The sequence below is a fragment of the Ovis aries genome, chromosome 2 (assembly GCF_016772045.2).
Source record: "Ovis aries strain OAR_USU_Benz2616 breed Rambouillet chromosome 2, ARS-UI_Ramb_v3.0, whole genome shotgun sequence".
Taxonomy (NCBI): Eukaryota; Metazoa; Chordata; class Mammalia; order Artiodactyla; family Bovidae; genus Ovis; species Ovis aries.
In genome coordinates, this window is record NC_056055.1 from 134,756,535 (window position 1) to 134,828,623 (window position 72,089).

Consider the following 72,089-nt stretch of genomic DNA (forward strand, 5'->3'; position numbering starts at 1 on the left):
CTTCACAGGAGCACTTCTAACAGACAAAGGGGACCCTCTGTGTGGTTCAAATGAACTGGGTACTTGGAGAATCCTGTTACAAGAAGAAACATATGATTTGTACATCAATAATACCTTTCATGGTACTGATTCCCTACCTTTCTTTATCATCCCATTCCTTTTCCTGAATTTTCTTCCCATTCTTCTACAACCCACTCCCAACTCCAGACCCCAAAGCTGGTGGCTCTGTGATTCTGTGTCATTCTCCATTATTTGTGCAACAGTCAAACAGTCCTCATGCATCCATTGGAGTGGAGTGCTCTCTCTAGGGACCAGCAGCAGAATCTAAAACAGAATTGAGGGGTCCTGTGAGTGCTGGAACCTGGAGCAGAGATCCTATGGGCCAGCAGTACCAATCTATAGATTTCCAGACTTGAAGTTTCAGAGGTGAACCACTTACTTGTGACTTTGAGAATTTTCAGTAGTTATCATGAAGGCAAACAGGTTTTGATTCATATATGTCAGGCACTGGTGCTAGGCACTTAACGTGCATTCTTGTTTTTTTAAACAATCCTTTGAGATTGACATTTCACATTTAAGGCTTAAAAAGCAGATGGCTCAAGAGTAGTGGTCAGCAAGCTATAGCCCATGTGCCAGGCACCTGTTTTTGTAACTAAAGTTTTATGGAGTATAGCCATACCCATTCATAAGTATTGCTAATGGCTGCTTTTGTGCTACAGTGGCAGAGTTGAGTCATTGCAACAGATACCACACAAGGTCTGGAAGCCTTATTATAAGGTTCCTTAAGATGTCCCTTCTTTGGAACCAAACTGCCTGCCTTTCAATTCTGTCTCTGCCTCTTATCAGCTATCTGAACTTGAACAAGTTTTTTCACTTCTCTGAGCTCAGGCTTCCTCATCTGTAAACTGGGAATAATAATAGAATCTATATCATAAGATATAGCACACAAGTACAGCCTGAAAACTTGTTAGAAACGCAAATCCTGCTTCATCCCAGACCTACTAAATCAGAAACTCTGGGAGGCAGGCCCTAGAATCTATGCTTTCATAAGTTCCCCAGGTCATTCTGACACCACTGAAGTCTGAGAACCGCTGACACTTGTTTTTAAAGTAGTTGCCCAGAGTCAGTGCTAGATAAAGTTTCGCTAAGTTTATCACTAAGAATAATGTTTACACAATCTCCCTTCTGTGGGCTTGTCTTGAAAATCAGCCATAAATTCATAAGCTCTTAGTAGGAAGAGTAATATTTGACATTGCTTTTATATCCATCATGTGCCAAGCACAAGTTAGGTGTTCCTTCAGCATTATTTGACAGGCCGAATAATTTCTAAAAATGGGGTTGTTTTCCTGGGATCTGTGAAGCCACTCCCAGTGGCTTGGAGTATGTGGGTGGGCCACAATGAATACTTGAGTCCTTGAAATTAGGTGCAAATGTTTGTATTTTCAGCTATATATCTTTCTCTGTAGATGCTCTAATATTTTCACCACAGTCTCAAAGACTCCCCAGATTCAGACACTACTGCTCCAGAGCTCAGGCACCCATGGGTTAAGGTGAAGGATGGCAAGTGCCATCACCCTGAGCGGGGCCAGATGGGTGGATTCCCCACCCATTGGTGGTGCAGGGTAGGAGCCCGAACAGAAAGATGGCCTCCTCTGTTTCCCTTCCTCTGCCCCGGCCATCTCTGCCCTGCTCCTCCCCGATTCTCCTTCTCCCAGAAAAACTGCTTCTCTTCTTCCAGCTGCTGAAGAAAGTGGGGTCGACAACCCTGCATCACATCATGGAGATGGCTGTTTAATCTGAGATGAGTGTTACATTACTCATTGCTCGGGCCCCCTTTGATCCACCAGCATTTGCTTCTTTTATCCCCATGTAGTGTGCACATTAGTGCCCTGAACGCCCCGCGGTCTTGTTGTCTTTTAGATGTTGTCAGAGACTATTTACTTGGGAAAGCAGATGGATATCTTGTTTAATGTCAAAATAATTACTGTTTGGTTGGCCTGATAGCTTATTTACGCTTTCAATGTTTTTATGTTTACATCAAAAGAGCATTGCCAAAATTATATTTTATCTGTTAAAGTAAACAGGATATGACAACCTTTTTTTGAACCTGATTTTTCTGTTTGAGGAGTTGGGTTATTAAAATGGTTAAAAGATAACCGGAACCAAGTGGGAATGATCACTCCAGTTGCAACGCACATGCACATCTGCCTGCTTTTTATTTGTAAAAAAGCTGGGAAAAGGCCGTAAACAATGCTTTAAATGAGGGGCCTTATAATGCAGTGGTTGAGAACAGACTCCAGCTCCAGTTTCAAATCCCAGCTCTGCTGACAATGACTTGTACGAACTTCAGTTTTTCAACCAATCTGTGTGCCTCAGTTTCCCCATCAGGAAAAGAGACGTAGTGATGGTTGTGAAAGTTAAAGGAGTTCATGTACATAATTTCCAGGCATATATAAAATGCTGCTTAAATATTGGCTATTACTTAATAAACCTAAGTTGTAAAGTAGTTCTGTGAGTTTGCGGTGGAGAGAGGAAGCAAGCTGTGTAGCCCTATGAGAGATTAAAAGACCTGGAATGAGTCTCCATGTGTTCCCACCTTCCAGCTCCTCAGCCTGGTGATCGCATTGTCTTCATATTGTGAAGCAGACAGACTTCTAAGTTCTGAAGGCTGTCCTGATCCTGGATGAACGCTCCTAGTTCTTAACTGAGCTGAGCTAGAAAGGTGTTAAAAAGTGAGGCTACTTGGAGAAAATGTGCCCTCTGTTTCTCTTTTCAATGAATCACTGTAAGATAGTTCATTTATTTCTAAGAGTTTCTGCAGCCACACCATTTTACTCATTTTCACTGCTGCTGCTGCTGCTGCTGCTAAATCACTTCAGTCGTGTCCAACTCTGTGCGACCCCATAGATGGCAGCCCACCAGGCTCCCGGATCCCTGGGATTCTCCAGGCAAGAACACTGGAGTGGGTTGCAGTTTCCTTCTCCAATGCATGAAAGTGAAAAGTGAAAGTGAAGTTGCTCAGTCGTGTCCAACTCTTCGCGATCCCATGGACTTGCAGCCTACCAGGCTCCTCTGTCCATGGGATTTTCCAGGCAAGAGTACTGGAGTGGGGTGCCATAATTAGTCAGTCCAAACAGATTGTTTCTAGTTGCAAAACAGTAGTTTTGCTCGCTGTTTGATAAAATAAATGTGTTGGTTTAACCTCAGGTCTGATTTGTCAAGTTCACCATCTTTTCTCACATTTATTATGGTTCATTAGAGGCTTGTCTTTCTTTTGGATGTCACTTCATAGAGCACCAGTCTCCCATCCTGGGAGGAATGAGTTCAGAAATTGTTGCATTCGTGTGGTAAGTTAGTAGGTTTGGGGTCCAAGTCGGACCCCCTGAAATCCCCTTTTTGTCCTGTAGTAATGGGTAAGATCACTAGATTCAGGGTCAGAAGAGCAGGCTGCCAGAGCCCACTATACTCCCAGAAAGTAAAGAAAATGTGGTTGCTCCTTAGCTCCCCCCGAGTCCTCTCACAGCAGCCCAGGGACCCCATGAAAAATATGTTTTGTCTTGCACTAGATGGTGTATCTATTTCTCGGCCCATGTGGCAGGGGTTATTCAACTTACTGTACTGTAAATTCCCTGAGTGTGCCTGGCCTTAAAATTTGGCAATGATAATTTCTTACTTTTGTAACAGCAGGAATTTCAAGAATATCAGCACTGAGAAGTCTGAGATGGGCACAGTACTAGGCGACAATATAAGTTAATCATTAATGAAACAGCAATTTCATCAAGAAGAGTCATAGAGGGATATAATTCTGTGTTGGGAATAAATTATTTCTAGACCTCAAAGAGGGGTTTCCCTGATAGCTCAGTTGGTAAAGAATCTGCCTGCAATGCAGGAGACCCCGATTCAATTCCTGGGTCAGGAAGATCTGCTGGAGAAGGGATAGGCTACCCACTCCAATATTGTTGGGCTTCCCTTGTGGCTTGGCTGGTAAAGAATCCACCTGCAATGTGGGAGACCTGGGTTTGATCCCTAGGTTGGGAAGATCCCCTGGAGAAGGGAAAGGCTACATACTCCAGTATTCTGGCCTGGAGAATTCCATGAACTGTATAGTCCATGGGGTCGCAAAGAAGTGGACACAACTGAGCGACTTTTAGTTTCACTTTCAGACCTAAAAGGACCTTGAGAGGCCATTCAGGCCTCTTATGATATTAAAAATTTCAGAAAACTACATCAATTGACAGAAAAAGTTTAAAAGTGGGGGATGTAACAAGATGGAAATGTGCTGCTGGTTAAGAGTAAAAGGCAGCTGAAACATTTTGGAGAGCAATTTGGCAATATCTAGAAAACTCAAAATTTACATACCTTATGATTCACATATTCCACTACTAACAAATACAACTTAGGAAAGAATCTTACATAAATGCCCAAGAAGACATGCAGAAATATGTTCATTGTGGATTGGCTTTAGCAGCCAGATACTGGAAACAACCTAATTCATCAATAGGGAGATGGACAAATAAGTCGTGATCTAGTCATACAATATACTATACAGCAGTTTAAATAAACCGAGCTGTATATTTCAACATGTATAAATGTTGAGAACAATGCTGAGTGAAAAAAAAAAGGGGGGGCAAGTTTCTGAGGGTGTGTGTGCAGCATGATATCATGTATGTGGAAGTGAAGACTCTCTCCAGGTATGCACACACCCAGTAAGAGGACAAAAACACAGGAAGGAAGAATGGACACTGATTTCACAAGAATGGTCTCTCTGTATAGGGGAACCTAATCAAAAAGGACCAGAAAGAGGTTTTAACTGTATCTGTATGACTTAAAAAAGAGATCTGAAACAAATATAGGAAATATGAAAGGCACATGGATACAGGATTTTTTTAATCACCTGGACATTTTGTACATTTGAATTTTTTTAATTCCCTGGATTTTGGGCACATATGCTCTCTGTTATGGCTCTCATAACTTAGCTTGCAGGCAGGTCAGCTGGCCTTTTCCTCAAATTATGCTGCACCATATAAACTTCTTTATGACCACTGATACCTTTCATTATCCAATCCTGGAGTAGCTTGGTTTTCAGGAAAAGCATTCCCCCCCTCCTCCGCCCAGGAAGTTCTTTCTGACCTCAGATCCACTTGTTCATAGACCTGAAACTTTTTTCCAAGTTAAATTAAATCATCAAGGTCCAGACAGAATCACTCCTCTGCCAACAGATCTCATTCCTTCCAGGTATTTCCTCTCTCCCCAGGGATGTCCCAACACCTCTCCATCTAACTTTATTGGTGATTTCCCTAAGGGACTATTTGTTCCTCCACTGAGATCACTGTTAACTCTATCATGCCTTTCCATCTCTTGGTTCCTGCTTAAGCTCGAGGAAAGAACTCCCTCTCTGTAGAGACAACAAAGCTGCCAAAATAGTTGTGTAGGACTGTCCACTGTCTCAATCTCTCTGTGCTCTCTCAAGGTTAAAATGGGAACTTGAAGAATATATTGTATAATGAAAACCCAATGTACCACCCTGACTTACCTCAACTATACACTCACATCTTCTCTGTAGGCAGCCCCAACTCCAAACACTTTATTCCTAATTCAAAACATCAGATCAAGGTTAGCTAGATAGAAAACCAGCTTTCAAACGTTCTTTATAAAACCTCCAATGACACTAAATGGGAAATAAAGGAAATAGATAAATTGCTCCAGGGCTGCTAAATGGAAATGAGAAAATTTAGTGCTTGAGATGTTGACAAGTCTCTGTCCTCTTCTATTTTTCCAGTCCCTCCAAGAAGAATTAATGAGAGCATTGAAAGGTGTGGGTGGGGGAAATCTGAAATATAAAGAGTAATCTTCAAGATAAAAGCATAGGTCAGTTAAAAGAGGGTAAGGTCAACATTCGTGAATTAGGAAAAAGAAGCCAATTTCTGTCATATGCCTCCATAATTTTATAAGCATGCTCATTCATGATAAATTATTATTATTGTAGAACAGATGATGAATCTCAATCATTATACAATAATGGAAGATTAAACATTTTCTTAACTTCTATTCATCAAATTAAGTCTTTATACTCACAAGGAAGGACAATGCATCAATGTTATCATTAGGGCTTTTTTTTTTAGTATAACTTTAGCGTGAAATATAAGAAGACATGATTAATGTACTGACAGAAGTAAATACTAAACAACCCACATTTGTCTCGATTGGAGTCACTTTTTCAGTTCTCTTATTCTGTGGCTTCTCAGCTCCTTGTGAACTTTGTCAAAGAGAAACAACCATCAAAATCATTAGATCTTTTAGCTAGGTGCTCCTTTTCAGCTACATCTGTACTTGTAAAATGTTACCTACTCCCTAAAGTGTGTGGTTGCTTTTCTGGGAGGGGAGGGAAGATCGTATCTGTTCTGCCCCATTGAGGAAACAGATCTCTCACTGGGCTGAGTTTTGTGTCACATTTAACAGATTGTAGTATTTGGAAAGGACAGAGATAAATCTCGTGATCCTCACCCCCTCCTGTCCACCACACCCCAACATGAGTTCAGACCTCAAACTACCCTGAGCTAAAAGAGACACCCAATCTTTACAACATGTGGAAGGCAGTTTCACAATCACCCTCAAGAACATATTTCAACACTTTTCATCATTACCAAGCACTCATTTGTAGCCACAGACTTTAAGAACTGACACCAGTGAATCACTGCATATTGGGGCAAAGAGCCCTGACCTTGGAGTCAGAGGACTCAAGGTCAAGCCCCTCATCTAGACCTTGCACATGCTGTTCTTTTTCTTTTACTTATAACATTTATTGCCTTTTCTGGCCAACTGCACATATATCAGTTTACTCATTGGGAAACCTCTAATACTTACGTCTAACCTTCTCCCCATTGTTATCTTTATTAATTTATAAAGAATCGGAACGCGATAAAATAGGAAGACTCCAAGAAAAAATTGTAAGACTAGTTAACAGTCTTCGTACATAGTTAAAAAAAAAAAAGATCAGTAGTTATAGCTTTGAAAATAAAGAGTATCAACTGTCAATTACTGTGCGTAAGCACACCATTTATTAAGCCTGATAATCCTCGGGTGGTATATGTGCTATGACTTTTAACTTGAAAAAAATTTTCCATAGCACATTTTTCCCATCAACAACAAATTTTGGAGATAATTTTTCCACCAATAAAGCCTAACAAAGCAGGGTTCTATGTTCCAGGAAGAAAAACAGTGTGTAAAGTAGAATATCAGAAAGACAAGTGGTGATGCTACCTTGACTTCATCTTCCAGAGAGAAACTTGTCCCATACAGCAAGACTTAGCTCAACCTTTCAGAGACTGATAAAAGAAAGTAGCGGGATGTCGTTGTTTAAGGACTTGCAATACTGGAATTATTCTTACCCCTACTTTGAAATAACGCTGATATAGATGAATCTCTTTTAGGTACCAATCCAGAGGTAATAATGTCAGATCTTGGGTGGGGGCACTAAGTCATCATTTCTCGTATTAATTACCACTGAACAGAATTGTAATTTCAGAAACCACACAGAGAGAGGCAGAATCCTAATGCCACCCCACGCATTCGTCATTTCTCTCCATCTTGTTAACACACAGTACATGCACAAGCATGTGTGTGAGCATATACGCAATTTGGACTTCAGATAAAGAGCTTATGGTATTTCATGTAATTCTAAATTCTTGTTTAAATCCCGTGGCCTTTCATGTTTATACTCTGAAGAAGAAATGAAAACTTTCACTCAGAGATAAGATGCTATTGTGAAAAGAACATAGACAGATTCTACCATGACAAGGAAGACAGCGAGCTTGGAGGCAGGCCTAGCAGAGGAGGAGATGTCATAAACACATGGTTTGGTGGGGGAGCCAGCAAGCGGATTTATTGTCAAAGAAATATGGAAATTGTTTTGTAAGCAGCTCTTTTCAGTTAACAATGTATACAATATTATCTCCTTCTGTCAAAATACATATGGATATGTAAATACATACACTGCCCTGGAAGTATTAATATGTGGATTGAGGTGGAAACGGGGTAATCTCTGGTTAGCGAAAACACAATGTTTCCATTTTCTTAATCTGTGTTTTCTAATTGTCTTCAACATTGCATATACCACTAATTGTATAATAACTAACAGTTATGGTAAAGTGATTATTACTTACAATGGATTACTTTCTCAACATATTTCATCATATTGTTTCCCTGTCCCATATTATGTCTTTTCATCATAGTCTCAACTGTGATGAAAACTGACATTTTCCCTTCAGTTTGGGCTATTGAAAATAGAAATCATTATTGGAGAGTGCTGAAGGGGACTGTGATTCCTCTGTCCCTTCCTTGGCCCCCAACAGCACACGTATATACACACACACTTTTAACTCAGACCTGTGATTGACTCTGTTTCAGTATTAGCTCTATGGCCCAGACAAATGAATTAACCTCTCTCAGCCCCAGATTCTTCAGCTGTTAAATATGGCTAATAATACTTATCTTAAGCTGTGCTGAGTGAATAAAGTGAGAAAATACAAGTTAAAGCATGGCATAAACTTATAAATGGAGAAATACTGTATTGCTTATGTAATTCCATTTTAGCAGACACTTTAAACTTTATTATTGAAGCACTTATATGGCAATTATGTAGGAAGCTATTACCCGTGGCTGCTGATAGGGTGAACTGAGAGTCTCCAGGACTTACAGAGCTGAAGCCTCAGTACAACTTCTCACCTACAAAAACCACTGAAGCAGTTTTTTGGTGGTGTGTTCTTTTTTTAAGGCAACTGCCATTATGCACTTATTGTCAGGAAACAGAAAATTGTTTCCTGATCATCTGAAAAGAGTGCGTCCCTGGTGGCTTAGACAGTAAAAAATCTGCCTGCAGCGCAGGAGACACAGATTCAATCCCTGGGTCGGGAAGATCCCCTGAAGAAGGAAATGGCTACTCACTCAAGTATTCTTGCCTGGAGAATCCCACGGAGAGAGACCCCTAGTGAGCTACAGTCCATGGGTTCACAAAGAGTCAGACACAACTAGGGACTAATGCAGTCTGAAAAGAATGGTGATCAGAGAGGAGATAAGACTGAAATGCTATTATCTCGGTTCACAGCTGGAGAGAAAAACTCACAAAGGTCTTGATGTGACCCTGTAATCTACTTACATATATAAAAGAAGTTAGAGGAGGTGATTGGAGAGCTCACCCTAATCTCATGTCAGGAACCTACCTACCTCTGTCATCACTGCCCCAACCCTCCTCTGTCCACCTCCAGAGGCGTCCACCGGTGTCTATGGTAGACTTGCTAAGACTCTAACTTGCATCTAGAAACTAAGAGAGAAGTCAGTTTTATGCCTCGTGGCCAAGTGAAAGACCTAGGGAAAAAAGAAGCATAAAGCAGCTTTGTTCTAATGAAGTGCTCTGGCATCTGCCGTGTAAGTCACATCTTTAGTCTCTCCTGTGAAACCATCAGTAAAATCTTCATTGTTCATGAATGCTTTATTGCAAGTGAGTTTTTTTACGGTGATTTCAAGGAAAAACTGAGTCCTGCTTCAACTTGACACAGGGTAATTATGGAGACCACCCTTGGGGCCTTCCATCATATGGGTCATTACACTCTAGATGAATTTAAGGTTCTTGAGTGTCTCAGTCACACTAGCCTTAGCATATCCACGTTGTTAACAGTGCAGTGCAAACACTTTCATCCCATGACTTTCATCATTGATTCAGGTGGGCAAGGTAATGTCTTCAGCAATGTTACATGGAATCTATTCAACTTAGCAACCCTCACTACCGAGCACCCTATTGATATTCTCCAAACCACATTCCTTGAGCCTCAGCCAAAGGTTCCATTCTTGCTCTCCTGCACCTGGTCTATTCTTATCTCCAGAACATACCTTTTCTGAGGGGCCCTGTGAGAATTTTATTAATCAATATGGCCTAATCATTTGGAAATTAATTCTCCCATCACCTTTTCTTTACATTTCAAGATCACAGAACGCTTCCTGGGTTTCAACAAACCTCCATCTTTTTTCACATAAATTCTGAGTTTCCTTGCTTCTTTAGAACTGAATTAACTTCCCAAAGTAAACTGCTACTATAAGGGTTGGAATTTGGTGCCACAGACAAGCTGCTGCAAGTTTTCCAGTCAGTGGGAGATTTAATACAATCTCTCAAGGGACAAGGGAATTGGGTTGTTTTAAACAATGGAAAGGTTCAGGGAGTAGAAGTCAGGAGGCTGCTGCTAGACTAGACATAGGTCCTAATGCCATCACTGGGATTTGAAGATGTCCCAGCTTCCACCACTGCCCCTGCTACCAGCTCTCCTCTCCCAAGAAGATGGTGTCCCCACAGTGGAGCACACAGTCTAACAACTGCCAGCACTTACATCTGGCAGAACTTGCTTCCTCCACAGTGGTAAGGAGACAGCTGCCACCTAAAGCCTAACTTCCAAGTTCCATGGAAGTGCACTTTAAAGGTAGAGTAGAATTCACATCCAGAATCCTAGCTGCAAAGCAGCCTAAGAAATATATAGCTTTTAGCTTTCCAACTTCTTCAAATAGAAAGAGGATAACTAGTTCGAACATGGCTTTCAATAAGATTCAGTGTAACAAGCAGAAACTGCTCTGTTTTTCAATCCATAAGAGGTTTAATATAGGGAATTGGATTCTTTTGAACAATGCAGTGTAAAGTATACAAGCAGACCTTTGAGATACTGAGAGTTTGGTTCCAGACCAGTGTAATAAAGCAAATGTTGCAATAAAGTGAATCACACGACTTTTTGGTTTCCCAACGCATATAAAAGTTATGTTTACACTAGACTGTAGGCTGTTAAATGGCAATAGCATTATGTCTGAAAATACAATGCACATACCTTAATTTAAAAATACTTTATCACTAAAAAAATGCTCACCATCATCTGAAAGTTCAGTCAGTTATAATCCTTTTGCTGGTGGAGGGTCTTGCCTTGATGTTGGTGGCTGCTGACTGATCAGGATGGTGGTTGCTGAAAGTGGGAATGGCTATGGCCATTTCTTAAAATGAAGACAACAATGAAGTTTGTGAATCAATTAATTCTTCCTTTCACAAATGATTTTCCTATAGCATACAATGTTGTTGGATATCATTTTACCCAGAGTAGAAATTCTTTCAGAATTGGAGCCAATCGTCTCAAACCCTGCTTTATCACCTAAGTTTATGTAATATTAGAAATCGTGTGCTATCATCTCAACAACCTTCACAGCACCTTCACCAGTTGACTCAATCTCAAGAAACCACTTTCTTTGCTCATCCGTAAAAAGTAACTTCTCATCCATTAAAGTTTCATCATGAGATTGCAGCAGTTCACTCACGTCTTGAGACTTCACTGCTAACTCTGGTTCTTTTGCTACTTCTATCACATCTGCAGCTACTTCTTCCACTGAAGTCTTGAGCCCTTCAAAGTCAGCCATGAAGACTGCAGCCAACCCCATGGCACTGTTTATTTTGGCCTCTTCCCACGAATTCTGATTGTTCTTAATGCATCTAGAATGGTGGCTCTTTTCCATAAGGTTTCCAGTTGACTTTGCCCAGGTCTAACAAAGGAATTTCTAAGGCATCGATAGCCTTACAAAATATAGTTTTTAAATAATAAAACTGGAAAGTCAAAACTACTCTTTTATCCATGGATTCAAAATGGACGTTGTATTAGCAGGCATAAAAATAACATTAATCTCATTGTACATCTCCATCAGGGCTCTTTGAACAGGCACATCATCAATGAGAAGTAATATTTTGAAAGGCATCTTTTTTTCTGAGCAGTAGGTCTCAATCGTGGGCTTAAAATATTCAGTAAACTCTGTTGTAAACTGATGTGATATGATCCAAGTTTTGTTGTTCCATTTACAAAGTACAGGCAGAGTAGATCTAGCATAGTTCTTAAGGGCCCTAAGATTTTCAGAATGGTAAATGAGCTTTGGCTCTGACTTTTAAAGTTACCATCTGCATTAACCCCTAACAAGAGAGTCAGTCTGTCCTTTGAAGCTTTGAAGCCAGGCAGTGACTTCTCCTCTCTAACTATGAGTGTCCTAGATGGCATCTTTTTCCAAGGCTGTTTTGTCTAAGCCAAGCCACCTTCATTAGTTATCTCAGCCAGATCTTCTGGATAACTTGCTGAAGTTTCTATATCAGCACTTGCTGCTTCACCTTGCACTTTGATGTTATAGAGATGACTTCTTTCCTTAAACCTCATGAACCAACCTCTGGTAGCTTCAGACTTCTCTTCTGCAGCTTCCTCACCTGTCTCAGCCTTCATAGAACAGAAGAGAATTAGGGCCTTGCTCTGGATCAGGCTTTGGCTTAAGGTAAGTTGTGGCTGATCTAGTCAGGCTTTTAGCCTAAATAAGGCTGTTTCACTTATTCATGTGTTCACTGGAGTAGCACTTTTAATTTCCTTCCAGAACTTTTCTCTTTTTGCATTCAGAACTTGGCTAACTGGCGCAAGAGGTCTAGCTTTTGGCCTGTCTCACCTTTTGACATGCCTTCCTCACTAAGCTTAATCATTTCTAACTTTTGATCAGAAGTAAAACACTTGCAGCTCTTCCTTTCACTGAAACACTTAGAAGCCACTGTAGAATTATTAATTGGCCTAATTTCAACATTCTTGTCCCTCTGGGAATAGAGGAGCCAGAGGAGGGGGAGAGAGATGAGGAACAGCTGGTTGCAAGAGCAGTCACATCACACACTATTCATCTTACACAGGCGTGGCTCGTGATGCCCCAAAACATATAATAGTTACAGTAAGGATCACTGATCACAGATCATCGTAACAAATATGATAATAACTAAAACCTTTGCAAGAATTACCAAAATGTGACATGGAAACAGGAAATAGGCGAATGCTTTTGGAAAAATGGTGCTGATAGACTTGCTCAACACGGGATTACCACAAACTTCAATTTGTAAAAATGCAGTATACACGAAACACAGTAAAGCAAAGTGCAATAAAATAAGGTGTACCTGTATTCCATTCCCCCACATATAAAATACTAACAATGATTAAAGCTGGGTTATGAGTAGATTGGGAGCTATGTTCTATTTTATGCTTTCACGTGTGTTTGAAGTTGGTTTTCCTCTTTGCATGTCACTCTTCATTTACCGCCACCTCAAATCCCGTCTCTCCCCTGCTCACCCAGTTCTGTGGGAAGCTGGCTTCCTGGACTGTATCACTCTGGTTCCCCGGCTAGTTGTCTTCTGGTTGGTTGTGGCCAATCTGTGGCTCCTGCAGCAGGTTAGAGGGCGTATCTCCTCCCATCTCCCTCCCTACTCTGAGCCACTCTAGTCAACAGTGGCTGCACCCTCCAGTATCATAGCTCCTGCCCAAGTGGCCTCTTACTCTCGTGGCTCCATGTCCTCTCTGCTGTGACAGGTGACGATGACTTCCTTCTATTGCTGGTGTCTGCAGGCATGGGCATCCTTTATTGCTTCCCCTTTTGCCACCCCTGTCTCTGTAAGTAGCCCTTTCATTAAAAACCTTTTGAACCATGCAACTGAAGTTCCATTTCCTGCCAGTCTCCCAGCTCCCCTTTATGATCCTCTTCTCAGATGCAGTTCACTACACTCACCAACCTTGGCACACCCCACAGGGCCCCTACACCCTCCTATCCCTAATTTTCCCCTCCCCTCCCTGAACTCACACTACCAAGCCTTTGCGCCTTCCAAGCAGGCTTTTGCATTATGCAAAATAATTTATAAATGAATTGTTAGGCTTAAGGGATTTTTTTGCAGGATAAGCTTTCTCAATTTTAAGGGGAGATACAAGGTACAATAACGTGGAAATATCAATATTCTGATAAACATTTCAAGCAGAAGTAGGGAGCTTATTTAGAGGAGCTAGACCTATCAAGCTTGGAATCTATGAAGAGAGGAATGAATATCTATATGTCTGAAGACGGTTCTAAGAGGGGAAATTTGACTCAGTGTTAGAAAAACAGAGAGCAAGGCTCTTGAGGACTGAAGTTTTGTCTCGTTGTCAGTTCTTTCCCCAGCATCTGGTGTAGTATCTGATACATAGTAAGAACTCCATACACCTGTAAGTGATGGAATGAGTGAGCAAACACGGCAGGAGGCTGCTTGGTCCTTTGTCTCAGCTGTCTACACTTGTCACTTTGTGGGATACCACGTTTTCATCGTTGGTTAACACAAAATCCACATATGGCCCTTAGAATTCTCACTGTGATGTTGGATGAGTCTCTGGGTCTGAACGCCCTCCTTGGCAGAGAGGCTAGGGTCAGAGACTGTCAACATTTATGGCTACAGCAATATTAAAAATGCTTTCAACCTCATTTTTTGTTTGGCGGGTGTTCTTGCTTTGTTGGATTTTATCTGGTTGATTGCTTTGGTAAACTGTGTGTTTGTTTTTGGCATAAATGTGGCATTTTGAGATAGCATATGTTCCTAAGATATTTCTCACTTGTGTTGACATTAACCACTTTATAGGAATTGCCTGAGGCACCCTGCCCGTACACAAGTTTATCTTTCAGAAAAGTTTACAAAATATGTTAATAAGAGTAGAGGAAGAGATGGATAGTCTAAATTGAAAGCCATCTATTTAAAAAGTGGGAAGATAAAGGGCCTAACTGACAAAACAGTCTAACTAGCATCATGGACCAGAAATAGCAATTATTGAGTACATTCGATAGCCACAAACACACTGCTGATACAGAGCAAAATCTAAAACCTGAGCTTTTCAGAGTAAACTGTAGTTTCTGAAAAGACAGACCAAATTTGTGAAACTGTTAAAACCTAGATTAGAATAGCTGTCTTCTACCATCAATTTTGTCAAAAGTAATAAAAATCCTCAAGCATCTTTAAATGAGGTAAATAATCCATTCTCAAATAGTGGAAATATTGACATGCAAACCAAAGCTATTAAAGATTGGGCTAAGAAAGTCCTAGCTGAAAACATACAGGCATAGTAAAACTTAAAGAATTAAAGGCCATTACTTTCTAAGCCAGAAATAATCTATGACTCCCAGCTAGTTTAATGTATTGCATTTGGATAACTGTGGCTTCGTCGAAACTTTTCAAACATCGCCCATTAAGTTGGGCAACAAATATAAGTATAACCTCAGTCAAGCAGACTTCTTGCCTTCCTGATTTAAGGACTTATCACAGAAGTTATTGCAGAAGTATGGCAAAATTAAGTTGAAAATAGAGATGTAAGTTGAAGAGGAAATATTCTTTTAGTAAGTGGTATGAGAATTCCCTTTGAGGGGAGAGCCATCTTTGTTGGGAAAATTTCTAATTTGAAGAAGAGGCAGAAACAGTAATAGTCACCAACTATTCTAGGGTTTCCTGGTATTTCTCAGACTCTTAAAGTCAGTGGAGCCGTGTGGGACATTTTCCGGCCCGTGGACCATAGACCTCAGCAGTGACCACAACACTGTGTGATGCTTTGAGGTAGGAGCTTGCAGGAGTGCTTGATGCGTTGAAATGGCTGTGCTCCTGTCACCTGGGGTCCCTGAGTGGCATTGAGGAGTAGGTTTCCTTGATAATCTATATTGGACATCCACCAAGAGTTGGAGGTAATCTTTTGTTGTGATAGCCTCTAAGATTTTATAATTAGATTTGTTACAGGAGCTTTTTCTCACCTATCCCGATATATACAGACTTGAAAAGCCTAGGGGTGCACAAAACTAATGTGCATGAAGAACTTGGACCTTGTTCTAAGAAAGGAAAAGAAAGAGAGTAATATAGGCAAGAAGTGAAGGGAGGCTGTGAATTGTTACAAGGGAATCCCTACCCTATGACTTCCAAATCTTGAGTAAATGCTACAAAAACTCACTAATACTTGCTGTGAGTAGATTATCAGTAAAGCTTTGCACCAGGATGATGCAGGAATAGAAAAAGAGGCAATACACTTGCTCTCAGAAGCAATATCACAATAGCATGGGGAAGCAGCAGAAATCTTGGGCGGGCTTGTGAGATCTTCAACCCATGAAATAGGTGGGCTGAGGCCCTCCTGTGTCCAACTGAAGGGTCAAGGGAGCCTGAGCTTTCTTGTTTTGTTTGGGCCATTAAACCATTTCTTATAGTCACAGGAAAAGGTTTTTTTACTATTAAAAAACTACTTTCATTTGATTCAGTAAAATCCAGGCAGTCTTATCACATAGTCATAGAATCTCAAGATCTCAAGGTTACAAAAAAATCAGTGGTCGCCTACTCTAATCCTTCCCTTTCCCTCTTTCTGGTCTCATCCCAGCAGGCGGCTTCTGCTCTCTGCTTGGACAGCTCCACTGGCAGAGAATTCACTCTCCCCCAAAGCAGCTCATTCCATCTCTGCATGGCTCTGATAGTCTCTAAATTCTCCCTTACATTGAACTACAGTCCTTCTCTCTGTCACTTTAACCCAGCGACATACAAAAGTCTAATCTCTCTTCCACAAAATAGGTCTTCAACTACTCTGACAGCATTTTTTGGAAAAGCATTACCCATATTCCCTTCACCAAGCCTGGGTAAGGTCTGTCCCTTTTCTTCTGCTAATTACTCTGCCCTTCAGGAATGGTTAGATGGCAGGAAGCGGGAATAAAAGGGAATGCGGGTCATGTTAATATCATGTTAATATCAACCAAAGACCTAATTAAGCAAGATTTCTTGTCTGCTCATTATTTCCTCATGAATCTCATCTCAAGGGACCCATTAAATGGGTGAGAACCATAGTTGCCTTTTGAGGAGATCAAGTAAGGGCTTCCTTCACGGAATAATTTGAGATTAAGCCAAAGCTCTCTGCCTTAAAATCCCAAGCCCAACCAAAATATTCAGCCATTATTTCTTCTTTAGATAACTGTGGCTTCCCTGATGTTCCACCACCACAGCAATCATGAAACATTTATCTGGCTGCAGCCCTTTCACCAAAGTAAGACCATCCACTCTCCTTTGCTCATGACACTCCAAAGAGTCCAAGTCAAAACTTATCTATGAAACAGAAATAGAGTTACAGCTGTAGAAAACAGCTCATAACTGCTAGGGGATAAGAGAGGGGACACAAATTGGGAGGTTGGGATAAATATATAGACACTACTATTATATAAAATAGACAACTAATAAGGACCTACTATATAGCACAAGGAACTCTACTCAATACTCTGTAATGAACTGTATGGAAAAAGAATCTAAAAACAGTAGGTATATGTATAACTGATTCACTTTGCTGTATGCTTGACACTAACACATTGTAAATTAACTATACTCCAATAAAAAATTATTTTTAAAAAAACTGATATGACTGCCACTATACATTTTGAAGGTGCTGAAATGAGGAAATATTTCTCCTTCGTGCCTTTCTGACCTCATTTATAACATTAGCCCCCAGTATATGATGTTCTCCATGTCTTGCTGAATTTTCAAACTACTCTCAGATTTATTTTCAGTCCTTAATTTCTATCACCCAGACTGGGCTGAAGGAACTCTAAGAGACCTCCCCTCCCCCTTCTAGGTCCGTCCTTGTCCAAATTTTGACTCCTTCTCCTCATGCAAATAAACCCTTAAAGATTAACACACCAGGTTCTCTAGAGATGTCCAGACAAGTATAAGGTCTAGGGTAAATGTGACTTAAGTTCAAGTGAAGAATCAAGACTGCATATTTCTGGTTTTTAATTTGAATATGAAGTGCATGAACCATATTAAGGCAAAAGAGTTCACAATACGTGTGTTTCAGTGAAAGCACTAGTTCTACATAGCCCAAGGGTACATAACCAATATGTGTTTAAAATGGGGTGGTGGTATTATAAATAAATTTAAATACCACCTAATGTACCAACAAATTTGGAAAATTCAGCAGTGGCCACAGGACTGGAAAAGGCCAGTTTTCATTTCAATCCCAAAGAAAGGCAGTGCCAAAGAATGCTCAAACTACCGCACAACTGCACTCATCTCACATGCTGGAAAACTAATGCTCAAAATTCTCCAAGCCAGGCTTCAGCAGTAAATGAACCGTAAACATCCAGATGTTCAAGCTGGATTTAGAAAAGACAGAGGAAACCGAGATCAAATTGCCAACATCCACTGGATTATCAAAAAAAGCAAGAGTTCCAGAAAAACATCTACTTCTGCTTTATTGACTATGCCAAAGCCTTTGATTGTGCAGACAACAACAAACTCTGGAAAATTCTTAAAGAGGTGGGAATACCAGACCACCTGACCTGCCTCTTGAGAAACCTGTATGTCAGGAAGCAACAGTTAGAACTGGACATGGAACAACAGACTGGTTCCAAATAGGAAAAGGAGTATGTCAAGACTATATATTGTCACCCTGCTCATTTAACTTCTATGCAGAATACATCATGAGAAACGCTGGGCTGGAAGAAGCACAAGCTGGAATCAAGATTGCCAGGAGAAATATCAATAACCTCAGATATGCAGATGACACCACCCTTATGGCAGAAAGCAAAGAAGAGCTAAAGAGCCTCTTGATGAAAGTGAAAGAGGACAGTGAAAAAGTTGGCTTAAAACTCAACACTCAGAAAACTAAGATCAGGGCATCCAGTCCCATCACTTCACGGCAAAAAATGGGGAAACAGTGCAAACAATGACAGACTTTATTTTCTTGGGCTCCAAAATCACTGCAGATGGTGACTGCAGCCATGAAATTAAAAGACGCTTGCTCCTTGGAAGAAAAGCTATGACCAACCTAGACAGCATATCAAAAAGTAGAGACGTTACTTTGCCAACAAAAGTCCGTCTAGCCAAAGCTATGGTTTTTCCAGTGGTCATGTATGGATGTTAGAGTTGGACTATAAAGAAAACTGAGTGCCGAAGAATTGATGCTTTTGAACTGTGGTGTTAGAGAAGACTCTTCAGAGTCCCTTGGACTGCAAGGGGATCCAACTAGTCCATCCTAAAGGAAATCAGTCCTAAATATTCACTGGAAGGACTGATGCTGGGAGGGGGGAGGGGGGTTCATGTTTGGGAATGCATGTAAGAATTAAAGATTTTAAAATTTAAAAAATAAAAAACTAAAAAAAAAATAAATTAATTAAAATTAAAAAAATTTAAAAAAAAAAAAAAAAGGAAGGACTGATGCTGAAGATGAACCTCCAATCCTTTGGCCACCTGATGTGAAGAACTGACTCATTGGAAAAGACCCTGATGCTGGGAAAGATTGAAGGCAGAGCAAGAAGGGGACGACAGAAGATGAGATGGTTGGATGGCATCACCAACTCAATGGACATGAGTTTGAGTAAACTCCAGGAGTTGGTAATGGTCAGGGAGGCCTGGCATGCTGCAGTCCATGGAGTTGCAAAGAGTCAGACACTGAACTGAGCTACTGCACTGAACTGAACTGAGTGAAAAGTATCTGTTTTCTATCCTGGCTCTTACCAACCGAGTGACCTTGGACAAGTATTTGAGCCTTTGTTTTCTCACCCATAAAATGGAGACATTATTAATCTCATCCCCATCCACAAACCCTTTCACTTTCTCTAAGAATGACATAAAACTAGTATAGTGCCTCACACAAAATAAGGAGGCAATAAACATTAGCTCTCTTTGTCCCCCACCGGCTCATCTCCTTTCCTTTTCCTTATCCAGGAAATACAGAGGCTAGTGGATTAATCAGAAAGTCTGGACCTACAGCCTCAGGTGCAGAGATGGACTAGCTCACCCTCACCCTTAATAATGAGGGATGGAGCAGGTGATCTCCTACAGGCTGATTAAGATTATGGATATAAGAATGAAATGTTAAGAACACCAGCTCTGGGAAACATGGCTGGAGCCACAGACCATGGGTCAGTGTTCACAGATAGGGAAGAAAGGGTGGTTTATTTTTTTCATCTAGATGGAAAGAAACACTAATAAAGTTTTATTCCCATAAAAACCTAAGGACTTCACACTTGTGCCTATTGTATATCTGTGTACTGTACTTAGTTGCTCAGTCGTGTCCGACTCTTTTGCGACCCCACAGACTGTAGCCTGCCAGGCTTCTCTCTCCATGTGATTTCCCAGACAAGGATACTGGAGTGGGTTGCCATTTCCTCCTCCAGGGAATCTTCCTGACCCAGGGATTGAACGTGGGTCTCCTGAATTGGCAGGCTGATTCTTTACCACTGAGCCACCAGGGAAGAAAGCCAGGCTGTTTTTACAAAGTAAAAGCAAAGTAATAAGAATATTCAACAGTGGAAAAAAGATACAGCATCTGCTCAGCAAGGTATCACACAAAACAATACAACCTTAAATAAAAAGCACTTCATCTAAATGTAGGTAGAAGCCAGCATGCAATTGTCCAATATAAATAGGAGAGGGAAAAATGTTTTATTGCCATGTCTTCCTTACTTGCTGTTTTCCCAGTGCACCTCAAAAAACAGGGAAGATATTTTGAATAAAAAAATAAAGCCAGAATCGCCCCCATCCTCTCCATCCCCAAACCTCTCTTGAGGCACTAAGTCAGAGGGGAGACTGCCACCTACTGGGCCACCAATAACATCCCTCTACATTTTTTTGTCAGCCTTTCAATGTCTCCTTTAAAACCTGATTTGGTCTGAAGCTGCTTTGTTAGTGATACTGACAAAAACCACAACCCAAGTTACCAATGTACAGAAACTTAAAAGCTGCAGCATGAATTAATCATAGGACAACCTCTTGCAAATTTCAACAGCAACGTTTTTTGCTTTGGCATCAGAGAGCCTGCATATTCAAAGGGAAAAAGAAACCTTTCTCTCTGAATTTCTGTTGTTTTCTAAGGACAAAGTGCTTTAATAGTTCGTAAGTGCTGCTAATTGCTCCCTGGACAGCCCTAATCTAGCCATTTCCTCCTAGGCTTTTACTCTATAAATCCTTCAGAAAACTAATATATTGGTTTAGTATTCCTCAAAAGTACCCCCCTTTGATTTGATTGGTTTACGTGTTTACAAATAGTTTCTCTACACCCACCCTTTGAAAGAGCCTATTTTTAGAAAACCTGCTGCTATTGATGCCCTGAACAATTCCAGACTTGTCACAGTATGGCCAAGATCAACCACTCAACCCTCTTTCTCTGTCTCTAAGAATGCACTGCCTTATACTCAATAAAAACAGAAAATCTGAGTTCTCTGCCTACAGCCAGTTCTATGCCTTGGACAAATCACTGTGCCTTGGATTCTTCATTTGAATGTCTGCACTTCCTTGGTACACAACTCACAGCCCTGTCATGATATAGCACTTTCTCCGTTTTGAATCTGCCTGTGAAGTATGAATCATCACCCTAAAGAGGAGAATAAATGATTAACAAGTCAACCATGGAGCAAGCAGAGGAGAGAGAATTCACATTCAAGCCCTCCAGCCCTTGCTGGGGACTATTTCTTTTCTCTCCTACGACTGCTTTTGAGTATGAGACAGACTCATGTGTGTGAATAAACTTGATGAGAATAAAGCGATGTGCAAATTAACATGCCATAAAGAACAACTACTGTCTTTTGAATTGATAGCTTGGGAAAACTGGCCTCCAACAAATATTATACTTAGTACTCTAAGATACAAAAATATTTGTTTATGAGATGAGCGAGATGGATGGATGGAGAGAGAGAGATAAGAAAGAGCTCTTCTTTTTATGACTCCTCGTTAAGGAAGCTGCCAGTTATTCAAAAGGAACATTATTCTGGTTCTTTTCCATTCGGGCTTTTTCCGCCTGCATGTTTGCAGATTGCTTAATTACTTCGTTGGGCTTTGGAACTTGTACATTACAGATACATTATCATCCAAGCCATTACCTGCATATTTTCCCATTAAGAATAATTATAGCTTTTACCACCACTGCCCATGTACTTATGTCCTGCAGGCCTGAGCACACTGAAGTGATCATCTTTTGAAAATGATCTTGATGGGCAAGTATTGTGTGCCCAATCAGCAATAAGCAAGATGAGGTGGGAAGATTTCCATCACCTCCTTTATTGAGCAGCTCAAAAATCACCTCCCCATTATTTCTTCATAGTGCCACGCAGGACGCTGTGGTGTTTTTCTGTTCTCCTAAGAAATGAGTTAATGCTAAATGTAGAGACCAGTGGATGCTGGATTGTATCTGCCTTTTCTTAGATTACCTTTCCAAGCACGTACACATCACCCATTTCCTGACTCAATTTCATTGTCTACAAAATGAGATTTATAAGATGCTTTAAAAATCCCAATCATCAAATATGAGATGGGACAGTCTTATAGATGGCAGCAGAGCCTCTTACACTGATTAAGAGCCCAACTTCTGGAATCCTGGCTCCTCCATTTTTTCAGTTCTATAAATTTGGCCATATTACTTAACCTTACAGAGCCTCAGTTTCCACTGGGGTAAAGAGAAGATAGTAGTGGTCCACACGCTTAGATATTCTATGAGATTCCATTTAAAAGCACTGCACCCAGAGCCTAGTATGGGTGAAAGTTCAATCAATGTTACCTATTATCATGATCATAGAATCTAAACTGAAAGAGTCTGGGGACTGTTCAACAAAACTCAGGCAACACATCTAGATTAAAAAGTATAATTGCCTGCCAGATAATAATCCAAAGACTTTGTGAAGGGGTCACATGTTATTTTAATCAGTGGATCATGAAAGAGTAATATTTCAAAGGTAGGAGGAAACAAGCTAGCAGATGTTTGCAAAAAAATATTAGATTGTATCCAAGAAAAAGCTATTTAAATAACTGGTTAGTGAATAATCTGCAACTGGTTACTTCAAGAGATAATCAATTATTATTCAGTTTTTAAAAAATGTTTCTGTTTTATTTTCAACCTGGATAAAAAGTATTCACTGTTAAATTTTTTAGCTTTAAAAAAGCAGTGAAAACTTCTAACAAAATTGCCTATTAGCACCTAGAAAGATTTAACATTTGTTATAAATTATTCCACTAGCTCTCACCTGCGGTTCTCTTATTACATACTCCATATATAATAAATAATATTTTTTCTGTATACCTACTTATGCCATGTATTATAAACACCTTTCTGTATCACTTAACATTCTTTTTCATCTTAATGGCCAGGTGATTTTCTATTCAATTAACATAATTGATTTAACTGAGCCTTTATTGTTGGTTATTTAGGTTTGTTCCCAAATGGTTGTCGTACGCATACATATGGTTAAATCTTTGGATAAATTTCTAGAAGTGGCCTTGCTGGATCAATGAGAATATCCTTTTTTTGTTGTTTTTTAAACAAACAGTTGATTTTAAATTCCCATATTTTCAACTTGTACGCATAGACACATCTTAACTAGAATTTGGTGTCCCGCTGGAATAATGCATGTGTTTCTTCTGGGACAGACTGTCTTTGAAGCAGGTTTTGCTGGCACTACTCCGTGGTGCTGCAAACAGCAAATGGCCAAGGGTTCTGAGCACAGTTTCTACCTGGGCCCCAATAGACTAAACATGTCACATTTACAACCTTCTTAGCTGTGCTTCCCATAAGCTGGGGACAGCGTGAGCTGGAGTGTCCTAGCCAATATACCCAGCTGAATATGATGATCTCAAGTGTCTGGGCATCTTGTTTTTCCAGGACACATTTGGTGTCACTGATCTGAGTGGGCTGCTGTTCAAAACTGTTCAGAATGTTCGCCCATTTTTAAAAAGTGAGTGGAAAGATTAGCTTGTATGTGCACAGAATATCTCGAGGAGGATACACAAGCTCTTGGGGACCAGGCTTGCCTCTGGCTGGGGAAAGTGAAAGCAGCAGAAGGGGTGAGAGACTTGCTTTTCACTTTTTTCTTTTCTACAGTTTTAATTTTTTTACCATGTGCATGTATTCAAAAGAGAAAGTTTTAAGCACGGAAGATTATGCTTAAAAGAAACAACATATGCATATAGATGTTTTCTTATTGTCATCTCCTGATTAGTAAAACATAAGCAAAGTGATACACTTGGATGAGTTTACAAGAAGGGAATAGTTGAATATTTAACTATTTAAATATTTAACTATGAGGTCTAGAGACAGACTGCCTAGGATTTGTAGATTTTGAAAATCAAAAGAGGGTTTTTACTGCAAGCGTCTAACTGACTTTATGATGTTATTTACAGCTTTACAAATAGTCCATGGGAGGGAGACAGAGTTACAGAACTTCCCTTTAGATAGTGGTGACTCCAAATTTGAGAACTGCTGCAAGCTTTTGCAAGAGGAGATGACCCAAAACATTTGGGGAGTTTGGTTTTGTTTACTTTGCCGTTTTTGTTTTTTGTTTTTTTTTTTTTAAGCATGGGCAGAGGTGTGGTTGAGGGACAGACAGTAAACAGATGACAGAACTCGAGTTCAATACCCATGTAATCTGATTACCCCTTAAACAGCCGTGTACTTAAGAAGCACATGTTTCAAAATCAGTATTTCTCTGATTTCAGAGGAAATCATTCACAAGAGAGAAGAGTATTAAAAATTCCTGAAACCATTCTAATTCCACCTACTGTGCGTAATGTGCTCAGTCATTGGAAATGTATTACTGGCAAAGGCAGGTGATACGGTGACAGGGACAGGTAGACTCTGCTGTCACACAAGCCAAGATACAGTCTTCCGCCCAACATTTCACTGTACACGATAAACAGAGTGCTGTTATGCCTGTTCTGTGGGTGACCCCTGCTGCCTTATTTCAAAGTGGTTCTTCCTAAGCTGCCAGCATCATCAGAATGGGATCTCCCCTCCAGGATTTTAGGTTCAGGCCATTCTCATCTCAGGTACTGAGAGTACAGCAGACTATTTATAAGGACTCTAGTCTCTATTAGCAGATTGAGCACTGTGAGCCTCTCACAGAATACTGAATAAGCATTCAATAAGCATTTGTTTAATGAACTCCCAGGTTCGTCATGGGGTGTAACATCGCATTTCCCCCATAAACACAGAACAGTCTCAGGTGGCCTGAATAACAAGGCTCTATGGTTTGGTCCACATTCCCTCCCTGGCGGCTGCTTTGACCACCAAATGTGATTTAAACAGAGCAAAAGGTAATCATTGGGTCCAAACAATAAAGTCTAGTCAGAAAACATTGTCACTGTATAACCACAGGTGGTGTTAAGCTTAGAATTCTCATTCCCAGCACTGCCTATGATGATATCTTTAAAAACAAACTGAAGATTGACTTATTTCATTATGCCAAATTGTTCAAAATCCAAGAAGTTTGAAAAAGTGGGCCCCATGATGAATGACCTGATGGACAGTCTAAAAACGGAGACAAATGTTTATCCTGCTCTCCTTTGATAGCACAAGCAGCATCCGCCTCGCCCAGCTGTTATAAAGGGAAGCCAAGTGCGTGGATGTATACGTCACGACATTTTCTTTGAACAGTGATATAACTACACCACACAATTTTGAAGATATTGTTTTTAAACTTATTGAGTGAAAATTGAGGGAACTATTAATATATTTAAGCCACCTAAATTAAGACACCAAATCCAGATATTTCAAGATCAGTACAGTCATAAAACACAAAGACACCAGTGGGTACAGATTAACCAATGGGATAATATGCTTGTCGGTGACCATAAGCTCTACATGGCGTTACCATTGTTAGATTCCCCTGATGTATAGGCAACAGCGACATTCCTGGGATGCAATCTGTCTCAATACTATTATGGCTGAGGTGGCCCTTTAGGGATTTTAGGTATTTCAGTTATATTACCTTTGCTTTATAATTTTAACTGAGGTTATTGTATAAACATTTTTACTGCATCATCATTAATAGTCTAAGGAAAGAAATCTATTTTTGCCAACAGATAGGAAATAAATCTTCACTACCTCTTTGGTCCACTAGTTTACATTTAGAACATTGTACCTTTTCTGAAAAGCTGTTGGAGACACAGGCACTCATTATTATCCTGCAGTGATTTATCACTTAACTCTGAAAGACACAATATATCCAACTTACCCACTAACTGGTGTTAAAAAAAAAAACTCACCTGAGTAAATTTTTTAGAGATCTTATTGCCTTTATTCAACAATTCATGAATTGAGCATTATCTCATCTAGCAGACAGAAAGGAGCTCTGTGGGGCTATACAAAAGGGAAGGCTTTTATTGGCAGAAGGGGCAGGGCAGGGGTGTTATGCTAGCAAAGAGCAGATTGCCTGTGGCAAGGTCACCTTTCTTCAGGGGCCAGCAGGGGTCTGTGAGGCAGATCACCTTACTAGTGCTGACCAGGTAATCCCAGACTGACTGCTTTAAGATTCCATTCCTGGCAGAGGTTGGAACTGTAATTAGGTGCTAAGTCTCGGTTTGGTGACATGGGGCTTAGCACAGGTGACTCTGTTTTGGGGCCTGTTGTCTCTATCTTTGTTGCTGTTAACAACCCTCCAGTATAGATCGGACTCTCGGCCTGAGAGATGTGATCACAGTTTAAGGCACTGGAGCCACTCCCAGCTGCCATTCTGAAGTTCGCACAGTTTCTGCTGTTTCTCTATGTGAGAGTCACAGGTCATGACTGGTTTGCATATTTTAGGTCAGTCATTCTCTTTGTTCCTTTTCTGATATCCCTTCCTAACCAGGGAAGTAGGGACCTTCTAAAAGAAGTAAATCCTGAGTCATTAATGCCTCGTGGCAGGTCCTTTCTAACTCAACGATGTAACTTCAGGGGAGTTGGCCGGTGAGTTGTCTCAGTTTGATTGATTAAGAGCACAGTTGGGTTTCCCAGGTGGCGCTAGTGGTAAAGAACCTGCTTGCCAATGCAGGAGACCAAAGAGGCGCAGGTTTGATCCCTGGGTGGGGAACATCCCCTGGAGGAGGGCATGGCAACCCACTCCAGTATTCTTGCCTCGAGAATCTCATGGACAGAGGAGTCTGGCAGGCTACAGTCCATAGGGTTGTGAAGAGTCAGACTGAAGCAATAGCACAGCCCAGCACAGCAAGAGCACAGTTAGATAACCTAAGAAGCATTGCTCAGTTATCTATAGGCCCAAGGAGAATGATAACCACAATAGACAAAGATAAATCCTGACAGCACAAACCACTTCCACTAAGGCACCACTGTTAATGAATTTGTTTGCAGGGAATTGTTTTGTTTGCCTGTTCCAGCCAAGGGTCAGTTACATTTTCAATGCATTTAGTCAGTAAATCTCCTACCCTAAAATAAAAAGTTGTTCTAAATTCCTTGCAAAAATGAGTAGTGCTGGTGAGATCTCATATTTGAGAGCATATCTGATTTAGATTACCCTAAGAATGTGAGGGTATAAAGGTGCTTTGCTTTGCAAAGGTATTGTGTCCAACTGGACAAGTACAGTTATAATCAAAGAAAGGTGAACACAAGGCACTGAATGGTCTAACTGTAAAAGCAGACTCTGTGACTTATAAGGAGGGTTGATTGTGGTTTATAGTGGCACTGAACTAGAAGGAAAATTGGTCAAAGGGAGGACCAAGGGTTCTCTAGCATCACGGACAGAAAAAAGTTTTTGATGACAAATCCAGCAGTTTGAAAGGTCACCTCTCTTTAGCGATGGCCTGGAAGGTATGGATACTGACATATTTCCAGAACAATGCCAGAGTAACAGAAAGAAAGACAAGAAGAAGGGGTTTCATTTTTAGTTGAAGTATGAAGTCTTGATCTGGCATCTTGGGTGGAAACAATAAACCTCCATGCCAACTACTCTTCTTCCTTGTCAGTTTGATTTGGAGGTCTCCAGCATTTGCACAGGGCCAGATGTCAGATGCAGCCTTCCTGAGCTTTGAGACGTGTCCCTAAGGCTCCATGCCTTCTAGTTTCACAGCAGTGTCAGTGGTCAGGAGTGTCTTTTCATGAGTCTGTTTTGCAAAAACATCAGAATAAAACAATAACTGTTCGTGACAAAAGACTTTAAAATGCTCATGGTTAAAGATTTGATGAGAGTTCATTAGGATGGAATTGACAAATAAATTTGGTTATTCCTATGATACACAGGGTTTTAAGATAATAACTGGAATTGCCAACTGATAATATTATACCAGAACCAGCAAATTTCCAGGAATTTCATACAATGTCTGGAACACTTATAACATATGCCTATATAAATACAACAAAAAGAAGACATAGTACTACTTCTTATTTAACATTGTGTCCCATCTAATCTATCATAGTAAATAAGCATAGGTAGTTTAATATATCTCTTTTTACAAGGAAAGAGAACAAAATTTTTGACATGTTCCAGGAGCCCTCTGGAAAATCCCAAAATTAGTTCAAGATAAAAAAAAAAAAATTCATTGAAAACTTCATTTGGGAAAGCTATCAAAACATCATAAGGTTTGAACATTTAACTAAATGGATCACAGATTATTATGAAATAATGCTTAATTATCTAACCCAAGTGACAATGGAAGATAAAGGCAAATACAGAAAGTTACATAGTTGTGAGCAAACTTTAGCTCTTTTAATACTGAGAAGCAGTTTTCTTAAGGAATCAAACATCTGATTAAAAAAAAAAATATGAAGCACAGTTAAGACACCAAAATCTTTACTATTCAGAGAGACTACCTAAAAGGTAAAGAAACTGTTGCAATCTGTTACCAAAAACAGGCCAAAAGTAAAACAAACAAACAAACAAAAAAAAACTTAGCCCTTTTAGCAGAGAGAAAACCAATTCTAATTTTGAACTAGTATTCTTTTGCTATTAGACAGTTTTTTAAAATCTTAAATAAATGTATCGCAATCTTAACCAGCTGGACTGTGCATAAAATTCCTTTCCCAGGATTCCTTTTTCACAAACCTTCTGCAATTTTGTCCTATTTTTTTTTTTTCTTTCTTATCCTAGAACAATAAATATTTTACTTTCCTTACCTACTTTTCATACACATTTGTTTAGAATTCTTAACCTTTTAAATCTTTGATTCCTAATGAAAACTAAGAAGTAAGCAATTGTGGACTTTTTATACTAGCATTCTGTGGATTCTAGGTTAGCAAACATATATTTCATAACTTCTTGAAGTATATTCTTCCTCGTAGTAAACTTTCAATGTGGAACAAAACCTGTTTGCTAATAAACCCAAATGCCATTGGTTCTTTTCTAAAAGGAACCCAAAAGTGGGTACACCTATGTGCAATGAGTAATGTATCCAGTATTTTATTTGAAAATGATCTAGATATTCAATTAATATTCATCATTTACTTCATCTCAATATAACTTTAAGGTTTCAAATAACCAAAAAGACTTTGGAAACTATTTAAGTAGACACGCTGCTGCTGCTGCTGCTGCTACTGCTAAGTCGCTTCAGTCATGTCTGACTCTGCGCGACCCCATAGATGGCAGCCCACCAGGCTCCCCCTTCCCTGGGATTCTCCAGGCAAGAACACTGGAGCGGGTTGCCATTTCCTTCTCCAATGCATAAAAGTGAAAAGTGAAAATGAAGTTGCTCAGTTGTGTCCGACTCTCAGCGACCCCTTGGACTGCAGCCCACCAGGCTCCTCTGCCCATGGGATTTTCCAGGCAAGAGTACTGGAGTGGGGTGCCATTGCTTTCTCCATTAAGTAGACATAAAACATAAGAATTGCTGAAAATTTCACCTAGAAACTTATACCACTTACATATACTTAATTCACTTGTTCTTAACAATTATGTTTGGATTGCTCATGAAGATGTCATCATAGAAAGTTATTTTACTTGCTAACATTTTGTAACACAGATAACATGAACTTATTTGACTAGTAAACCCAGGTAGAATAAAGGTTGTATGCCTGCATTATTTTGAATGTTGATAACAGTTTATTGCAGATAACACACCTATTTTATAATTAAGCTAACAAACTTTAACTTTTATTTACCAACGATTATCTTAGATCATGTGAACTTGAAAAATTCTTGGGTTAGTTCCTATTATATTTCTGGAAGTTTTAGGAATACTTATTTCATAGTAAGTGCTTAATTTTTCTTTAAGGCAATTAAACGAACTCTTTTACAGGTTAATTTTGGCAGTCCCATTTGGAGATAGAAAATACCACACATCTACAACACACACATATATAGACACGCATAAACAGACAAACACCTTATAGCTTCTGTTTTAAAATTTTAGCCATGAATCAGGTACAATATTATAAAACTCACTAGTCATTAAAGACATTGGATCCAAATTCTGTTTCTGGCAAATGGAATAAGTTAAGGTTACACGCTCTGACGACTAAAACTTTTTACTAATATTTGGGGAGGAGACATTTACAGTTTTTCATCCGCTTAAATTGCAAATGATGTTTTCCCCTTTTGTTTTCTTTCTGGTAAGAATTATCTCCCTGAAGTGTTTTTTTTTTTTTTTTTTTTTTTTTTTAAGAGATGGCCTGAATAAGAATTTCTGGAGATGACCAGATGACCAGGTGCTTTTTACATCTCAAAAGCACAGGGAAAGAATGCAAGTTCCTCTAAGAAGGACTCTTTTCCTAAAGCCAAAATTTTTACAATACCTATAAGCCTTTTGAGATGAATAAGGAAGGTTTTGGGATTGGTTGAAAAAGGATAGGTGGACTTTGAACTGCATTTCTGGTTTTGCAAAGATTTGTAAGATATGGACAGTTGCTTTCAATTTCTCAAAGAATTGGGTTGCAACCTAAGTGATACCAAAAGGCTTAAGTGTCCATCCAACCGCATTACCTTCACTTTGCTTTTTTATATCAGGGAGAAGATTTAAGATGGAAATCAAAAGATTTCTATGTTCTGAATTTAGAGTTGTTTGGAATGTTTTAGTAAATCCTTCCAACAAAGTCTTCAGAAGGTTTTTCTCTCCCTCTGGGTACATTTAGCTTGGTAGAGGAAGCCTGAAACAAAAATTCCTATCAAGCTCTGAATATCAGCTTCCCATTTGGCCAATTCCTGACCATAGAGTTACTTTTTTAAAAATCTTTTCAAATGTCTTGTCAGTTTTCAGCAAGGGCAAAAACTAATTATTTCTGGCAGTATTGAAAACCCATGGGCCAAAAAGGTGCCCCTAAATAGGGTCCAAAAGATATTACTCTTCCAAGATTCAGAGACTCTCCCCAAGATGGCCAAAAGAAAAAAAAGGTGGGGGGGGGGGGGTGTTATTTCCCTGAGGGCTGGCAGCAATTTGGTAAGGCCTTCGGAGCAAGCAGAGTTCAACACACATTTTTGTCCAGCCAGCTTTGAGATTCCTCCAAACTGGTGGTTACCAAGCCAAGTTCTCAAGACACAAAACAAGACAGACAAGAAAATAATGGCTGCCCCTGGGAGAGAAAGAATCAGTAATCAGTGGGTCTGGATTTGGAAATGAAGGGACAACAAGTTTTATCTGCCCCTCTGCTGGGTACTACAGACAGAGATTCTCGAGAGCTGACTCTGATAGTAATTCTCATCCTTCAGTGGCTTCTGCCAGTTTTCCCATCTGCAGGCTCTTGTATTACCAAATTTGGTTAGATTTTCCTTTAACTTTAATTTTAGTTTTCCTTAGTGACTTAAGGGAATAACCCAGCAGTTTACCAGGAAATCTTTCAGAGTCCCATCAGCCCTGGGAAGGGTCCATAAAGGGCTCCTCTTCAAGGGTAGATATGGGTACACTGTAAGGTCACTAACCTGGCAAACGTTTGCTTGTGCTCTTGTAGTCTCTTCAGAGTGGAAAAACAATTCAGACAGAGAACTACTAGAATCAGTAATCAAATAAAAGAGGATGCAGGGGAGCAATGGGAGTTATATCAGTCTCATAGTCTTTTGTTTTAGGTACCTCTTGTGTTTTTCTCAGTAACCTTTTGCAAGAAATTTTTCAATGAGCTAGTTTGGAGTTTGGGAGTCTTTTGGAGGTATCCCAGTCTGTTTGATTTGGCAGTCCTTGCTTTCAAGTGCACTTCCTAAATGATCTTATCTAATTGAAACATTCCTCATAATGCCATTGTAAGTCTAGATTGCCTTAGTAAGATTTTGCCATTTTTGTAGATAGCCACAGCTGCTGGGACCACAGTTCTTAGACATAAAATAAGCAGGTGTGCTGGAAGGTGGCACACTCACCTCTTTGGAAATTAAGGACCTTATTTCTTTAGTCCTTGGACCTCTAAGAGTCAAATTAATACCTCAGAGGAACCTCAAATTAATACCAAAGAGTCAAATTAATACTAATAGGAATTCATGCCTATTACTGTGTTGGGAATTGTGAAATGTTTTACAGCATACGTCTGCACAGAAATTTTCTTTAGGTTGGCAGGTGACCTACTGTCATTCTAACCCATTCCATGACCAATTATCCTATCATGAGAGTCTTAGAGTTAGGTGGTGAGTGCTCAGCATAAGCCCACTAATTTGGGGGCTTTGGCTTCCAAGATTCTCATTAGCAATAGATCTGTTATTCTTTTACCCTGTGTGCACATTAACAGAAACCAAGAGTAACCAAGAAAATGAGACTGCGGACACCAGTAGTAACCAAAGATATGGCACTCCACCAAAAGAAGGCACTGGCCAAGAGAAGGCTTTAGGTGTACGTAACTAGAAGTTCCCGAAAAGGGGCTACAGTATGGACCATCAGACCCCAACAAATGAGGACTGCAGACCAACCATAGGCTAAGGTCTTGGGATCCAACTGGAACTGTCTGCCAGCTCAAGCTGACCTTCTAAGCCCTGGACTGGGGATTAGGGTCTTAGCCCAGGTCCTTGTCTTTGCTGGAGAGGTCATTTTTCTGCTTGGATTCACCTAGCCAATAACAAAACTGATATTGAGACTGCAACAGTATAAGTTTTATTCAATGCTCAAAGAATGGAGGAGCAGGAACTTAGTTCACAAATCAACTTAACTCGATTTGGGCAGAAACATTGTATGAATAAGAGGGTCGAGGAACAGGAAAGAGAGGGAGGAATATTCATAACTTATCAGAGAACAGGGGTGTGGTCTGGACCCAGAACTAAGGCAACTCTTATTCAGTCCTTGTATGGGCTTTCTGGTTGGTGTCATGACAACTGTCAACTGTCAGGTGCTGATGGGAATGTCATTTAGAATGCTAATATAGTACAATGAGTGCATAACAATGCTCAAGGTCTTCTATTAATAGAAGTCAAAACTTCTACCACCACGGGCCTAGCTGGTTTTAACCAATTCTTAATTTTCTCTTTGCTGCTTATTCCTGGGACTTAGATAAGAGCAGTTGGTTCCCATTTGCAGAATGGGCAGGGGTTTGATTCTGGGGCAATAGCTTTGGTAACAATGTCAGTCTAAACTGACTTGTTAACCCTGGACTGGAAAGCCAATTAAATTGGGAACTCAGTGCAAAGAGAGAAAAGTTCAGAACCAAGAGGAACTTGCTCACAGCCCTCAGAAACAGTAAGAAAGACAGAGAATTCAAAGGGTTTGTGGACACTGGCACCTGGGTTTCTTATTATCCCCAAAGCATTCAGAAGTTTCTTTCTGATCTCATCACTACCACCAACACTGTTTTAAAAACAAATTCAACTGAGTAAATTTTTAAATTTTTATTGGATTTATTCAATGGTTCTTGAATCAAGGAGGATCCAATCTAGCAGACAGAAAGGAGCTCCAAGCTTCATAGGCAAAGAGGGGAGGGACAAGGAAGTTATATTAACAAAGAGCAGATTGTGGCATGGTCATCTTCCTTTAGGAGACAGCAGAGGGCTATCAGGCAACACTGGTACTAAGCAGGTCATTTCAGACTGACTGGTTTAAGACTCCATTCCTGAGAGAGGTTGACAACTGTACTGAAATTAGGTATTAAGTCTTGGTTTGGTGACATGGGGCTTAGCACAAGAAACTCCATTTTGAGCCTGTTGTCCCTTTTCCTTAACACTGGTGTCTTATTCCAATTACCATATTTTTAATTAATTAACTCAAAATATGTGACCTTTACAGATATAAAACATTATTTTGAAATCGTTTGCTTTAAGCCTCTAACAAATATTTATATATTTCTTTTTAGCTCCTCTGGTGGCTCAGAGGTTAAAGCATCTGCCTCCAATGCGGGAGACCCAGGTTTGATCCCTGGGTCAGGAAGATCCCCTGGAGAAGGAAATGGCAATCCACTCCAGTATTCTTGCCTGGAGAATCCCATGGACGGAAAAGCCTAGTAAGTTACAGTCCACAGGGTCGCAAAGAGTCGGACACAACTGAGCAACTTCACCTTCACCTTCACCTTCACCTTAGCTACTATTTACTGAAAACCTATTATGTGCCCAACACTGTTACTCAAGGATAGTTTTTAGCTTCCCAAATATATCTGAAATTTCTAATGTGAAAATGTATTCTCAAAAAAAATTTTGTAAGAAAAGCTTCAGTATCAAAGTGTAAAAATATAAGACTGTGACTTTTCATACAAGCTATGCCAATAACCCACATGTGATCCAGAGGTCACATATCTGTGCCTCTGTTTCTTTATCTGCAACAGAATAGTAATTTTTTCCTTGCCCTGATTCAGCTGTTAAGAGAAACAGCTAATAAAAATTGTTGCAAAGTATCATGAATATTTAAAAGTGCCTCATCATCATGATTAATAATAATATATAAGGCTCAAATATTGAAATGACTCTCTGGCATTATTCCAAATCAAGAAATATAATCTCTGGTCTTGCATAGTAATGAAGAGAAACAGTGTGAGATACTTTTATTGTACCACTCTGAATGAATGCAGTGATGAATATATTTAATTACACTGTATTCAGTAACAGTGTGGGGGGGGCGGGGGCTCATGCAAGCATACATGTGTTTTAAACTAACTGTATTGCAGTTCTCTCAATAATGTATCTAGGGTTCAAATAGAAACATTTCCAAACCAGGCAGACATTCACATGTCTGTACCTAACCTTGGAATGAACACTTATTTTGATAGAGAAGGTAAGCAGCTAGCAGTCCTCTGTTAAAAGATCTGATTTCATAGATCTCAAAATCTGTCATCTTCGTGTTAGCCGACTGTCTGGTACCTAATGAGAAAAACAAATTGCTTTTACTTTCCACGTGAGACATTTGCATTTAGAACTTTTTTTTTTGCTCATAAAAGGTTTATAAAGCACCCACTCAAACCATTCTACCTGCATTTTTCACCTAAAAGGGTCTTTATGAAATCTTACAGTAAATTTAATAACCCTCTTCAATAAACATGAGCTTTTATGAGTGTGTCATATCTAAACAGACTCAATGGTCTGGGAATAAAATCTGCATCAGTAATATTTTCGGTGCTGTAATATCCTACATTTTTTTTTTTAAGCCATGGGCAGAGCAGAGCACTGCATAAGAAAAAAATAGTCTCCAAGTTTAAGAAAGCAACTGGTCAGTGAACACCTGGGTGACTCATTAAATTCAATGTGAAATGTCCTGGTGTGTACAACATTGAGCTTCATAATATTCGAACATTAGCATCTTTCATTTTCTTCCATTTTCAGCAAAGGCATATTATAGAAAATAACTTTAGAAATGACCTTCAGTCATCATTCACACTGGGTTTTTCAGGAAAGGGACCTCACATGAAACATTTCCCCATTTCAATCACTTCCGCAGGGGACTTGTGCTCAGGCAAATCTGCTGACATGAGCTCTATTGCTCGGGGTGCCTCATCGCTCCTTTCACCACTTAGGCTACCAAATTAGGCATGAGACTAGGACCCTCATTTCTCCTGCTGCTGGTGTGTATCAGTAAAGAAGACTGGAAAATGCTAGTGACTTTTTTATAGCTGCTATATAACAAGAGAATTGAATGTCAAAGCCCTGGAAACTCCATCTTTCCTCATCCCATCAAAGCTCATCCAGCTACTGCTGATATGGAGACTTGCCTCTCACCTTCAACTTCGCCTTGCTGCTGCTGCTGCTAAGTCACTTCAGTCGTGTCCAACTCTGTGCAACCCCATAGACGGCAGCCCACCAGGCTCCCCCGGCCCTAGGATTCTCCAGGCAAGAACACTGGAGTGGGTTGCCATTTCCTTCTCCAATGCATGAAAGTGAAAAGTGAAAGTGAAGTCACTGAGTCGTGTCCAACCCTCAGCGACCCCATGCACTGCAGCCTACCAGGCTCCTCTGTCCGTGGGATTTTCCAGGCAAGAGTACTGGAGTGGGGTGCCATTGCCTTCTCCTAGCAAGTAGCAACTTAAAATTCAGCAATGCAGAGCAGCCCAAAGAGTCAAAATACTCTGAATCTGTGGTGACCGAACTAAGGGCTTGGCCAGACATTCTGAGCATTCAGGATTCCTGTCTTGAGGTAGCTTGCATGCACGCATTCATGCTAAGTTATTCAGTCGTGTCCAACTCTTTGCAACCCAATGGACTGTAAGCCTGCCAGGCTCCTCCATCCGTGCGATTCTCTAGGCAAGATTTTTGGAGTGGGCTGCCATCCCCTTCTCCAGGGGATCTTCCCGACCCAGGGACTGAACCTGTGTTTCCTGCAGCTCTTACATTGCAGGCAGAATCTTTACTGCTGAGCCACAGGGGAAGCCCTGAGATAGCTTACTTTCCCAATTAGACACACTCTTGAGAAGCTGTATGTAAATTGTTTCCTTCTAAATTAATTCATATGTATAACACACCACAGGATGGCTTTCTAAAATATGATGAACGTTTTTACACAAGTTTTTTTTTTTTAATTGTTAAAGCCATGTCTTTCTGAAATCAAGATTTGCATATATAAGTCAAGATTTGCTTAAAGTAAATATATAGAGAGTCAGATCAATTAAATCCAAAGAAAACCACCGGTTCTTACTTTAGCCCTTGTTTCTACCTGTTCTTGCCCGCTCATACTTTTTTCACCAGAATTTCTGGCCAGAACCAAATAGAGGAAGATGTCCAACAGTCAGGAGAGCTCTGGTTCCCTCTCTTTGAGTTCACACTCCCTTTGCCAAATCACTAAGTGATAAAAGCCAAGAAGCAGAAAGACTGTAAGTAGAAAAGCTAAACATAAGACTTCAGGAGGAAATGATGTGACGGCGTTTTGAGCTTTCTACTGCCCTTATCGCATACTCTCACTGCCCTGGACCCCCCATAACTTGGGACACCAAAGCACAAGGAAGCCAAAGAGGAGCCTTATCCTTCCATCCTCAGGTCTTCCATCAACAGCCTCAAGCTAGAGCCAGAAGAACCACTTGACCACCCTGTCCCGCCTGACAACCTTCCTATCCTCACCAAAATCTCCCATTGTGCTCACCTGAGGGCTCTTAGGTACCCCATGAGCATTTTACAGGATGCATTTCGCATTTTGTAGGATGCTCAGACAAAAGTGAGTTAGGCACACCCAGAATGTCCAGGCCTCTCACCTTGCAATCTTCCCCAGTCGGCCCTTGGAGCGGGGAAAGTACAATGAAGCAACAAACAGTCCAAAGACTGAAAAAGAAACAGATGAAAAAGGACTCTAGTTAATCAACAAAATAGACCATTATCCTTAAATATCCAGGAACTAACAAGGCAGTACTTACACTTGGTTTTAAAGCGTGTCTGTGGGGCCTTTAGACACGGCTGCTACCCACAGAACAGTGGGAGGGTATCTACTGGGATCCCAGCCAACTTGGATCAGGAACCCAGTCTCAGTGCCAGAGCCCCCAATGACCATAAAGAAGTTTCCTAGGGCCCACATAGCTGTGCCTACTAAATGCTCTGTTCCCGAGAATCAATGAAGCCTACTGCTCCAAATTAGTGCATTTTAAAGCTACCAAATAAAATGAATGAGGTGATGATACAGAGAAAAGAAAACATTTAAGGATAATGAGCACAGAGAACAGAGCTTCATTCTATACCGGAGGAAAAAAAGGTCAGTAAATTTAGCACACACGTAATAGTCCTCGCAAATCAGCTCCTAATTAATCCTCATCCAGCCAAAGTATACTAGTTTAACCTTTTCATTCTGGGCTTCTCACAATATTTACAAACCACTGCCTCGCAACAGGAGTGGAAAACACACCCCTCGGGAAGCTTCAGAATGGAGTGTGCTTCCACAGGACTGGATGAGGATGCTCCTTGTGTGGGGAGCAGTGTGGGGTCTGATCATACAATCAGATATCATAATCTGATCAATTAGGGCTATTGACTGTGTTTTTAGTGCCAGAGCTACACAAACTTGGCAGCAAAGGGTTTTGGGGACTTGTTTTACTTTCAAATAACAGTAATGTAATTGATCCTCCTAAAAACAATGAAGCTAACCTCAATAAAAAAAACAGGTCTCACTTGGATCCACCCCAAGAGTATGATTGGTGATTTATTAGGAAACCTTGTCAAAAAGCAATTTTATCCATAAGGTAAGTCCATAGCTTGGGAATGCTGAGACTAAAGAATCTTCCAAAAGGTTCTAGGGCATAACCTCCAAAACAATATGTCTAAATACATACCTTTTTAGGATAAGTATGTTAATAATGTGACTTAAGGCTTTGAAAACCTTGAATTGAAAACACTGTGGAGAAGTGCAACACATATCGTCTACATAATACTGTCATTTTGAACCCCTGTGGCACGGAACTGGCCCCACTGTGAACAGAAGTGCAGAAAATGAAGTCGAGCTTTTTGCATCATGCCCTCCATAAATCCCGGTTCACTTAGTTAGCCAGCATGCAGCCTTCTACCCACAGTGTCCATCTCTTTCATCACTCTTTCGTAAAGAACTGGAGAACCATGCTACAGTCAGAGCTGAGGGGAGATGCTAGACAGTAGCCAGATTATTATACCACAGTCACTGTGGTATCAATCTAAGTAATTATAATAGATAACATTTATTAAATGCTTTCTGTGTGCCATACACACTTTTAAGTGCATTATACTTTTAATCCATTTAACCTTTGTGACAACCCCACTAGATAGGTACCATTACCATACCAAGCATTCTACGTGCAGAAGCGAAGGCAAAGAGAGATTAAATAATTCGCCTAAGGTCTCACAACTAGAAAAACGGGGAACCACTAGACCATGGGTTCCTCAAGGGCAGAGTTTATATTTCACTCAACTCTATATTCATCAACACCTAATCCAGTAGTTCTCACCTGCATGGTTTGTAAAGATACGAATTGGTTGAAAAAATAAGGCTGAATTGAATAATTTGAGGAAAGCAGAAAAGATTGCCTGAGGCTTCAGAGGGGAAAGGGAATACTTGCAAAATACTCTATAAGCAGGAAGTGTTCTTAATCTTGCTCAGTGTTAAGGGTTTGCACACTCATTAGACAGCCTCCTCTGGGTATACAGCACACTGCTTTGAGTGTGTGAAAGTCTCCAACTCCCCTTGATAGTGCCCTTTCTCGAATAGTGGGTGATGATTACAAGTATTTAGCCATGTGGCCTGCCATGGATTTCTTAGTTAATTCAACAAATATGTATTGAGCATGTAGGCAAAGTGCTATACTAGAGGCCACAGGTGACAGAACAACTTGTTTCTAAGCAGCCTGAATTTAAAATAGAGATTCGCCAGGGGTGGGACCCTGAACTGGATCCTCGTACAGCAGCCTGGATTCTAACTGCCCTTCCCACACCTGTTCTTCTGAAGAGGAAGGAAAGGTTACACGTGGCAAACCTCGGCAGCAGGGAGCCATGAAGATTAACAGAAACCCAGCAGGCACCCCGGGGTAGGGATTACAAGTGGTCACAACCACCCATGTGCCTGGTGCTAGACCCGAAAGACTTTCCTGTATGAACTCAGTTTTCTATAGTGATAAAGTGCTGGGACTTGAATGTTAACTTTCTGATCACGAAAGAATGGAAAAGAGGAGGTGAAAATCCTCTCTACTGAAAGCCTTTTACAATAGCGCGAGGCTGCGGTCATGGTTTGGAGAATTAGACCCTGTTACAGCAAATTGGTGTGGGAACGATATTTGGAACTATTACTGGAGAAGCTCAGATGCTGTAGTAACCTGAGAGGGCACTGAATTGTCACTTGTAAGGAAGCTAATTTGGGAGAAGGAGGAGAAGCAAGGTCATCAGCTGTCCTTGGGGAACAAATCAGAACATCAAAGCTGGAATTGGAGAAGCAGGTTCGGATTTGCTGAGGTCTCTGCCTCCTGTAGTCAGATTCGCAAAAAAGCAGAACCCACAGGAAAAAGAAATAAGTAGGTTACTCATCTCTGATTAAGACAACACCCTGGAACAAACCAGGGGGCCAGATGAGAGACAAAAGCCACCAATTTGCCTTCAGCATAGGGTCAGGTCACACACAAGACAAATGGAATGCCACGGCCCCTAGCAGGGTCCAGACACACAGCACAAAACCAAAAACACACAGGACTTCCTGGGATAGTGTGATAAAGAAACCTTAATCTGTTTTGAGGGCTTCCCTGATGGCTCACACGGTAAAGAATTCACCTGCAGTGCAGGAAACCTGGGTTCGACCCCTGGGTTGGGAGGATCCCCTGGAGGAGGGCATGGCAGCCCACCCCAGTGCTCTCCCCTGGAGAATCCCTGTGGAGAGAGAAGCCTGGCGGACTACAGTGCATGTGGTCGCAAAGAGTCGGACACGACTGAGCTACTAAGCACAGCACAGAATCTGTTTTGATGGGAAGGCTGTACAGTAGAAGTCCCAGCCCTTAGTTCCACTACCCAGAAGCCAATGGTGCTGCCCCAGCCCTCTGTAACCGCTGGGGACTTCTAACGGAGGCAGCCTGCACAGGCGGATGGCGAGGCCGAGGATGTGGCACCAGCAGAGTGGGAGGAAAGTGACACTTTCTCCCAACACCTGAGGTGACAAGGCAGAGCCAGGAAGAATGCCAAAACAAGATCTCCAAGTTGTAAACAATCTTGCCCACTCCCTTGGAATAAAGAAAGTGGGTGAGATATGAATGCCAGAGGGCTTCCCAGATGGCACTAGCGGGAAAGAATCTGTCTGCCAGCGCAGTAGACAGAAGATGCAGGTTTGATCCCTGGGTTTGCGACATCCCCTGGAGAAGGAGATGGCAACCCTCTCCAGTATTCTTACCTGGAGAATCCCATGGACAGAGGAGACTGGTGGGCTACAGTCCACAGGGTTGCATAGACTCAACACGACTGAAGCAACTCACCACACACATACACACACAACAGAAATAAATCTTGGATTTGTCAATAATTGGTCTTTGTCCCTGGTTTCTGACATATAGCTTCTAAATCCTTTAGACTCTCTGGTTGATAGAATGTCTTTTGTATGGTGAAGTGATGACTAGTCCCCCTAAACAGCTTCAGGCTGGTGGCCAGAAAGACCCAGGCCTGGTTGGAGGGTTGGAACTCTCAATCCCACCCCCCTAACCTCCACAGAAGGGAGAGGGGCTGGAGATGCCGTTTATCACCAACAATCAGGGATTTAATCAATCATTCTTTCCTAATGAAACCTCCATAAAAAAAAAAAAAAAAAAAAACACCTAAACTGTGGAGTTGGGAGAGCTTCTGTGCTGGTGAACACACAGAGCTGCTGGGAGGGTAGGCCCCCAGAGCAGGGGGCTCCCAGCCTCTTCCTACGTCCCTTGGCCCTTCCATGTAGCTATTCCTGAGTTCTATCTTTTTTATCAGTAATAAACTACTCATAGGAAGTAACCCCACTCCAGTACTCTTGCCTGGAAAATCCCATAGACGGAGGAGCCTGGTGGGCTGCAGTCCATGGGGTCGCTAAGAGTCAGACAGAACTGAGCGACTTCACTTTCACTCTTCACTTTCATGCATTGGAGACGGAAATGGCAAGCCACTCCAGTGTTCTTGCCTGGAGAATCCCAGGGAGGGGGGAGCCTGGTGGGCTGCCGTCAATGGGGTCACACAGAGTCGGACACGACTGAAGCAACTTAGTAGCAGCAGCAGTAGTATAGGTAGCCACCTGGGACCAGCAACCGGCTGAAGTAGGAGGCAGTCTGGTGGCACTGAGCCCTTAACCCACAGGGTCTGCACTGACTCCAGGTAGTTAGTGTCAGGACTGAATTGAATTGTAAGACACCCAGTTGGTGTCCACAGAGAATTGGAGAATGGCTTGGTGTGTGGGAGGGAGGAGAGGGGGGGAAGCATGTATTTGGTGCCAGAAGCATTGTGAGTAAAAACAGCTCAGGATGCTTTCTTACTTATGCCTCAGAACATCTGCACAGTAAATGAGCAAGAACAGAAATCCTTTTCCCATGGGAGAATGTAAAAAGGTGGCGAAAATGTTATCGTCTTAGCAACTATCCTAAGAATTCCTCTTTGGAGAGAAAGACACCTACATTACACATTTCCTGATCAGATTGCTTGGTACAGAAACTGCTGCGCCTCCCTCCCCCAGACTCTCAGGCCTGTTCTGGAAACAGGAAGCGGAAGAAGGATGAGAGAGAAGATGAGAAGAAGCAGTGCAGGGTGGGCAGTAGGTAGTAAGTTTACTAAAGTCATCGGACGCCCTGGTTGAATTGAGTGGGATTTAACGTCAAAACCGGGCTTCCGGGACCTCCCTGGTGGCCCAGTGGTTAGGACGCCACACTTCCCGCGTAGGGGGCGCAGATGCAATCCCTGGTCAAGGAACTAAGATACCACATACCATGTAGTGCAGCCAAGAAAATATAAAAAATAATAATAAAATAAAAACACATTGTTTCCTTTAAAAAAAAATGGAGCTTCCGGTCTCACTTAATATGTCAGCGGGATATTATGGGACCAGTAAATGCGCTCAAGTACAAGAGCCAGGAGTAGAAAGATAGAATAGAGCTAGGAAGGGACATTCCTCAGGAAGAGCATTTTCAGATACTCGTAGAAATCGGGGAGAAAGAAAGGCTGAGCCAAGGATTTATGACACTCCCAACCAGGGAGGACTTGGCTGTGTGTGTGGCCCTGTCTTCTTCCCCTCCCTGCTCATAGGATTGCTCCAGGACCTCATGTTCCCACCCCTGCTTCCCCCCTGCACCCCTCCCCTGTACTTCCCTTCCTCACTCTCTCCTTCCCCTTCCCATTTCTGTCTCCCTGCCCCATCCATGCTAGTTCATAGACCTCTCATTCCCAAACATCCCCTCCTGTTATGTGAAACTATTCATAGAGTTATCCCGATTTCTTGCTCTTGTTAGAGAATGTCTTCATAGGCATTCAAACAGCACATGAATAAAGTCACTTTTTTATGTAACAGCTCACTGACAAGATCTCACACCACACAAATAACTTGGTCTACAATTCAGCCCACCACACATGGGGAGATTTGGGTTTTACGGCTAGTACACATACTGAGGAGAATAATTTAAAATAAGGAATTGGATGACTGTGTATTATAATTTGTCATTGTTAAAGAATGAAGGTGATTGGATAAATAGACAGGACAAACGCATGCAAGATAATATCGACAGCATGTTGACTAATCAAGTACCCAATCATCTTACCTGCCACAAGTGAGAATTTGGTTAAACATTTTGATGATGTACAGAATAGCTTGCGGAGGGATTTGTTCCCTGGTAATTGGCAGGAACCGCAGCTCATTAAATTAGCTCTCATCTGACATGCCAAATGATACTCACAGTTGATCTGTTAGATCATCAGCAAGCGATTGTTTATCTCTTCCATAAGCCAGGATGACAAATAAGCAATTTTAGCCAAAAGGGTTAAGGCCAGTGCCAATCATTATTCACAACGCAATTTAACTGATTCTCTGGCAATCAATACCATGCGTTCAAAATGCAGTACAGCAGTTTCTTCCACATTGTGGGGCCCTTTATGTGAATATTCTGCCAGAATATAAACAAACAAAATGCTAAGTGAAGACAAGTTTCAAATGCAGTATTTGTCATCTGATTTTAAGGGAGGGAGAAAATCAGTAAACTAGAGGCATTCATTTTGGGCAGTTATGTAACAGAACAGATACATTAAGGGAGCTCCTACCCAGATTATTGGGCTAAACCAGTCAAAAGTCATGAAAGGTGCCAGGAGAGAAATGACAGAGGCTGATGTAATGCCTACACCAAGCTTATCAGCTTTATCAGGAAATCTGAGATAATGATGATAAAACAGCTCTAAAAGACCACATTTTGCCTTCCATCTCTGTGCACTTGAAATCAAGGTCTTCACATGAGATTGGCTAAGGAAAGCCTTCTGAACCACTGTAATGTCTTATTTGCCCACTGATATGGCTGGTCCTTTTCTAATAACAGATGTTATTTCCTTTTCTGATTGACCTTTTCTCATCTTGCCTGGGGCTCCTGACTTTATGACAAGACTCTAAATGAGGAATTTAATTCTGAGAAGCTTAGCCCAGAACCCCAGTCACGAATGTGCCGCTTAGTGAGATAAGCACTGAGATAAAGGCACTAAGATTGCTCAGTGGAGTCTTGATTTTCCTTTCAGCCGGAAAAAGCAGATTCCTATCTATTAACAGTTTGTGGATTTAGAGGGAATTGTGGTGACCCGGCTACTTCACTGCTCATCTGGAATGGGGCATTCAAGAGGCAGAAATTCAAGCCAGTAGTAGCCTTCTCACATGCCTGTGCTGATAAAATATTCAGAGAAAAAGAATATTTCAGCTGTTGCCTAATATAAGGCTTTAGGGTCATTTCACTCTTCCCATCCCTTATGTTTTCCTTGGCCTCTCAACCAAGATAATAAAAATTTGGTCATAAATCTCCTTAGTTAAGAGGCCTCCTTATGATATGTTCCAGTAATCACTGTGCTCATCAAAAGCCCTGTGGAAAAACTGGTACTTTAGATCTTTAAAGTAATATACGTAATTAATGTGGTCATAATATTCATAATCTATATCCATAATTAAAATAATGATACGATGCACAAAGCTGTTTCTCTGGGATCGTGTCAAACACTCAAGAACAAAGGCCTGAACTGAGTTGTTAGTTACAGAACTCTAGATAAAAGCATGAGCTTTGCTCAGATTCTGATTGAAGGGAAGACTTAGAAAGGATGAGAGAGGAAAAAGTTAAGAATCATTCCCAAGTTTCCAACCTAGATAGCAGAATAGATGCATCGAGGTGGTTTGAGACAGATGAAGTGGATAAATCTAGAACATATTGAGTTTAAGGTGCCAGTGAAACTTAGATGAAGAGATCTAGTTCTCAGTTAAATATTTGGGCCTAGAGTTCGGGAGATGGAAGCTGGAGACGCAGACTCAGAAACTGACAGCACATAGCTAGTGCTGGAGCTGTTAGGAGTGAATGAGACATTTCCAGGCTATGTAAAGAGAGCAGGGCATAAAAGCAACACTCCAGGGTCACCACAGTTAAGGAGCCCTGCAGGGAAAAGCAGCCATCCAAGGAGGCTGAAATAGGACCAAGAGAGAGTGGTACTGGGGAAACCTCCGAAGTTATCCAGAGTGAGATCACCACCTTCTGGGAAAAAATTTTTAATCCCCTTACCCTTAGTACATGTTTATTGATATGCTGTGTAATCAGGTCTCAGCAACTCCACCTCTCACTAACAGCCCTCCTCTGTTCCTCCTTCTATAAAAGCCAGAGAGTTTCAAAAATGGTTGATCATAGATTTATATGTTTTTGTTAAGTCAAATAGAATAGAAGAAAAGATTCCACTGACTTTGGAAACAGGGAAGTTATTGGAAATGTTGAAGAATTAATTTCTGGGAAATAGTAAAAGCAAAAGCCAATTGCAATGAGCTGCGAAGTTAGGAAAAGAAAAGGAATTAGTAACTGTTCTTTCTAGAACCGAGTTGTGATAGAACTAAAAAAAAAATGGCAGAAGCAAGTGGGAGAAAGCAAAGTGGAGGAAGGTTTTTGCTGCTTTTGTTTCCCAGGTTTAAGATAGATAAATTGACTGGTTGATTGATTTTAAAACAAAACAGTGGAAGGAGAGCAAAAAGTGAGTGATTGTCTTAAGAAGGAAAAGGTCTCCCTCTTCATGAGCAACTTCAAGCAAGTAAGCAAGACTGAGAGAAACAGAGCTACAGGAGAGGGGTCACCATGCTGTGGGGACTGAGAAAGAGAGAGTAGATCTGGGAGGATAAAAATATCGCTGTGTTTGAGAGATGCCTAGGCACGTGGGAAATTCTATATTCACAGTGATGCCAGTTCTCACAGCTATGTGAGTACCTCAGCAGTTTAGGATGCAGGAGCAGAGATGAGAGGCAGAATGAGCCATCTCAGGGGCTCACAAAGCATTTTTATAAAAGGACATGAAGGCATGAATACTGAGAATACTAGCAAAAGAGACGTGAACTACCAGATATGTAGTACTCCTATCATTCTTGCTACTGCTGTTGCTACTTTGCCCTGGACTCTCCTCCATGAAAGCTGGAACTTAGGCAGGTTCCATTCCTGCATATTCTGTTGCCCAAGAAACTTGTTGCCTCTCAGCCAAAAGTGATTCCCTTTTCTCTGCATTCGTCCTCTGTGTGCCATCAACTCTCCTCTGCATTCCAGGAGTGAAGGAGGTTATAGAAACCACCCTCTTGTTGACAGGCCACCAGATTGTGTATTAGAAAAAGTTTCCCCACTGTGCAAAAGTCTTTGAGCAAAATACTTCCTGTCTCATACCGTCAAGTGTCCCTCCAGCTGGGTTTTACTATTGAACTGTCTCATGAACTGTTTCTAGCCTTCACTCTGTGAGGGCTAGACATACAAGCAGGAGCAGGCTGCCTACTGAACCCTTCAGTTCAATTCAGTCACTCAGTCGTGTCCGACTCTTTGCAACCCCATGAATCGTAGCACGCCAGGCCTCCCTGTCCATCACCAACTCCCGGAGTTCACTCAGACTCACGTCCATCGAGTCTGTGATGCCATCCAACCATCTCATCCTCTGTCGTCCCCTTCTCCTCCTGCCCCCAATCCCTCCCAGCATCAAAATCTTTTCCAATGAGTCAACTCTTCGCATGAGGTGGCCAAAGTACTGGAGCTTCAGCTTTAGCATCATTTCTTCCAAAGAAATCCCAGGGCTGATCTCCTTCAGAATGGACTGGTTGGATCTCCTTGCATTCCAAGGGACTCTCAAGAGTCTTCTCCAACACCACAGTTCAAAAGCATCAATTCTTCGGTGCTCAGCCTTTTTCACAGTCCAACTCTCACATCTATACATGACCACAGGAAAAACCATAGCCTTGACTAGATAGACCTTAGTCGGCAAAGTAATGTCTCTGCTTTAACAAGTGTCTAAAGTGTGCTCAGAGATGAATTATATCCTCCCAGGATTGGCCATAGTCCAGCCTTTACCTGAATCGCTACTCACCCAGCATTCTTTGAATACAAAATCAGTTTCTCAAGTATCTTAATAATAGAAAGAGGGTATATGTATTGGATAATGGACACAGAAACCACCCACTGAAAGAGCAGCCTCCATTGTAAAAAATAAATTGGCAGTCTGGTTTACATATAATTTTTTAAGAGTGACCAAGATAGCGGCTAAGTGACTAACGGGCAGGATACACTTGACAAAGTGATGGCTCACTTCCTTGGGAGGATGAAGTGGGCCAGCATGAGCGTGATTTCATCACACTACTCAGAACCATGTGCAAGTTAAAACATATGAATTATTTCTGGAATTTTCCGTATGTTATTTTTGGATCACTGCTGACCTCAAACTGCGGAAAATAAAACCACAAGTAAGAGGGGACTACTGGACAGTCAGAATCCCGTTTGTAAACCTGAAAAGCTTAGGAGCACACTCTCGATTGCTGTGACCCTACTCAGAAGTTCTCCACCCCCAGCCCTGAGGCACAGTCACATGGCTACTTGGGACATCTCTTTGCCATCAGGCAAACCCCAATGGCTTTCGTAGGTAAATCATCATGTTTTCACTGATTACCACAAAATGCACAAGTCCTGGGCTAGGACAATATAGAAACAATATCCAGCCAGGAGTTTAATATCATTAAAGCCATTAACTTTAATTTGACCCACAGTGTAGGCTACATCCTTATTTCTTCCCTCTTGTATATGTGACCAAAAAAAGTATGAATTAATATTCAGCTCAGCTCAGTTCACTCCTCCCCTAATACTAGAAAATAAATCAAAGGAAATGCCAAATTAGCATCAGGTAGATATAGTCATCCCCTGGAGGGGGAAATGGCAACTCACTGCAGTATTCTTGCCAGGATAATCCCATGGGCAGAGAAGCCTAGTGGGCTACAGTCTATAGGGTTGCAAAGAGTCAGACATGATTGAGAGCAGCTGAGCTGAGCTGAGATATAACCATTTTTCTGTATAGTTCCATCATATTAGAGTGGAAAGAAATAATCAGAGCTCATTGAAAAGTCAACCAGCAAACACCAAAACTTTTGTCTTTTCCTGGTACTAACTAACAACTATTTTGGGGGAGGAGCTTGGCTCTTAAAAGGAAAAAAATTGGTTTGTTAGAAAGTTATTCTAATTTTTTTCAAGTATGAAGTTTAGAAATAATTCTTCAATCTTAAATCAATAGTCATGTTATATGTAATTGTAATATTAATACTTCTGAACATTTTTAATGATAGCCAGTGGGGAAACCACTGAAGATTTTTAGTAAATGTGAGACCAATATTGATGCCTTAAGAATTTGAATATTGCAGTAGCATAAAGTGGAGAAAGGAATGGAGGCAAGGATACCAATTATGAATGTAAGTATAGAGATTCTGGTCAAGAGGATGTAGTAATTCATACATACCCCCCTCAGCCACACTTCACAACCACTACCACTATGATCTTGAAACATTTAGCAGTAACAGATAAAATAAGAAAATATTTTAAAGATATTGTCATACTTGAAGTCAAGATAAATATCTTATTGGATGAGAAGCAGGAGAGGAATCAAACTCATGAAGCAGAATGAAGACTGAACATTGCCCACATGATGGGCAATGGAGGGGCCTTAGATGGGACTGCCCATCTCAGGAATGGAGACTTGGGTTCTGGAACTGTATGTGCAATATCTACTCAGGGAAGGAGCTCCAAGTTGCTCATATAAAACAAGGCCTGGTTCTGGACCAGTCTCCAGGAGACAGCTACAAAATCACTAAGCAAGAAAGGATGCTAAGTGCCCATTAAGAGGTGAATGGATAAAGACGTGGCACCAATATACAGTGGACTACTATTGGGTCATTAAAAGGGATGACATTCTGCAATTTGCAACAATATGGATGAACTCGGAGGGTACTGTGCTACGTGAAATCTCAGAGACTGACATACATTTTATGATCTCTAAAAAATACACTGATAGGTAGAATCAAAAAAATACAACAAACTAGTGAATTTAAAAAAAAAAAAGAAGCAGACTCACAAATATAGAGAATAAGCTAGTGGTTACCAGTGGAGAGCAGGAAGGCAGGAAGGGAAAAGATAGGGGTAGGGGACTAAAAGATACAAACTATTATGTATAAAATAAGCTACAAGGATATATTGTATAATACTGGGAATATAGCCAATATTTTATAATAACTATAAATGAAGTATAATCTTTAAAAATTGTGAATCATGATACTGTACCCCTGTAATTTATATAATATTGTATATCAACTCTATCTCAATTTTAAAAATTAAAAACAGTTTAAAAGATACCTCAAAGTTATTACAGCAGCATGCAATGAGTAGTTATTGATTGGAGTTTTTTTTTTGAACAGACCAACTGTGAGACATTTTTATGGGGATAATTGGGGGAAATTTAAATGTGTTAGGGGTATTAGGTAATATTAGAAAATTTTTGTTGATTTTCTTAAGTGTGTTGATGGCTTTGTATCTATGTAAAGTAGATGTCATTTTAAAAAAGATTCACATATAAATGTCAAATCTGTCATTTACTTTCAAATAGTTTCGCCAAAGAAGTAAGTGTAAAAAAATGTTAACAGTGCTTAAATCTAGGTAATGGCCATGTGGATTTTTATTTTACCATTCTCTTTACTGTTCTTCTTGAAATTTTTCATAATAAAAATTAAAGATAAATAAGAAAAGGTGAGTTCAGGAAGAGAATAAACACAAACAAAATCCAAAATTTTTCACTCAAAATTTGTTTGCAAATGAAAATTTCAAAGCACGTAAAGAGAATTCACCCCATGAAAAAGTCAACAAACTCAAAGTAATTCACTTTTATCTTGGAAAATGTAAATGATAAAGCAATTAAAAGAACATTTGTTAAGAAAGATTTTATTTTAAAATAGCATTATAAAATAAAAACAAGTAGCTATGACTCTGTACAAGGATATTTTTAAAAGATTTAGAAATCCAGAAAATGAATATAATTGTTGTAATTTTATTTTTTAAAAAAGCCTCAATATATGGGTAAATTTAACTAGTCATCATCAAAAAAAAAAAAAGTTAGTGCATTTGAAGATAAAACCATGGTTATAATTGAAGTTAGAGGTAACAATGATGATGGCTACAGAAATGTGAAAATCACACAAAAAAATTTAAGAACTGAAATTATTAGGCTATGTTGCCATTGGGTAGTATTCATGGAGATTTAATTCTGGCTAACCGCTGAAATAGCCTCAGCTCTGATGATGACCATTTGAAACTTCTCTATTTGTGAAATTTTGCTAATGCCACTGGAATGCAGAAGAGGGATGAAAGGTGAGAATTGGGCCCCCAGTTCTGTTCGCCAGTCACCTACAAAAATAAAATAAGCTTACAAAGAAAATTTTTTATCTGTTATGTCAATAATAATAAGAAAACTTAATTTAAGGATCAAGTAAATTAGAACTCTCCTGATTATCTGATATTTTCTGCTTACATCTGATTCAATAAATCTAAAAACTATTTATCATAAAATATTTATTATATTTATACATTACATATATTACTATATTATTCCCTCATAAAAATTTTAAAGTATCCTAGTTGTGTCAATAAAATGATTAAAGAATGATGAGTGTTGAGACTGAAAGAATTCTTTTAAAAACCAGCAGAATTACAGTTTAGTTGAAGGGTGAAGATTTTAAGTAAGGATATGATAGACAAAGTAAAGTATTTATATTAACACAAAAATTAAAATAAATTTGAGTAACTTTGGAAAAATAACACAACACATGGTTTTAAAAAGATACATATTTCCAGCTCTACCACTAAAAGTACCCAAGAGAAAAGCAGCACTTTTGCCTGCCACCAACTCTAAAGCTCATTCACACACAAAGTACCCAGACTTCAGTTTCTAATATTGTTCTTTCTGCAAAGAGCCAGAGCGCCTGTGTTCTGAGGCAGGAGAAAATCAGGGCAGGCTTAGAACATCCTGTTGTTGCCTATCAGTAACTAGGGTTGATCTCAAGAACATCAGACACTGTGCTGAAGGCCAGAGGAGGCAGCCTTAAAAGGCTCCCTGACTGGTGCCAGCCCTGAAGGCCATCCACTGGGTGGGCCGTCTGAATTGAGGGCAGAGGGAGAAAGCAGCAGGCCAAGACTCAGAGAGCTCTCAGATTCTTATGGAGACTTTTCTAGTGGAGCTATCTGTCCAGCCCTTGGAAGAACTCATCAAGGAACCCCATGGCATGTGCACAAGCGAGCCAGCATTGAGATGGTTTAGCAGTCACAGAGAAGGGAGCAAAGCGCAGTGGAAAGGAAGGGGTCAGACATGGGATGTGCATGGGTAGGAACTGCCCTTAAAACCAGCAAAGACTTAGCACCGAAATTACAGGCAAATGGTTCTGTTCTTTTGCTCCTCCTTGCCTCTACACCAGAGTTCAGTTCAATTCAGTCGTTCAGTCGTGTCTGACTCTTTGCAACCCCATGAACCACAGTACACCAGGCCTCTCTGTCCATTACCAACTCCCAGAGTCCACCCAAACCCATGTCCACTGAGTCGGTGATGCCATCCAACCATCTCATCCTCTGTTGTCTACTTCTCCTCCTGCCCTCAATCTTTCCCAGCATCAGGGTCTTTTCAAATCAGCTCTTCACATCAGGTGGCCAAAGTATTGGAGTTTCAGCTTCAACATCAGTCCTTCCAATGAAAACCCAGAGTAGTTTCCACCAGTAGTTTTACACCAGAGTAGTAAAAATGAGTACAAGAAAGAGGTGTATGACAGAGCAAACTGTGCAACACACACACACACACATGCACACACACTCCTAAGCTGCTGGAGTCCCAAGGCTGGTCTGTACTGAAGGAAGACGAATGCTTTAGGAGATTAAATAGGAGATTAACATTTTTAAATAAACGAGACTAAATTATAGTAACCAAAATGAGACTTTCAGTAATTAAAAGTGACTGAGAGGGCTGAGAACCAGAGGGGACTGTTAACAAGGCAGCTCCTAGTGTAGGAGGTGGAAAGATAAAACTCAGGATCGTTGTGATCAGAGCACAAAGCACTGATGGAAGTTTCTCTCTCAGTGAGTTGAAATTCTCCATCCGCTGCTTAAGCAAGAAGTGTAGTTTAAACTCTAAGAAAGTATAAATAATGGAGAGATTCCACTCTAGGCATACAAAAAAAACCCCTTTGGGTGCATATAAACTATAACCCTTTAATAAATAGTCCTTTATATTTAGCAGGCATTTGTTAATTAATTAATTTTTTTATTGAAGGATAATTGCTTTACAGAATTTTGTTGTTTTCTGCCAAAACTCAACATGAATCAGCCATAGGTATACATATATCCCCTCCCTTTTGAACCTTCCTCCCATCTCCCTCCCCATCCCACCCTTCTACGTTGATACAACACCCCTGTTTGAGTCTCCTGAGCCATACAGCAAATTCCCATTGGCTATCTATTTTACATATGGTAATGTAACTTGACATGTTAATCTTTCCATACCTCTCACTCTCCTCCCCTCTGCCCATGTCCATAAGTCTATTTTCTATGTCTGTTTCTCCACTGTTGCCCTGTAAATAAATTCTTCAGTACCATTTTTCTAGATTTCATATATATACATTCAGTTCAGTTCAGTCGCTCAGTCATGTCTGATTCTTTCAAGGCCATGAACCACAGCACGCCATGAATTTACCCAAACTCACATCCATTGAGTCAGTGATGCCATCCAACCATCTCATCCTCTGTCGTCCCCTTCCCCTCCTGCCCTCAATTTTTACCATCATCAGGGTCTTTTCAATTGAGTCAGCTCTTCGCATCAGGTGGCCAAAGTATTGGAGTTTCAGCTTCAACATCAGTCCTTCCAATGAACACCCAGGACTGATCTCCTTCAGGATGGACTGGCTGGATCTCCTTGCAGTCCAAGGGACTCTCAAGAGTCTTCTCCAACACCACAGTTCAAAAGCATCAATTCTTAAGCACTCAGCTTTCTTCACAGTCCAACTCTCACATCCACACATGACTACTGGAAAAACCATAGCCTTAACTAGACAGACCTTAGTTGACAAAGTAATGTCTCTGCTTTTTAATATGCTGTCTAGGTTCGTCATAACTTTCCTTCTAAGAAGTAAGCGTCTTTTAATTTCATGGCTGCAGTCACCATCTGCAGTGATTTTGGAGCCCAGAAAAATTAAGTCAGCCACTGTTTCCCCGTCTATTTGCCATGAAGTGATGGGACCAGATGTCATGATCTTCGTTTTCTGAGTGCTGAGTTTTGAGCCAACTTTTTCACTCTCCTCTTTCACTTTCATCAAGAGGCTTTTTAGTTCCTCTTCACTTTCTGCCATAAGGGTGGTGTCATCTGCATATCTGAGGTTATTGATATTTCTCCTGGCAATCTTGATTCCAGCTTGTGCTTCCTCCAGCCCCGCATTTCTCATGATGTACTCTGCATAGAAGTTAAATAAGCAAGGTGACAATATACAACCTTGACATACTCCTTTTCCTATTTGGAACCAGTCTGTTGTTCCATGTCCAGTTCTAACTATTGCTTCCTGACCTGCATATAGGTTTCTCAAGAGGCAGGTCAGGTGGTCTGATATTCCCATCTCCTTCAGAGTGTTACATGGTTTATTGTGATCCACACAATCAAAGGCTTTGGCATAGCCAGTAAAGCAGAAATAGATGTTTTTCTGGAACTCTCTTGCTTTTTCCATGATCCAGCAGATGTTGGCAATTTGATCTCTGGTTCCTCTGCCTTTTCTAAAACCAGCTTGAACATCTGGAAGTTCATGGTTCACGCATTGCTGAAGCCTGGCTTGGAGAATTTTGAGCATTATTTTGCTAGCATGTGAGATGAGTGCAATTGTGCGGTAGTTAGAGCATTCTTTGGCATTGCCTTTCTTTAGGATTGGAATGAAAACTGACCTTTTCCAATCCTGTGGCCACTGCTGAGTTTTCCAAATTTGCTGGCATATTGAGTGCAGCACTTTCACAGCATCATCTTTTAGGATTTGAAATAGCTCACCTGGAATTCCATCACCTCCACTAGCTTTGTTTGTAGTGATGCTTCCTAAGGCCCAGTTGACTTCACATTCCAGGATGTCTGGCTCTAGGAGAGTGATTACACCATCGTGATTATCTAGGTTGTGAACATCTTTTTTGTATAGTTCTTCTGTGTATTCTTGCCACCTCTCCTTAATATCTTCTGCTTCTGTTATGTCCAAATGTTCCCTTGGTATCTCTGATTTTCTTGAAGAGATCTTTAGTCTTTCCCATTCTATTGTTTTCCTCTATTTCTTTGCATTGATCACTGAGTAAGGCTTTCTTATCTCTCCTTGCTATTCTTTGGAACTCTGCATTCAAATAGGTATATCTTTCCTTTTCTCCTTTGCTTTTCACTTCTCTTCTTTTCATAGCTATTTGTAAGGCCTCCTCAGACAGCCATTTTGCTTTTTTGCATTTCTTTTCCTCCATCCACAGTTCATCAGGCACTCTATCTATAAGATCTAGTCCTTTAAATCTATTTCTCACTCCCACTGTATAATCATAAGGCATTTGATTTAGGTCATACCTGAATGGTCTAGTGGTTTTCCTTGCTTTCTTCAATTTAAGTTTGAATTTGGCAATAAGGAGTTCATGATCTGAGCCACAGTCAGCTCCCGGTCTTCTTTTTGCTGACTGTATAGAGCTCCTCCATCTTTGGCTGCAAAGAATATAATTAGTTTGATTTCAGTGTTGACCATCTGGTGATGTCCATGTGTAGAGTCTTCTCTTGTGTTGTTGGAAGTGGGTGTTTGCTATGACCAGTGTGTTCTCTTGGCAGAACTCGATTAGCCTTTGCCTTGTTTCATTCTGTACTCCAAGGCTAAATTTGCCTGTTACTCCAGGTGTTTCTTGACTTCCTACTTTTGCATTCCAGTCCCCTATAATGAAAAGGACATCTTTTGGGGGTGTTAGTTCTAAAAGGTCTTATAAGTCTTCATAAAGCCGTTCAACTTCAGCTTCTTCAGCATTATTGGTTGGGGCATAGACTTGGATAACTGTGATATTGAATGGTTTGCCATGGAAATGAACAGAGATCATTCTGTCGTTTTTGAGACTGCATCCAAGTATTGCATTTTGGACTGTTTTGTTGACCATGATAGCTACTCCATTTCTTCTAAGGGATTCCTGCCCGCAGTAGTAGATATAATGGTCATCTGAGTTAAATTCACCCATTCCAGTCCATCTTAGTTCACTGATTCCTAGAATGTCGATGTTCACTCTTGCCATCTCCTGTTTGACCGCTTCCAATTTACCTTGATTCATGGACCTAACATTTCAGGTTCCTATGCAATATTGCTCTTTATAGCATCAGACCTTGCTTCTATCACCAGTCACAGATATGTTATTCATCTTTCTCTTTCTGACTTAACTTCACGTTGTATATTAGGTTCCAGATTCATCTGCCTCATTAGAACTGACTCAAATGTGTTCCTTTTTATGGCTGAGTATATATGTACCATGACTTCTTTATCCATTCATCTGTCGATGGACATCTAGGTTGCTTCCATGTTCTAGCTATTATAAATAGTGCTGCAATGAACAAGGGAATACATGTGTTTTTTTCAATTTTCTTTTCCTCAGCAATCCCAGAGGGATTGCTTGGTTAAAGCGTCCACTTGCAATGCAGGAGACCTGGGTTCAATCGCTGGGTTTAGGTATGGTGTTAGGAAGTGTTCTAACTTCATTCTTTTACATGCAGCTGTCCAGTTTTCTCAGCACCATTTATTGAGGAGGCTGTCTTTGCATCATTGTATATTTTTACCTCCTTTGTCAAAAATAAGGTACTCTTAGGTGCATAGGTTTATTTCTGGGCTTTCTATCTAGTTCCATCAGCCTATATTTCTGTTTTTGTGCCAGTACCATACTGTCTTAATGACTGTAGCTTTATAGTATAATCTGAAGTCAGGAAGTTTGATTCCTCCAGCTCCATTCTTCTTTCGCAAGACTGCTTTGGCTATTTGGGGTCTTTTGTGTTTCCATATGAATTGTGAAATTTTTTGTTCTAGTTCTGTGAAAAAATGCCATTGGTATTTGATAGGGATGGCACTGAATCTGTAGATTGCATTTGGTAGTATAGTCATTTTCACAATATTGATTCTTTCTACCCAGGTACATGGAATGTCTCTCCATCTGTTTATGTCATCTTTGATTTCTTTCATCAGTGTCATAATTTTCTGTGTATAATTCTTTTGTCTCCTTGGGTAAGTTTATTCCTAGATATTTAATTCTTTTTGTTGCAGTGGTCAGTGGGATTGATTCCTTAATTTGTCTTTCTATGTTTAGCAGACATTTTTAAACAGGGTTTTGTTTTTTTCTTTTCCAAGAAGCTAATTGTGTCTACTTCTCTGTACTATTTGAGATAGGTTGTTCATTGTGGACATTTCAACTCCAATTTATTTTTAAAATATATACAGAGTATCTTCACCTACATTTAGTAGGCAGAAATTAAAATGTGTGCATACATATTTAGCTTATAGGATCTACCCCTACAACTACCAGCCATTTTTCCATATATGTGTCAATACATTTTCTGTCCTCCCACCCCCAACCTCAGAATTGTTAGAGCCAATAAATTATCTCAGGATAATGTCTTTGTTGTTAGACACATCCAGTTTTGCCCAATATTGTGTTGGTCCATTTTTCTTTTACAAGCAACACATTGAACAGTCCAATAACCCTCCTGCACATGTGCTCCTAAACAGTAGACTAGGAATAATAGCACTCTAGCTTACTTTAACATTAGCTGTAATATTACGGTTTTCATTTGTTCCTTCCTTCCAAACCATTTTGAGACTTGATAAATCATAACTGATATAAATTAATATCATATGATTAATGCATATTTGCTATCAAAGTTAAATGCATTATCAGAATTTCTCTACTAAAAGCAAATTCACTTTGTAAGCTCTTTTGAAATATATTTTGAAATCCACGTTGAAGTCAGGATAGGTTTTTTAACTTTACAAATATTAATGCATCCTTTAATTATAGGAAATTACCAAGAATTGATGCTTTCAAACTGTGGTGCTAGAGAAGACTCTTGAGAGCCCCTTGAAGAGCAAGATCTAACCAGTCAATCCTAAAGGAAATCAACCCTGGATATTCATTGGGAAGACTGTTGCTGAAGCTGAAGCTCCAATACCTTGGCCACCTGATGCAAAGAGCCACCTAATTGGAAAAGACCCTGATGATGAGAAAGATTGAGGGCAGGAGGAGATGAGGGAGACAGAAGATGAGACAGTTAGAGAGCATCACTGACTCGATGGACATGAGTTTGAGCAAACTCTGGGAGATAGGGAAGGACAGGAAAGCCTGGCATGTTGCAGTCCATGGGATCACAAAGAGTCGGACACAACTGAGCACCTGAACAACCACCACCAAGGATTTTATATATTGAATACATAATTAATAGATACACTTAAGATATTCTAATTTTTTTTTAAGTTTAGTGTCTTGAGGTGAAAGGAGATAAACAATTGAGCTGTGAGTTAGTAGGGAAACAAGAAAGAATGAAGTCTCCTGATTCACGTGCCTCCCTCTACCCTAATAGAATTGCTTGCCAAGGAATGCTGGGCTGAGTCTGGTTTGATTTTAAGTCCCTCATTTACAACATGTGAGCAAAGCACACACCTACCCCAAGTTTTGTCATCAGTAAAGCAGTTTACTTCATAGCACTCCTGTAAGGATCAAATGAGTAATTTGAGGCCAGAATTATAAGGAGCGATTTTATCATCATAATCACTACATGTAACATATCCCCCCCTAATTTCTTAGCTACTGGACAGTCTCTCAAGAAACTTAAATCTTGAGAACGATAACCACTATTAAACTATATATCACGTATTGTGCTAAATGCTTCAGTTCAGTTCAGTGCTCAGTTGTGTCCAACCCTTTGCAACCCCATGGACTGCAGTATGCCAAACTTCCCTGTCCATCAATTACTCCCAGAGCTTGCTCAAACTCATGTCCATCGAGTTGGTGATGCCAGCCAACCATCTCATCCTCTGTTATCCCCTTCTCCTCCTACCTTCAATCTTTCCCAACATCAGGGTCTTTTCCAGTAAGTTCTTTGCATCAGGTGGCCAAAGTATTGGAGCTTCAGCTCCATCATCAGTCCTTTCAATGAATATTCAGGAGGGTTCAGTGAATGATTTCAATGATTTCAAATATTCAGTGAATGATTTCCTTTAGGGTTGACTGGTTTGATCTCCTTGTACTCCAAGGGACTCTCAAGAGTCTTCTCCAATACCACAGTTCAAAATGCTTTACTTGTGCCATTTTATTGATTCCTTACAAGAACACTGCTACTATCCCCATTTTACAGTTGAGGAAACCAAGATTCAGAAAGGAAAGTGACTCATCCACAGTCTCACCGCAGATAATCACACAACCCAGTGTGGCTGGGCTTGCACTGGTATCTACCTGGCTCCAGAGCTGATGCTCTAAACCACCAAGGTATACTTTCTCCCTACTAACATTTATAAAATTTTACCAGCCCCACTCATTACATGCAAACTTATTATTCATTATTAGGAACAAAATACCCAGGGAATTCTAAACCTAGGAAGAATACAATCTACTCAGGATATAGTCCGTTCCCTCACTGTGTGGCCACCCCCAGCAATGAGCATGGTGGGCTGGAAGGAGTTACTACCCTATCAGTTACACTGTAAGCTTCAGGAGGGTGAGACCTCGCCCTCTAGTTCACTGAAGAATCCCCCAACAGATGGCAGTGCTTATTTGGTATATATTTAATGTCATTGCTGAATTCCTTGAAAACATGTGCCATTGAAGAAAACTTCTTGCCTGGCTTTTCTTCACATCACTAATAGAGGACGTAAAATTCAGAAGATGAAACAGAACAACATTTACCAAGTTGCCTGTTGCCCCAGGCACCTTAGAATGAAGGCATACCTGCAGCTCCTGGGTCCCAGCAGCCTGCATTTTACATGTGAAGACGTGGAGGAGAGATGAAGGGCCCATGAAAGGGAATCACAATGAAGAGCCTCCTCCTCTGGCAGGTGAGGGTCTGAGCAAGAGAGGGAGGAATCAGAGAAACCATCTCCCTTCCTGGTCCTAAGCGACCAGCATGGTAACAGACCACAGGCCATGGGGAGCACTGGGGGAAAATGTTCATTGCAGAACCCAGATGCCAAAGTGAGGGAGAAATAGAGTGCTTCCAGCGGCCGCATCTGGCTTTTTGGCAAGCTTTCCACACCATGGTACTGATTCTCTCTGCATCTGCTCCTGAATCATTTCACTAGTTACCTATGAACCAAGTTTTACCTACTTTGACTGTGCTCTGCTTGGAACTTAGATAAATGTGCCTCCGTTTTCTCTCTTTTCCAACCACTGTGAACCTTTCCAAAGAAATCAATTTTTAAAAAAACTTTCATCTGCAAGAGTGGAAAAAAAAAAAAAAGAAAAGAAATTCTCTCTTCTGGACCACAGGCAGCTAAGTACCCTGATCACGTACACCTGTAATGATTTTCGAACATGGAGAGAAAACTCTGCCTTATCCTAAAGTAAGAGCTTTCTTCCTGCAAATGAGTACAAGGTTCAAAGGGTTAATCCAGTGACTGTACAGTTAGGTAGGCCCTTAGGAAATTTAATCTAGAAGGAGGCTTCCTTAAAACCCTCACCTTTAGCAGATCTTTTTTTTTCTTTGCACATCAGAAAAGTGAGATACATTTCATAGCTTTTCCTCCACACGTTTTTATGCTATACCTTTCAGCAAAGGCTTTTACAATGATATTAAACATTAACTCTGTATGGGTTAATCCCAAGACACAGCAGCAGCCTTAAGGTTAATAGTCCTTTTAATTAAAGGATAAGTCAGTTATTGAACACAGGAGCTAATCACAAAAGGATTACCATCGAAAATGAACATAGTCTGTGCAATTAGTCTGATAATTAAGACTTAAGTACTGGACAGAGATCAAAGTGCTTGTAATATGCAATAAAGTTCCTCGAGTTGTAAGGATATTCAAAATGTTAGCTTGTGCTTTATTGCACCTTCCATTTATCGTGTACCCGTGATAGCAGCAAACACATTTCCCCAATGGATGTCGGCATGGATAACTGCAACAGCTGTTACTACATAAGCCTGGTGTTTCTCACAATATGATTACTCTGTCAACGACGGCTGTAAAAGGTGGCATCTGCATTCATCAAACAGAGTTATCAATAAATGTAAAACCATACAACAATTAGAGATCTCAAAGGAAGAACAAATCCAGCTAGAAAAAAAAAAATGTCAACCACATTCTTTAATTACTAAGATTGTTAATCAATAAAATGCCTTCATAACTTTTAATTAAAATTTTATTTGAACTGGGTGTTTGGAGAATCTGATTCTTTGTTTTCATTACATGTAACAGTTGCACTACAAAAATCCTGGTGGCATCTGTGAGCAGCCATCCCCTGGGGGACAGTTTATATCTGTAATTGCATATTGTCACCTACAGAGGGTGTTAAGAATCCTTGTTAAAAATAAAGGAAATAGTTAGGAGACATCTCACAGTAGCCATTATTATGGAGCAAATTACTAGGTAGAGCAATCCAGAAGCTGTCAAGAAAGGTTAGCAAAAAAGAGTGTGAGGAAATCAACCATTCAGCAATTCATCATGGACCAAAACTAGGTCTAAAAACCAAGGCAAAGATGGTATTGGTTTGATGAAGTCAAAGCATTGCCTTTGTTTGTAGAAATGAATAAAGATTATAAGGCTAAAAAGATGAAGTGATAAAAGGAAAATCAATTGCTTTAATCACAATGATGCCCAGGCAAGATATAATTGGGGCAGCCAGTTAAAATTCTGAAGTGTTGTGCTCAATACATTATCTTTCCTTTATCTTTAATTTGTGTTTATAAGGGTCTATAATTTATGTATCACCAGCCCCCAGAAGTTGACTGGTGAATTCCCATACCATCATCACAGTCTCTTCACGTCGAATGCAAGCATCACTGTTACCTTTTTTTAAAGGGTCTCTTACTGACTTCTAGAAAAAGAAATTTGATCTTGAATATTTTTCTCAACCGAGTTTCCACTAGGATTTCATTTGACACTCAGTTCCAACCTACATAAATAAATGAGGTTGATTCTTATTTATTTCATTGCTGAAATAATTAGCAACCTCTCCTTTCACACTTTTGAGTAGTACTGGTAGGATGTAGAATTCAGTGTTTAGAGGTTCACTCCTGGGGCTTTCCTTTCCTTAACCTTGGCTTGATTTCCTGGATATCCCTTATAAATAAGAGTGATTATGAATTATAACCAACCAATTTACCTGGTGTCCTAGTGATGGCTGCCATCTCTCCAATTCATGACTCATAGCAGATAGAATGTACCCTCCATGTTTTCCTTCTCTCAAGAAAAGTTAAAGTTCAGTCATGGGAACATTGCTTGGAAGACTGGCCTTCAAAAGCTGTTACTCACTAATAGGTCCTAGCCCTACTTTGGTTCCATTAATTGAAAAACAAGGATTACACTCATGAGATTAGGGTTATATCTGCAGAAGGAGAGAAAAATAAGAGTACCTCTTATGTAAATAATGCTTACCAGATACCAGGCTCTGTTCCAGATAATATTCTCTGTTCCAGATACTAGCTCATCTGCTGCTGCTGCTGCTAAGTCACTTCAGTCGTGTCCGGCTCTGTGCAGCCCCATAGACAGCAGCCCACTAGGCTCCTCCGTCCCTGGGATTCTCCAGGCAAGAACACTGAAGTGGGTTGCCATTTCCTTCTGCAATGCATGAAAGTGAAAAGTGAAAGTGAAGTCACTCAGTCGTGCCCTACTCTTAGCGACCGCATGGACCGCAGCCTACCAGGCTCCTCCATCCATGAGATTTTCCAGGCAAGAGTACTGGAGTGGGGTGCCATTGCCTTCTCATCTAATCCTCACCAAAAACCCTAGAAAGTAAATTACTATTACATCAAGAGGTTAGGTGGGTTGCCCATGTCGCATAGCATTTTAAGTAGTGAAGCTGGTACTATGAACCCTGAACGTCTGGCTTCAGAGTTTGTGCCTTTAACCTCTATCCTCTACTACTTCTAAGAAAATATAACTTATTGGGCACCTACTTTGTGTCAAACTTGTGCTAAATGTTTTATTTCTGTTTACATAACTCTGCAAGATAGGGTTTACAAATAGGGAAACTGAGGCTCAAAAAAGGAGAAGTGAAGCTGCCCAGAATCACACAGTAGGTAGCAATGCCCAAGTCAGATCTAGTCCCGTCACACCCCAAGACCCTTGTCACTTCACAGAGTCAGAGTAAGAATGACCACTGAATTTTAATTCTGCTTATATTCAATGATGAATGATAAAGGGAAAAAATGAAAGAGGCAAGAGAGGAACAGACTAATACTTTGTTCTCTCCTGGCAGGTTGAGGAGTAAATTGGCTCCAAAACAAAGAGAGAATCAGGCAGGCAAAGTTTGGAATTTTTCCAAAACAGTATGAGTGGTTTTTAAATGGGATTCAAGCATGGTAGAGCGGGTTTTCTAAGTGGGGGAGAGTGTATTCTAAGAATGAGAACTTTTGTTTCTGAGGGAATCTGAGATCTAGGAAGGCAAAAGGCAGGTAAATGACATAAAAGTTTATGTTGAGATGTTCCCAGAAGCCTGAAGGATTACCTTTGACTCAGACAAAAGGTTGTATTTTCATCCCCAGGGATATATATTAGGGTTGTGATGTTCATGAGAAAAATTTACCAGATTAGTAAAACAAATTAAAATAAACACCAAGGAAGAAACAGGGATTTTCAAATAAACAGTTAAGCAGAATGGAGGTGGGTAGAGGGGATTGATGAAGTGGGAAGAATCGGGGTTTATTCACCCCTGGGAAACCACCATCCCCTGCATAATAGGAAGCTCTAATAAAAGTGTCTGCACTGAACAATGGACCTCTTTCCTCTCTACTCAGCTACCACCTGTATTAGGAACCACCAACTCCAACCTCTCCTGAAACAACAGGCTTCATAGCTGTTGTCAGTGGTGTCAGTGACTGCACTTTCCCATCATTTTTACTTTTAGTATTTAGCTTTTTCCATTTTTCAGCTCTTTTATTCTTAAAAGCTGTTTTTTCCCCTCATGTAGTCAGCAGCTCAGGATGAGCAACAATTCCCTATCTAAGCTCATCAAAATGAAAATTTCAAATATACAGTAGAATCCTTGTTTTCTTCCCCAGTGCTCAGTATGGCCTAGCATGTTACAGACAGCAGTCAAAAACGTCAATGGAAATGGTGTGCATTGATGGAAAATGCTTTGGAATACTTAGTATTTTGTTCATACGTATAAACAAAGCAGGGAGATACACAGCACAAGTAATTTTAACCATGTAATCCATTGCATATAAATAGTAGTCATATTTGAGCACTAAAGACTAATTTTAAATCTTAAATGATATGTAAAACGCATTGCAGACCCCCGAGTGTTATTTAATTTCTACATTTTGAGGTGATGGAAAATGAACATGATTGAAATATGAAAGTCGTATTTTTCAAAACTTTCATTTTGCAAAGGTTAATTGACAAGCAGTTTGAGCAGAGGGAACGAGCTGCAAGTACGTTTCCAATTACCAGAACTGGAACATAGATTTGGGAGAATGTATGAAATATATAAATCTTGAAATGCTAACAGAACTTCCATTTATTAGGTTGAGGAATGAGCAGAATAGATTTGAAGACATTATGGATCACTCTATGTAGCTGTAACTATCTATATAAAGATAAAATAAAATAAATATCTTGATTTTAATTTCAAGGAAGAAGTCTTTAACATTTTTCCACAGGAACCATCAATGATTAATAAGAACATACTTTTTTCTATTAATGAAAACACTTGGGTACTGTTGTATGACTGGGTGAATCTCTATATATTCACATATAGACACAGATATGTAAATGATACCAAATAGATTAGCAAAATGCTAGTAGTATGGCAATCTGGGGGAGAGTCTATCTTGCTGCAATTTTTAAATTTCTCAATCCATCAGTTAAATGTAGATTCAGGGCACAGACTCATATTTCCTTGTCAAATAAATTATGTCTTACATCAAAGACCACACAGATTCCTACTTAACAAAACAGGAGAATGTCTGAATAGACCATAAATGTGAAATATGAAAGAGAGCAAAATGAGACAGCCAATAAAATAAAAGATTTGTTAGTCAGCTGAAAACTATCTACAAAATGGCCCTACTGACAATCAGAACTGGTGATTAAAGAAATATTCTTTTAAACTGATGCTAATTTTTTTCCATGAGAAATGAGCTCTTGTGATAATGCAAAAGGGTAAAATTGCTATGCATAAAAAGTTTTTAATTAGACAACAAAGATTGAGATGGTACATGTATCTATTCTGCTTAACTATCAAAATGTTACACACATAGAAGAACAAGGAATGTGTTCAATCTTTAAGAATAAACCAGGTACTAAATTATTATATCGTTGTAAAGCCATGGGTGAATAATATTTGTTTAATTAACTTGACATTCTTCCCTTTCAAAGTAATTTATAGCAATTAGTTCTTGTTTATATATATGTTTTCTTTTCTAGTTTTTTTTCCCAAAGATGGCATTGAAAGAGCTGTCCCCATCTAGAAGCTACTACCAAAGATGTTATTTGGTTTAATGATCTTGGTAAATTGTTAGCAGTCTTAGATTGGAACTGACTTGAAATGTAATTGAGTATAACAAATTATAAGACAAAGAAATTACTTTCAACTTCTCTTTCAAATATCTTCACTATAATAGAGAATTTCTTAGATAAGTCTGAACTCCAGCAGGTTTCAGAGGATTTAGCTTAACAGTCAAATGAGATAATACAGGTAAAGTGTTTGACATAGTACTTCAGTTCAGTTCAGTCACTCAGTCGTGTCCGACTCTTTGCGACCCCATGAATTGCAGCACGCCAAGCCTCCCTGTCCATCACCAACTCCCGGAGTTCACTCAGACTCACGTCCATCGAGTCAGTGATGCCATCCAGCCATCTCATCCTCTGTCATCCCCTTCTCCTCCTGCCCCCAATCCCTCCCAGCATCAGAGTCTTTTCCAATGAGCCAACCCTTCGCATGAGGTGGCCAAAGTATTGGAGTTTCAGCTTTAGCATCATTCCTTCCAAAGAAATCCCAGGACTGATCCCCTTTAGAATGGACTGGTTGGATCTCCTTGCAAGCCTCAAGAGTCTTCTCCAACACCACAGTTTAAAAGCATCAATTCTTCAGTGCTCAGCTTTCTTCACAGTCCAACTGACACATCCATACATGACCACTGGAAAAACCATAGCCTTGACTAGACAGACCTTTTTTGGCAAAGTAATGTCTCTGCTTTTCAATATGCTATCTAGGTTGGTCATAACTTTCCTTCCAAGGAGTAAGCGTCTTTTAATTTCATGGCCACAGACATAGTACTTAGCACATGGTAATAAGCACTCTTAGGAACTCTATGTAATTAAATGGACTCAATACTCCAGAGAAATAAGAGCCCTTTTGTTTTCCAGGGCTCCATCATGTAGTATTAGTTTGCTGGGGCTGCCATAACAACATACCACAGCCTAGGTGGCTTAAAGAAAAGTAATTTACTCTCTCACAGTTCTGGAGGCTCAGATGCCAAAGACTACAGTGTTGGCGGGACTGGTTTCTTCTGAGGCCTCTGTCCTTGGCTTGAAGAAGCTACCTTCTTCCTGTGTCCTCCTGTGGTCTTTCCTCTGTGCTCTAGCATCCCTGGTGTCTCTGTGTGTGTCCAAATTTTCTCTTCTTATGAGGATACTAGCTGGGTTGTATTAGGCTCATCCTGAAGGCCTTATTTAAATTTAATCACCACCTTAAAGGCCCTCTCTCCAAATAACAGCCATATTCTGAGGCATTGGGGCTTAGGACTCCAGCATTATGAATTGGGGAGGAAGCAGTTCAGCCCATAACAATGTGATAAGATCATAAGGTAGCCACCTCCCAATCCCAGGGGAGGATGCAGGGAACCAAAGTGCAGAGAAAGTGGGATTTAAGGCAAGTGTCGAAGAGGAGGTCTGATGTGGTGGAATTCCAGCACCCTCTCTTACCCTTTCTTCCTCTCCTGGTCCTCCTCACCCTTCTCTTCTGCACCAACATCTTTGCATTTGTTTTTTCACACCAGCATCAGAGTATCTTCACCCCAAGTCAGGTACTGATTTGTTTAAATAAATACTATCTGAAAGCGAGTAAAAGGCTTAGCACTCTGAAGAAGTACTCCGTATCCCTACAGAGGGTCTAGTGGTACCGGAACTCTGGTGAATTGACTGGGGGGAGGTCTGAGTAGGGAAGACTTCTGCCATTGTAAAACTGTCTACTCAGGATCTTTTCATTTCCCACCGGCTTCCTTTTTTTTTTTTTTTTTGCAAGTGGCTCTGTGCCCCTGTGGAATGAAGGAAAACCAAGTCATGGGGAGGGGAGGGAAGAGATTATTCCAATAAAGATGCAGGCAGTGGAGTTGGTGGTGGGGAAGTAAAAGAGGGAAGAGGAGGGCAGAGAGTGCCCTGTATTTAAAGGGCCCTAAAGAAACCTGAACAACAGATGCTTGTCTCACTGTAAGCAAAGCGTCAACAAACCTTTGTTTGTTTCATCCTGTGTGATAACTGCAATTTATGAAACGGTATTAAGGTACTAATCAGGAAAGGGTCCTCTTTCCTAAACAGGATGTCAGTGTTAAGAAAGACCATAGTAGCTTGAAATCATTTCACTAGACTATGGAACTAGCTACAGTATGAACTTCAAGGGAAGGGAGGACACAAACATCTCTTCCCTCTTTCCCTTCCCTCTAAGATACAGGAAGGAGGGGGTGTGACTTGGAGAGTGTCTGTAATTTAAGCCCTGGCATAATTCCTAGTGCAGTTCTCTACACTGTGTTCAATAAATAGATATTGTCAACTGACAACCCCATTGTAGAGTAACATTTGTTTCTTCAGCCAAATTCACTGGGTCTGCATAGTTCCATTGTTCTTTGGGGCTCTTGCCTCCTTAAAATGATGGATCGCCAAGTAATAAAAATGCTTTCACCTTTATCTCCACCTGTCTCACCCCTTTACCTCTTCTTTTATTGCCGAGGCTCCATGTCACATGATCCATGCCCCCATCTCTCATTGGCTTCTTGGTCCCCAGCAACTCAGAGTCCCTCTGGTTTTAAAATACTGCATTATAATCATTGAGGTTTGTCGATTAGAGGAGATTTGGATTGGATTCTGTTTAGAAATAACAGCATTCTGACTAGTATAAGTCAAGAAAGTCTCCCCTGAGCAAAGGTGCCCCAGCTGGGAAAAATTAAGAGGCAAATTCAGCAATAAAATCAGAAAGCCTGTCATGGGGGTTATCATCTTCTTTGCCTAACTCGGAGATTAATCTCCAAAAACAGAGTCCTAAGATTGAAAGGGGTCATTTATTCTTTAAAAATACCTAGAAAATGAGTGATTTAGACAAATAACATTTTTATCAAAAAAGGAGATATGTAGTTTCTGTTGTCTCTCTGCATACCATCTATTATCACAGCGCTTTCTGCGATCCACATTTCCCTCCATGTACAGATCAGAACCTCAAAACAGGCAGCACTTGGAGGAAAAGCACTTGAAGAAAGAGGTACTCAAAGAATAACAAGTAATGTTTGTCTTCTCTGCATAATTACAAAATAGTGTTCATGTTCTTCATGATGGAACCAGGGATATATTACACACAAAATTCGCTGAAGAACTTCACAGCTCAGGATCAAGTTTAATTAATGAAATGGGACCTGTACAAATTCCACTTTCAAAGGGTGCCCAGGAAGTTTAGGACTGTTAAATTGGAAATCTGAGTCCATGATTTTGTGATTTTCCCTTGCATTTTATAACACTTACAACTCACGCATCACTTATGTTTAAGGTTACTTAACATCAACTGTTCTTTTGACTTTGGGGCTAAATTATAACTCAATAGAGTCACTCGCAGACATTGTGAGACATAGTATAGTTAACACCACTATCCTTCTTGAACCATAAAGATCTACGTAGAGTCCGCTTGGACCTGCCCCACTCCTCACCCCCCAAAATAGTCATGAGTCCCTACAAGGTGGTGTAGCAGAAAAAGCCTTAGGACAAACCTAAGAGAGCAGGATCCTAGAGCTTGACTGCTCTTTGGATAGTGTTACCTCCTGAGTGTGGGTGTAGGGACACCCTGCATTGGCTCAGCAGTGCCCTGGTGGGGACTTCGGGGCCCTTAAGCGAAATCATTGATAAGGATGCATGAATTAAGTCCATCTCCTCCCCATTTCCTCCTCTTCCTCCCCCTACATATCTGCCTCTTTAAATTTAAATTGAATGTGATTAAACTGCCATCGGAGAAGGCAATGGCACCCCACTCCAGTACTCTTGCCTGGAGAATCCCATGGACGGAAGAGCCTGGTAGGCTGCAGTCCATGGGTCTGGAAGAGTCGGGCACGACTGAGCGACTTCACTTTCACTTTTCACTTTCACCCATTGGAGAAGGAAATGGCAACCCACTCCAGTGTTCTTGCCTGGAAAATCCCAGGGAAGGGGGAGCCTGGTGGGCTGACGTCTATGGGGTCGCACAGAGTCAGACACGACTGAGCGACTTAGCAGCAGCAGCAGCAGCAAACTGCGATTCCTCCATGCTTACAATAATCATACTCCTTTTTTCAGCTGTGATTTTTACAGTAAATAAATGAATGGTAATTTGGTTACCTTATTTATCAAACTATTGAAGCCTATCCTTGCGAAGTCTTAGAATATAAAGTGTTGCAAAGTCAATAGGTTATGAATATTTCGGCAGCAATATTTAGTAATACAATATGCAAATTTTTATTTCCTACACCAGTGAGAGGCTGCCCTGGTGACTCAGATGGTAAAGAATCTGCCTGCAATGTAAGACCAATCCCTGGCTCGGGATGATCCCCTGGAGAAGGAAATGGCAACCCACTCCAGTATTCTTGCCTGGAGAATCACCATGGACAGAGGAGCCTGATGGGCTACAGTTCATGGGGTCACAAAGAGTTAGACACGACTGAGCGACTAACACTTCCACTTTCACACCAATAGAAAGGGTTTACAATGTTATTTCAGTAAAAGGTAATTTCAATAAAAAAAAATTTATTTCAGTAAAAATCAGGATTATAATCTCCTTGTAGAAAGCTGCAGCATGCAAATAAAACAAAATAAGCAAGTTACAGAAATTTCTCTAGAAATGTGCTGCTTAATTTACTTTAACAAAATAAGATTTGAACTTTTTCCCTTTACAAATATTTTACTAAGAAATAAGAAATGTGAGGCTTTTATTTCCAACAATTTATCTAAAGATTTTCCAGCATTACTTACAAAGAAAACCCACAAGTATCCCTTCTCTATGAAGCGAGTTTCATCTTTGCATAGCTTGTCTTTATTTTTCAGTGGAACTAAAGGAAATGATGGCATCCTTCATTTTGCAAAGCCCAAATCAATTCTCAGTTTATAATAAGCCAACTCAAAAACAGACCCAAACGTTTATCCCACTGTAAAATGAAGAGTCAACTGTCTAATATCACACTGTCACCGCAATTGTGTTTCAGTGAATTAAGCTACTATTCCAATGACTTTATTTTGAAAGCTTCAGTAAACATTTATTTTTCACCTTGGAGTGAATTACATTTGAAGGAACCAGTCATTTTCGAGTCCTGAGTCTAGGGGCTGAGATGGCTGAAGGAGGTGTGGCTCATTTCTCCTGTTCCGCCAGCACAAAGCTCAGCCCTCTGTCAAAACACACACAAGCTTAGTCCCAGCCATCTGCAGGGAAGCTCCTTGACGAGAGGAATATCTTATTTCTTTTGTTATCCTGATATCTAACTTATCTTTTCAAATGTGATCAATAAATTATAGCAAGTAAATAACTCTTGGCCCAATCCCTTCTTGTCAGGGATGATAAAAAAGATACTAATAGAAGAACAATGATGTGTTAGGTCACACAATTGATTTGAATTGAGATGGGACAGAAACTCAGATCTTGTGATTTTTTTATATAGGTTTATTTATTTATGTTTCTATTATTTGGGCTGCCCTGGGTCTTTGTTGCTGGGAGGGCTTCTCTACAGTTGCAGTGAGCAGGGATTTCTCTCTGGTTGTGCTCCACAGGCTTCTCTTGTTGCAGCTTCCAGGCTCGAGAGCACAGGCTCAACTGTTGTGGCCCACAAGCTAGTTGTGGCTCCCATAGCATGTGGGACCTTCCCATATCAGGGTTCAAACCCATGTCTCCTGCATTGTCAGGCAGATTCTTTACCACTGAGCTACTATGGAAGCCTAGATCTTTTTGATTTTCATGCTCTGGAAATCTTAACAAGTTGAACACAGGTACCAAAGTATAGAAAATGGATTGAATATAATTTGTAACTTGTGATGATTGACTTTTTATGAAGATGTTGCCCTAAATCTTACAAAAGTAATGAAAGTATTACCCTTGAATTATCACAATGAATTACATATATTATATTCTAATACATAATATATATAATGAATTATTATCCTTGTCCCAGTGATGTCTAGCATTACAGTCCAGTGATTCAGAATACAGTAGACTGGTCAGATACCAACTTTGTGGCCTTACTAAATTCCTTATTCTAACCCTCAGATCCTCCTTTGTAATGGGGACAGAATAGTAGCTATCTCTTAGGAGTTATAAGGACCAGACAGAATAGCATGTAGAGCACAAAGCTCAGGGCCTGCTGCATGGTTATCAACATGGCAATAATTTAAACTGCTTTGTAGGGGTTTGTTAAGCTATCAGGCGAATGAATGAGAAAAATAGATTCCACTAAAGTATATATTTAAATTATGTAAATATGTGAGTGTATCCCTTTAAACATATCATTTAATATGCACATGCATTTATATTTTTAAATACATATATACAGTATATATATACACAGAGGAAAAAATTCTGGAAAATGTATAAAATATTAAGTCTCTTGTATCTGGGCACTGGAATACTTTTTTACCTGTATTTGCATACACTTTCTACAATAAGCATGAATAATAATTGTGTAAAATAAATTTAATATATTTTTAAACAGAAATATTGGTTTTAATCTGGTTTGAAACCTCATTTATAGAGAGTAAATTCTAAAATCACTTTCCAATGAAAGCAATTGATAATGCCAAAGTTACTAGAACTTTCCCCAAAAAATATTGCTGGGTTTTTTAATTCTTAATTAATTTTTATACTTATCTTATTAAGCATATACCATGTACCAAATCCTGTTTCAGTGCTTTATAAATATCAACGCAACAAAAATTAACTTCATTAAGAAAGAGTAATAACATCTTATCTGAGGAGAGAAATAGACAAGTATGTAGGTAAAAAAAAATACAGGAAATACAATTTTTTAAAAGGTAGTCTAACTTCTATCTTTAAGACCAACATGATGAAAAATACAGGAAAAAACACAAAATTCCTATAATTTGCTTTACTCATATATATACACAATAGTCACCAAAATGATCTAGCTTGTTTATTCTACTAAGAAATTAATAATTATTTTCTAAATAATTTGGACATGGTTTTATAAGACATCATTTTAAAAAGAAGTCATTAAAACCTGTCTGTGAACCATGTAACAGTCCCCTAAGGTATATTATTTTCTCTCTAACCACGTCTACCAATTGCTGTTCTCTAAGAGCAATTCAAGTACAAAAATACAAATGTGATAATAAGATGGAGAACTAGTTCTCATTATCTGCCCATCATCCTCTTCTCTGCGCACACAAGGTCCCCAAGAAGCCAGCAGGCAGGACTCATAGCTGCAGAGGTCACAGAAGGGGCACAGCAGTGGGTAAGACTCAGAGCTGGTAGTCAATATGATATACCTCTAGAATCAGTATAATCACCCTGAGTAACACAGGAACATCAAGGTAATATATGATGGGCTATCATTTTTCCTTGCTGTTCCTTATGTAACTGTGATGACCATAACTCAACAACAAATTTGTCACAGAATCGTCAAAGGGGCAGGGGGTGGGGTGGGAATCAGCTTGCATACGTCTGCTCTGGGAATGTAGGATTTTTTTTTTCTAATACAAATCCAAATATATTCATAACCATATTTGTTTCCCATGTTGAAATGGCTACTCTTAAACAGCAGTGCTTCAAAGTCACCAAACTTGCCACCTCAGACTCCTAAAGGTAGATCGATAG

General features: G+C 40.2%; 1 pseudogene; it reads right to left on the reverse strand.

Moving 5' to 3' along the window:
- Positions 1 to 10,863: 10,863 nt before the first annotated feature.
- Positions 10,864 to 26,327, reverse strand: LOC105611827 (tigger transposable element-derived protein 1-like; annotated as a pseudogene).
- Between the last annotated feature and the right edge of the window lie 45,762 nt (positions 26,328 to 72,089).